The 60,948-nt window shown below is 34.3% G+C and overlaps 3 protein-coding genes across 3 annotated transcripts; all 3 read right to left on the bottom strand.

Annotated features, from left to right (window-relative positions):
• Positions 1-2,810: 2,810 nt before the first annotated feature.
• Positions 2,811-4,277, bottom strand: LOC132562280 (cartilage matrix protein-like). Its single transcript, XM_060227023.1, has 2 exons — positions 4,211-4,277; positions 2,811-3,376 (listed from the first exon to the last, which is right to left on the bottom strand). Exons 1-2 carry the CDS (start codon positions 4,275-4,277, stop codon positions 2,811-2,813), a joined length of 633 nt encoding a protein of 210 aa, XP_060083006.1.
• A 1,827-nt stretch (positions 4,278-6,104) lies between these two features.
• LOC132562269 (collagen alpha-1(XXII) chain-like) lies at positions 6,105-8,295 on the bottom strand. The gene is made up of 2 exons (XM_060227012.1): positions 8,217-8,295; positions 6,105-6,670 (listed from the first exon to the last, which is right to left on the bottom strand). Exons 1-2 carry the CDS (start codon positions 8,293-8,295, stop codon positions 6,105-6,107), a joined length of 645 nt encoding a protein of 214 aa, XP_060082995.1.
• Positions 8,296-11,327: 3,032 nt separating this feature from the next.
• LOC132562841 (DNA repair protein RAD50-like) lies at positions 11,328-44,445 on the bottom strand. The gene is made up of 40 exons (XM_060227618.1): positions 44,385-44,445; positions 42,775-42,951; positions 42,466-42,549; positions 42,103-42,204; positions 41,561-41,665; positions 41,074-41,253; positions 40,591-40,659; positions 37,883-37,972; positions 37,312-37,372; positions 36,790-36,867; positions 36,304-36,380; positions 35,877-35,978; positions 35,247-35,316; positions 34,548-34,648; positions 33,531-33,635; positions 32,090-32,191; positions 31,518-31,630; positions 30,154-30,252; positions 29,292-29,378; positions 28,844-28,936; positions 28,392-28,426; positions 27,706-27,796; positions 27,273-27,408; positions 26,933-27,046; positions 26,378-26,473; positions 25,636-25,783; positions 22,729-22,786; positions 22,161-22,362; positions 21,585-21,614; positions 20,993-21,073; positions 20,701-20,759; positions 20,447-20,594; positions 19,855-20,028; positions 19,345-19,470; positions 18,461-18,513; positions 17,179-17,264; positions 15,212-15,351; positions 14,002-14,135; positions 13,012-13,140; positions 11,328-12,599 (listed from the first exon to the last, which is right to left on the bottom strand). The coding sequence occupies exons 2-40, from the start codon at positions 42,901-42,903 to the stop codon at positions 12,548-12,550; spliced, it is 3,939 nt and encodes a 1,312-aa protein (XP_060083601.1). The 5' UTR covers positions 42,904-42,951; positions 44,385-44,445; the 3' UTR covers positions 11,328-12,547.
• Positions 44,446-60,948: the final 16,503 nt, after the last annotated feature.

Here is a 60,948-nt window from a genome sequence, read left to right as displayed (position 1 = left end):
TCTGGATATCATCTGGTCCAATTGTCAGCCATTTTGTGACGTTATAGATAAAATCAACAGCCTGCACCTCACTCTGGTTTGATATGCTTCCAGAAGAGTCAATCAGAAAGATGATATCTAGAAAGAAGGTGTAAGAAATTATATAAGTATCAGAATACCTATTGTAAAATATATATCACACTGTTTTCGAAAAGTTCTTTATGGCCACCGAAGGCTTCAGCCACATCGGAAACTCAGTTGCAAAATGACAACCTATTTTTTTTGTTGAAAAAAATAATCATTGGTTCATATATGGGACCCAGAAACCAACAAAAATGAGTATATGCAATGGTATTCCCTTGTTCAGCCCCAAACAAATTTCTGTCTCTCCCATCAAAGTATCATCGTTAAAGAGTTCAGCCGCCTATGACGTATGCTACTGTTGGTTGAGGACACAGGGTTTGGCACAAATTCCCGACTCACGGTCCATATACATTAACACCACATATATTATGGTTACAATACATATATATGGTGTGATAAATATTTGGGGCTTTTCTCATTGTTTTTGGAACAAACCTCCAATTTCGATTTGGATAAAGTAATATACGGAACACTGTTAATGTTAATTGCAGCCTGTTACAATGTTGTTAGTTTTTCGGAGAATAAGAAACATGTATTACAGTGAAGTTTAAATACTTAGTGTCGTAAGTGAATCAGAAGTGTTACATTAATTGAATAACGTAATGGCGTACAAATTGAGGGGGTTATCTATAAAAGATAACTAATCAAGCGTTTATTTTCCCCGACAAAATGTGAGCGATTCGACACAGCAACGTCTAAATTGATGAATCGAGGTCAAGCTTAAAAACAAGAAGATTCATATCGAAAGTTAAAATAAGCATAAGTAGATTTATTGAGCTAAAAGAATGAACATTATTGAGTCTGCGAACAAATATTATTTTACAGTAAGTAACGATACCTTTCTCGCCCTTCTGATTATTCATCACTTCCTGATTCGCCAAGCTTCCAATGCTGGTCGTAGTCATTTTCTGCAGCATTGTTGTTGCGCGTGTTGTTCGCATTCGTGAGAGTGTGACTTCTTGTGAAGTGGACGACAAATAGACACCGTGGTCTCTGGAAGTGTGCCAATCGGTGGTAGGAGGAGGCGTAGGACAGTTTAGTATTGAAGTAGCTCGAGACATTGGATCTGTCGACAACAAGGATGTTAGGGTGACGTAGTGATTTTCTCGAAAAAGAAAGTCCGATAAAGTAAGCCAAAGATTCGGTGTTATAGTCCGAGAAACAAATTATAGATATTACATTGAATTATATTTTAAGTAACAATAAAATGATATTTTAAAATGTGCACATTTAGATCACATTTAGCCATTGATTATAAATAACAGACAAATAAATTTGTTTTCTGATTTCGGATATCAACTATCCGGTATGTATTTATACCTATAGATTGAAGGAGTTTTGTTTGCCAAATTACTATAATTGTTATTTTGTGTTGGGAAAGGGTAATGTAATATTGCAATACCTTGTGCACAGTCCTGTTAATGATTATTATGAGATCAAGATATGTTTGAAACGAACATTATAATATTATCAAGAAATCATTCCCATTAAACGTTAAAGGACACTCCATTTTCTCCGTCAATTATAAGATAATATGTAAATACAAAAAAAAAAAAAAAGAAAAAAAAATTTTTAACAAGTAACTCGTAATATAACAACAAAAGTTACAATAATCATTTTCTTCTTCCCAAATATCATCTATAGGTTTCTATTTTTTCAAAACCTACGCAACTAAATTCAGCAATGAACTCCTGTTTTTTAAGATGTATCTCATATGAGACAGTAATCTAATATTGGGTATTATTACAAATAAGATATCCGTGCTGTGTGATCTAGATTATCAGGCGGAACAGGTAGTGAAGGAAGTAAATTGCATGGTTACATGATAGGGATATATCTGAGACGTTCGCGACATAACCATTCATGAAGTAGAGTGTGAATTGTTTTATATTTCAGACAAGTTTAAGGTGAAACTATCAAATGTTTTTTGGAGGAAGTTATAACATTTAAGAACAGTTGAAATGTATAACTAAGTGTTCGATAACTTACTGGTAAGGGGAAAATAGGTTTGTTCTTGCGCGACTTTGTCACCTGATGAACCGCATAGTGACTGATTCATACCCATGTTTTTAGGTATAAAAATATCACACGCTGAATATCACAAACCACGATGGTGTTTGAGTTTTGACAATGATGGTCTTCTCTGTATCATAATGTAGTGAGTTTCAATTAAACTCCGTCCAACAGTGTAGGAGTTGAGCTTACAAGGTTCTGCACATATGGATAATCAGATATGGTGATGGCTACATAGCCCTCGGAAATGTCATGGCGTCCGCTATTTTCCCAGATAGAGAGAATGTTTAACAATGTACTGGGGCTTATCAGCAAATAAAACATTAAGCAAAATGTACACGGAGATTTTGGATTAGTTTTTTTTCAAAATGGTAAAAAAACCAGGGTCGGTGGTGAAAAAAAAAAGTAGAAAAATAGGCAAGAAATCTACATGTAGTTGTTACTATTTAAATAATATCAAAATATCTAATTATCTATGAGAAATATACACTTGATATTTAAAGATATTGTCGACATAACTTTCTAGTATTTCAGCTGATAGGTACAAAAAACATCGTAGGATATCAATTGCTTTCCTTGTGTTTACAATACATTGGATATAGACCTAATGGCTTACAAATATCACTTAGCACGAGCTGGGATAGAACTCTAAAACAATCAAACAAAAGACCATTTCAAAACTTACCAAGTTTGGGCACTAAAGCAGGTACTAGGTTACACAAGTAAATGAACGAGTCCACCTGCTGTACATAGTAAGAATCTGGATCACTCGATATCCCTCTAATTTCATCATTACTTGTTGACACAGCACTACCAATCCCGATGGTAAATATTTCGGTATTGTTCAATGCCTTTAACAATTCTGCTTGTCTCAGTGTATTGTGAGGATTATCTGACTGTCCATCCGTCAATAACACCACAGTCTTATTAGCGTCGGGTCTCCCACCATGGCTTGGAAGAAAGGACGTCTTGCGCACAAATTCTAAAGCTTCAGCGGTTTCTGTACTTCCATGTGGACTGTTGTAGATCAAACGTTTCAAATTTGGAAGGAGTTCGGCACTGGAATTGAATTTTTTCAGTTTGAATTTCTCGTCAATTTCTGTATTGAATGTCACAACTGATATCTGGATATCATCTGGTCCAATTGTCAGCCATTTTGTGACGTTATAGATAAAATCAACAGCCTGCACCTCACTCTGGTTTGATATGCTTCCAGAAGTGTCAACCAGAAAGACGATATCTAGAAAGAAGGTGTAAGAAATTATATAAGTATCAGAATCGTTATGATAAAATATTTATGAAAAATGTTTTCGTAATGTTGAAGATGGCTTTCGTAGGCTTCACCACATCGGAAACTCATTTGCAAAATGATAACCCATTAAGCTTTTCCAGTTTCTGAAAAGGAATTATTTATTCATATATGGGATCCAGAAAAAACAAAAAAGAGTATATGCAATGGTATTCCCTCGTTCGGCCCCAAACAAATTTCTGTCTCTACCATCAAAGTATCATCGTTAAAGAGTTCAGCCGCTTATGACGTATGCTACTGTTGGTTGATGACACAGGGATTTGGCACAAATTCCCGATTCACGGTCCATATACATTAACACCATATATATTATGGTGACAATACATATATATGGTGTGATAAATATTTGGGGCTTTTCTCATTGTTTTTGGAACAAACCTCCAATTTCGATTTGGATAAAGTAATATACGGAACACTGTTAATGTTAATTGCAGCCTGTTACAATGTTGTTAGTTTTTCGGAGAATAAGAAACATGTATTACAGTGAAGCTTAAATACTTAGTGTCGTAAGTGGATAAGAAGTGTTTCATTAATTGAATAACGTAATGGCGTACAAATTGAGGAGGTTGTCTATAAAAGAAAACTAATCAATAAAAAGTGAATGATCCGACACAGCAACGTCTAAATTGTTGAAACGAGGTCAAGTTTAAAAACAAGAAAGAATGATAAGGAAAGTTAAAATAAGCATAAGTAGATTTATTGAGCTAAAAGAATGAAAATTATTGAGTCCGCGAACAAATATTATTTTACAGTAAGTAACGATACCTTTCTCGCCCTTCTGATTATTCATCACTTCCTGATTCGCCAAGCTTCCAATGCTGGTCGTAGTCATTTTCTGCAGCATTGTTGTTGCGCGTGTTGTTCGCGTCCGTGAGAGTGTGACTTCTTGTGAAGTGGACGACAAATAGACACCGTGGTCTCTGGAAGTGTGCCAATCGGTGGTAGGAGGAGGCGTAGGACAGTTTAGTATTGAAGTAGCTCGAGACATTGGATCTGTCGACAACAAGGATGTTAGGGTGACGTAGTGATTTTCTCGAAAAAGAAAGTCCGATAAAGTAAGCCAAAGATTCGGTGTTATAGTTTGAGAAACAAATTATAGATATTACATTGAATTATATTTTAAGTAACAATAAAATGATATTTTAAAATGTGCACATTTAGATCAAATTTAGCCATTGATTATAAATAACAGACAAATAAATTTGTTTTCTGATTTCGGATATCAACTATCCGGTATGTATTTATACCTATAGATTGAAGGAGTTTTGTTTGCCAAATTGCTATAATTGTTATTTTGTGTTGGGAAAGGGTAATGTAATATTGCAATACCTTGTGCACAGTCCTGTTAATGATTATTATGAGATCAAGATATGTTTGAAACGAACATTATAATATTATCAAGAAATCATTCCCATTAAACGTTAAAGGACATTCCATTTTCTCAGTCAATTATAAGATAATATGTAAATACAAAAAAAAAAAAAAAAAAAAAAAAAATTTAACAAGTAACTCGTAATATAACAACAAAAGTTACAATAATCATTTTCTTCTTCATGTAGACTGATGACCTTACCTGAAATACTTCCCACACGTCATCTGTAGGTTTCTTTTTTTTTTCAAAAACCTACGCAACTAAATTCAGCAATGAACTCCTGTTTTGTATGATGTATGTCAGATGAGACAGTGATCTTTTATTGGGTATTATTACAAGTTTCGTAATCTGTGTAATTGCATTTCAGTCTTTATCACATCCATATCCTGAATAAGATATCCGTGCTGTGTTATCTAGATTATCAGGCGGAACAGGTAGTGAAGGAAGTAAATTACATGGTTACATGATAGGGATATATCTGAGACGTTCGCGACATAACCATTCTTGAAGTAGAGTGTGAATTGTTTTATATTTCAGACAAGTTTAAGGTGAAACTATCAAATATTTTTGGAAGGAAGTAATAACATTTAAGAACAGTTGAAATGTGTAACTAAGTGTTCGATAACTTACTGGTAAGGGGGAAAATAGGTTTGTTTTTGCGCGACTTTGTCACCTGATGTATCGCATATCCATGTTTTAGGTATAAAAATATCACACGCTGAATATCACAAACCACGATGGTGTTTGAGTTTTGACAATGATTGTCTTTCCTTTATCACAATGTAGTGAGTTTCAATTAAACTCCGTCCAACAGTGTAGGAGCTGAGCTTACAAGGTTCTGCACATATGGATAATCAGTGATAGGGTGATAGCTACATATCATCTCAGATAGAGAGAATGTTTAACAATGTACTGGGGCTTATCAGCAAATAAAACATAAACAAAATCTACACGGAGATTTTGGATTAGTTTTTTACCCCAAAATGTAAAAAAAAATCAGGGTCGGTGGTGAAAAAAGTCGAAAAATAGGCAAAAAAAATACATGTAGTTGTTACTATTTTAATAATATCAAAATATCTAATTATCTATGAGAAAAATACACTTGATATTTAAAGATATTGTCGACATAAGTTTCTAGTATTTCAGTCGATAGGTACAAAAAATATCGTAGGATATCAATTAGTTTCCTTGTGTTTACAGTACATTTGATATAGAACCATTGGCTTAAAAACGTCATTTAGTACGAGCTGAGATATAACTCTAAAAACAATCAAACAAAAAACCATTTCAAAACTTACCAAGTTTGGGCACTAAAGCAGGTACTAGGTTACACAAGTAAATGAACGAGTCCACCTGCTGTACATAGTAAGAATCTGGATCACTTGATATCCCTCCAATTTCATCATTACTTGTTGACACCGCACTACCAATCCCGATGGTAAATATTTCGGTATTGTTCAATGCCTTTAACAATTCTGCTTGTCTCAGTGTATTGTAAGAATTATCTGACTGTCCATCCGTCAATAACACCACAGTCTTATTAGCGTCGGGTCTTCCGCCATGGCTTGGAAGAAAGGAAGTCTCGCGCACAAATTCTAAAGCTTCAGCGGTTTCTGTACCTCCATGTGGACTGTTGTAGATCAAACGCTTCAAATTTGGAAGGAGTTCGGCACTGGAATTGAATTTTTTCAGTTTGAATTTCTCGTCGATCTCTGTATTGAATGTCACAACTGATATCTGGATATCATCTGGTCCAATTGTCAGCCATTTTGTGACGTTATAGATAAAATCGACAGCTTGCTTCTCATCCCGGCTAAAAATGCTTCCAGAAGAGTCAACCAGAAAAACGATATCTACAAACAAAGAGTAAGAAATTTTATAAGTATCAGAATGGTTATGGTAGAATATATATCACACTGTTTTCGTAATATCGAAGATGGCTTCCGAAGGCTACAGCCACATCGGAAACTCATTTGCGAAATAACATTTCTCAATTTCTGAAAATGAAACATTGGTTCCTCTATGGGACGCAGAAACTAACAAAAATGATTACATGCATTGGAACTCACTGAAACAGTCCCGTCAAAGAAATTCCGATCTCTACCATCAACTGACAATGAACTGTCGCTGACGATTTCAGCTTTTTGGGACGTAGATACTGTAAGAAAAGCGGGCATAGGGGTTAATTGGGATTCTATTGAAATATATAGAGAAAACATGGTCAGTGACTTGAAATATAAGCTGTATTTTGGCAAGGGTGAAGAAACACAAAGCCGAGCCACGCTGATCTTTCTGTCCCGAGCCAAAATATGGCTTATATTTTAAGACACTGGCCATGTATTCTATTTATCCTGCAACATTAATTGAAAATCAGACTATTGAAACTTGGACAGTTTTGTTGTTCAATCTGTGTTTACCTTACATTGACGTTAGGCTGAATTTTGTCTGACGACGGACACCAAAATAATCATTCCGCGCAAAAACCAAAGTTCAAAACTTCGTCGGATAGAACACTGATTTTCTGAATACATCTGTTTTCCGTCACTGCCGAATACAGCAAAAATATATGTGAAAGGCAGTGCCAGTTGTAGGATAAAGTACAATATATGGTCTATGGCTGCAATTTACACATGATTTTATACACTTTGTGATATGTCCTCGTATGTTTGCGACAATCTAACAAGGATATACCACCTGATTGTGTCCGGCAAGGTTGCCTTCTCTGTCGCCATTTTTCCGTGAAGTATACCGTTGCGGTTCACGTGATTTCCCAACTTGTATCACCGCAACTTTGAAAACATGCATAACTGTTTCTACGTCCGCGCTACGGTCTAGGGCGTTTTAACCCTTATCCATCATTTCGTCATGTTTAGTTTTCACTTATTTACTGTCTAACGGATACAAATATAAAACTGTAATTTACCATCTTCTTGTAAAATAATAATATGAAGGTCAAACTCTAATCAGGTTATGGTCAATTATTTTTCCAGAGTTATTGTCGTTAAAATTGATTAACTTTAATTATTTTTTTTTAAAATCATGACTGCCCATTAAATTTCAAGTTTGGGTTAAGAAGGAGACATGCATAAATATTCTCAATGTACTCGAAATGTTTGGGTTTTATATGAATTCATGAAATTATATTGCATATAAGTTCTAATATCAACACTTGCAGGAAATCTTGATCATATGATAAATAGAATATTGCATTCGTTACTATTCATACGATTATAAAATTCCTCTGGCCATATGCTCTAATCATTTGCCATGTGAAGAAGAAGAAGAAGAAGAAGAAGAAGAAGAAGAAGAAGAAGAAGAAAAGAAGAAATAGTATATCTATATAATAATTAGCGTTGAAAACTTAAAAAATAAAATAGAAGATTTTCGGATATTACATACCTTTTTTGATTGCCTTAGTTCTCCCAGTAGAGAAACACAGTATTAAGGTGAATAAAATCTTTGCTACTCCGTCGTGCATTTTGAACCACTAAATCATTTCCTCCGAACTAAAGAAAAACGAAGCAAGTAATCTGGTTTTATATCCTAAAAGATAAAAAAAAGTTTCAAATGTTTCAGTTTAAGCTCTTAAGTTTCACGTCTGGTAAAAGGTATGACTCAAGTAAATATACGAAGTAGATAAACTATTGATTTTCGTTTCGATTCGATTTCTAGATATCGTTAACGACACTTAACCCGACAAATAAATGAGCAATCTCCTTCACCTTTGATTTGATACGTATTAAAAATTCTCATACATCATGACCTTTAAAGTGTTGGATAATGTTCAACTCTGATATTGATTTCCATTTCAAAACAAACGGTAAAATCCCTTCCAGATATCAAGTATTTAAGTGTTTTGTGGTGTTTCAGGTTCTGAGCATTTCTTGTTGTACTACGTGACTTTGGTAGATCACGTGATATGTAATTAAATACTCTTGAATACACTTCTATATAAAGACCAATCTCTTATCTGGTTTTATTTGATTTCGATAAAACGTTATCTCAAGTTTACAGAAAAAAACTTCCTGGTTGAAATTCACTCTGTTATCAGTGTGATAGAATATCGGTAATTACTAATTTCCTAACGTGTCAAAGGGGGTATGTATGGTAGCGAATATGGGTCGTTTTAATCTTTTCATTGCTTCGTACAAATTTTCATTGGTTCTATTGTGAAATCTGAAATTTTTGTTGTCTTCTCGCTGTGCATTATTTCACAATGACGTTAATTCGTTTGACGTGTTTTTTACAATGTCGTTATTTTTCTTTTTTTTTTCGTGCTTTTTTTCATTTTTTTTTTGTCCTTTTACTAATTTTTTATCTGGACTGTCGTTTTCTCTGTGTGATAATTAATACAGAACTCCGTTATAATTTGAATAATTCAGCCGAACTAATGCCTACTATTTCCGGTTATGTGCTTTAGTTCAGATGAGTGTATTTTACGTACTCGAGAAAAGCAACCTTTTTGAGAATCATATTACCAGTCAAAATAACCAGAAAGCCTTACACGTAAACATAAAACTTTTATCATGATAAATATAGGATCTTTCATGAGTTTCAATTTGATGTATCACATGATCAATTTTTCCTAGCAAATACGGTAGAAAAATGGACATTTCTATGTCAAACTCCAAGTGATGTCCCCTCTGCATATATACATGATTTCCACTGATATCTGTGTGTGAATGTGTGACGTCATTTGATTATCAAACTTAACGTCGCAATAAATACATGTATATTACACGTGGAATTCGAACAAAAAATTACGAGTATACACTGAATATCAGCTATCTGCGATGCAAGGGAAGTAACTGTTACACACAGTTTGATCAGTCCTCGAGCAGGAATCCGGTGTAATAAAATACCCGGGTTTTTTCCTCATTGTTCTGGGTTCAAACCTCAAATTTCGGGGTTTTTTCAGATAAAATGTTTAACGGCGCACTGTTAATGTTAAATACAGTTAACATCCCATTGAAACATTTTGAAATTAAGTTGGTTGCAATCGAAATATATAAACTTATTATTCAAAGGTCAATGTCAACAGGTCAAAGGTCAGTTTACTTTGTATCGTTTACTCGTACTCTATACAATTTCGTATGTTGTTTGGAAACAAAGATTATCCAATTAATGAAAAATCGATTGGCATATCAACAAGTCAAATTTTCAGTCAATAGAATACATACATTATGTAATTGTCACGATATACTATAAATTTGTTCAGATTCAGTACTAAGATGAGTACTTATGTTTTGTTCTTTAAGCCATCTCACCATTCATCTGCTTGGCAATCAACTGGTGAACATGTAACAAATTTAGCTTATCAGAATATCATGAATCATTATTCTGCGTCCATGTTGTACCGAAATAGTTTATGTCCTTATGCAGGTCAAGGTTTTTAAGAGTTGGATGCCTAAATGTATGGCAGGGTTTGACTTAGATTTAAACAGATATTGAATATAGTTACGTTGATACAAATCCTCCCTCCTTTCCAGTATTGTGCATGTTCAAAGATTCTAGCTTTGTGTGTTGACTACCCTTCCTCTCAAGAACATACAAAATGATTGATGGTTGACCATTAACTGCTATATTTCTTGTCTTTGGTATATCCCTTTGTAGATTGTCACCAAGCTCTCTGAGGACGTTGTCATGTCACCAGCTGTCCCTGAGCAGCTCCTGTTACACAGAATGCAGCTCCTCTGTTACACAAAGATCAGCTCCTCTGTTACATAAAGGTCAGCTCCTCTGTTACACAAAGGTCAGCTCCTCTGTTACACAAAGGTCAGCTCCTCTGTTACATAAAGGTCAGCTCCTCTGTTACACAAAGGTCAGCTCCTCTGTTACACAGAAGGCAGATCCACTGTTACACAAAGGTCAGCTCCTCTGTTACACAAAGGTCAGCTCCTCTGTTACACAAAGGTCAGCTCCTCTGTTACACAAAGGTCAGCTCCTCTGTTACACAAAGGTCAGCTCCTCTGTTACATAAAGGTCAGCTCCTCTGTTACACAAAGGTCAGCTCCTCTGTTGAGGAGAGGACAGTTCCTCTTGTTCTTCTATTTGTTTGGAATAGGTTATGCTAGTCATATGGGAGAAAATTTAAGTATAAAAAAACAAAGAGCAATAAGAGAGATATGATTCTTGTACACAGCCCTCCTTCTCGTTCAGATCAATCTATGTTTTATGTTGATACCTCATTCAGTTTTTGTGTTATGCTCCGGTCAAAATACGCACACACACAGACGGACAAAGCGGTGTCCTTAGGTAAAACAGTTCACACTAATAGTAATACTAATAGTATATGACAGGCCTCCTGTATGTTGTTAATGGAGGTAGTCTTTAGCTTCTTCAAAAAACTCCACTCCAAAATTACTCTGGCTGTTCACAGGCGATAAAACCAGCAAACAAAGTATTTGTCATCTCTCACCATTGTCTGTTTTCTGAAGAAAATGAAAAGTTTCTTTTCTCCAAGGCACATGAAAATATGTCTACTTGAAATTTTTAAAGGAAAGAAAACAATAATTCATTAATAGTTTATTTTTCAGTAACAAACAATAAACAAAATGAAGCACATGTCAAATTCATCCAAATTTCCTATATTCACTTATAAATAATGCTTTTCTGAAACATCCGAAATATCTGAAACATTTCTTAACAAGGGCACCCGACTGTCTAAACAAGGGCCTCTGACTGTCTAAACAAGGACACCTGGCTGTCTAAACATGGGCACCCGACTGTCTGAACAAGGGCACCCGACTGTCTAAACAAGGGCCTCTGACTGTCTAAACAAGGGCCTCTGACTGTCTAAACAAGGACACCTGGCTGTCTAAACATGGGCACCTGACTGTCTTAACAAGGGCACCTGACTGTCTTAACAGGTACACCTGACTGTCTTAACAAGAGCACCTGACTGTCTTAACAAGGACACCCGACTGTCTAAACAAGGACACCTGGCTGTCTAAACATGGGCACCTGACTGTCTTAACAAGGGCACCTGACTGTCTTAACAGGTACACCTGACTGTCTTAACAAGCGCACCTGACTGTCTTAACAAGGGCACCTGACAATCCTTCTTTCTAGGCTGTTACAAACAAAACATTATCATCTCTATGTCTGCAGTTCTTAAGAAGTTACACTACTAAAGCACTAATTCACAGTTACTTTGCGATAAGTAACCAGTGTAAAGTAACATTCTTTAGATAAACCCCATAAATAATATTTGCACTCTCAGTTTATCACAAAGAAAAAACACACTGTTCCTCAAAATGACATAAAAATTGACAGATGCACAATCTTACGTCTTCAATTCATACATGCAATGGAAGTCATGATCTGACATGGCCACATTGGTTAAGACTATCAGTACATAATTTCACAACCTTTTCAAATCATCCACACACACATTGTAAGTAATTCTTAAACAATTTTAGAGCACTTATTGTCCATAGTACATTAAAATAAGTCAGTCACTCCCATTTTTGCGCTATAACAAGGTCCTACATTTGTGGAACGAACCGAAACTCTTCCATACCCTCTGCTGATATCTTTGTTCTCTATCGGTGAACCGACATACACAGGTCTATGACTCTAGTAGGGCTTTCAACTTCCAATAGACCCTGGACCTTTTAGTTCTCCTAGTTCACAGACTCTGTGCAACACTGGTCAGATTACAACATTCTTCATGAAGGTACCAGTTATCATTACATGGGGTGATGTTAAAGATGCTCTGATCAATGTGTTCAACGAGCATGCAAGTCTTGTACTTTAGCCTTGACCAGCCGTGAACATCCACTGTCAAAAAAAAAAAAAAAAAAAATCAAAATGAGAGAAATTGAATTACGCAACCAGGACTGACATACTTTCTTCACCAAGCAAACTAATAGAAAACTTTTACAAATATTGTTGTTTTGTATAGAAACAAAGATCATATCTAGAAAGTTTCCATAAATCTATTATACAGTATATTGAATGAAACATCTACCTGACCCTTAAACTGAGATAAATCACTTATCTCAATGTTTTATTTCCTATCTAATTATTATCAATGAATTGTTACAGGTGGTACCCCTAAACAAAATCTGAAGTCCTAGGGTGGGAAAGATGTTTTAGTTGAATAGCCCTTACTCTTATAATTCATCATTTAAACTCTATTTCACTTCATGTGATAAAAATCTTTGTTTCATACAAGCTCTAAGATACCTACTTTTGATCTTTGCGGACTTTGAAGAACCAGTCGACATAGTCAGACCGCCCTAGCAGTTCTACGAAGTCCTCGTCGTGTGTAATAACAACCAGCTGAAAGTTTCTCTGCTCCTTCCTGCTCTTTATGATCCTGTCATCAAAAGATAATTGTTCCTCAAGTACAAATTAGCAAGAAGGTTACTAATTACAGAAAAAATAATCTGGATGCACTGATCAAGGAAACTGAGTTTTCAAAAAATGTATCATTTTTATAAAACACTATTTATAGCCAGATACGTTGAAGCTATCTTAAGTGGTGTACTCATGACTCATGAAATGGAATGAAAGTCCTGCCTGATTAATCTAAAATAAAACTGACTCTCTCCCTGCTGAATCTATAGTAAAGAATCTAAAACTGAAGTTCTGTCTTTACATTTTGTTTTAATTATAATTCTTACTGGAGTAAAGCAAAGCTCTCCCATACTGTTCTTACCATAAATGATTTTTGTGAAAATTTTGCTAGAATTTTTTTGGAAACAAAAAGGACATAACACTTGTGATAATAAACTGTACATAACCATCCAAAACTTCATATCACGATTACACAACTACATACCAAATTACAGGTGTATATAAGTATTACACAACTACATACCAAATTACAGGTGTATATAAGTATTACACAACTACATACCAAATTACAGGTGTATATAAGTATTACACAACTACATACCAAATTACAGGTGTATATAAGTATCAGTTACAGAACAAGCGAGTGGAAACAAAATTATGGCAGATTATATACAACATTACAACTTTATGCTCCAACTAAGAAATCTCCTCTACAGAAATTACCACAACCTTATTTCAACAAGGAATTTGATTGCTAAAAACACACCTAATCCAAACCACAATTACTGCGAGAAAATTATCCAGAACTTGAAACATATTTACAGATAATTTCAGGTCTCTGTAGAGTGGTAAAAGTTCAGTATTTATACAGCATCCTTACTCAACAAGTGCATAAGCCAAGCTCTCAATGTTTTCTCTGTCCAGGTTTGTGGTCGGTTCGTCTAGTGCCAGCACTCCACAGTTCAGGCAGAATGTTTCGGCTAGAGCAAGGCGGATTATTAGTGAGGCGAGTACCTGGGTGACAAATATAATGAATATTTACAGTGTCTGGTCATTGATATAAATACAAATGACTTTGAGCTTGCAATACTTCTCTAAACCATTAAAAGTCATTAAACTGTTATAAAGAGAAAGAAAACAAACCACTTAATTATTTCTCTGACCTATGAATGTCACTCAAGCTCCATTCCATCTTTTTGCAAATTTGCTGATTAATCTCTCAGTAATGAATAATCAAATTTGATTATACTATACAAATCTGTTTACATTTTTGAAGTAGTAGATTGTTTTGACCATGGAATTAACACATTTAATTTGCTTAAATGCATTTTTTTTCTTGGTCCTGGTTTATGTCCGAATTTCACTCTATATAAAAACATAAAATTTTCGTAAATCTTGCATGGGTCAGCATTGGCTAACCTGTTCAATAGCTTACAAACAAGACTGCATCAGTTTGTTACATAAATTTCTGCCCACTTTTACATGCATTCCGCAAGCAATATACTACATAAATACTTTGACCCAGGGCAAATTTGTCTTTGGAAAGAAGAATTTCAAATTTCAAAACACTTGTTTTAATGATTTTAACACATTTAACCCTGTGACCTTAAAGTGGGCCAAGGTCATTCGTTTGAAAAAAAAATCCTAGCATCCTACTATAGTTTGAGGGGAAAGGCTGATGACGGAGGAAACCCCTTGCAAGTGTCCATATCACTGACAGTTATTGACTAAACTGATAAATTCATTTTTTTTATTACAACAACAGTTTAAAACCCAATGGCAGGGCCAGGTGGAGTGTTATGCTGCAGTGTCCAGGTAATGACATTTCAGTGTGACAGCACTATAAAAACTTCTGTCAGTGTCCCAATTATCTGCAGACACAAATTCATATGATTATGCAAGAACGTAATACCTCAAGCATATCATGCTTCCCTAATACAAATGTGTATTATAAGGTATCTGCTACCTTAGTATACACACCAGCAATCAATCACCTTTATGAAATATTTTTCATTCAAAACCCACAATACTGAATATGTAACACACCTAATTAGCCTGTACATGTATACTACAATGAAGGTCTGTCTCACCTTTTGACCAGCACTACAACGCCCTCTCATATCCAGCACAGCCCCACTTTTCACCATAACAACTCTGTAGTTGTATGTTCGCCTCGTCTTCATGATTCCTGCATCATCTTCGTCTGACCTGATCTCAATCGTGTCAATATCTACAAATACAGTTGAAGTTTTAATTGTAAAGTGGACCTGAAAAAAACATGTGGTAAGTTCTGTGTTGTTTATTCCTTAATGTCCCTACAGATAAACTGTTTGATTCCATGATAACTCCTAATAGCAACATCGTTGAAGAACAGCTGATGCAACACACTGATCTTGTGTCAGAGACAAATGTAAAATACCACTGAGTTAATATTCATTATACACTAATTATTTAACAATAACTTTGTATCGTAAACCACTAACCAAAAGGCCCAATGGGCATTAACTGCTCATCTGTTCTACAGCTTACAAAGTGCAAATCTGAAAGCCCATTGCCCCTGAATACTTCCATACAAACACCATGACACTGGGTTTAAATGTCATTGAAAATTCATTAGAAGATTTGAATACATTTGATCCCTTGAAAGAGGGTTGAGTTCATTCAGTAAAACAAACTTGGAAGCCCTTCTTTTCAGCATGTTGCATGCCCAGTATCAGGGTGTGGAATCCTTTTGTGACGGAATTACTGTAGTTGATTTTGTATTCATATGTCCATGAATTGTTATAATCAATCGAAGTTTATTCATCGAGATATACTAATCCATGAAATCAATTGTTCCTGAAATAATAATTAAAAAGGAACAGGAAAATTGAGCCCCACAATACGATCTTACATCACCTACTTACTGTTACTGTGGTATGTGTTCCTCCAAAGTTGTGACAGACCATACTTACCACTACGGTGGTATGTGTTCCTCCAAAGTTGTGACAGACCATACTTACCATTACCGCGGTATGTGTTCCTCCAAAGCTGTCACAGACCATACTTACCATTACCGCAGTATGTGTTCCTCCAAACTTGTGACAGACCATACTTACCATTACTGCGGTATGTGTTCTTCCAAAGCTGTCACAGACCATACTTACCATTACCGCGGTATGTGTTCCTCCAAAGTTGTCACAGACCATACTTACCACTACCGCGGCATGTGTTCCTCCAAAGTTGTGACAGACCATACTTACTGTTACTGCCGTATGTGTTCCTCCAAAGTTGTCACAGACCATACTTACCGTTACTGTGGTATGTGTTCCTCCAAACTTGTGACAGACCATACTTACTGTTACTGCGGTATGTGTTCCTCCAAAGTTGTCACAGACCATACTTACCATTACCGCGGTATGTGTTCCTCCAAAGTTGTGACAGACCATACTTACCATTACTGCGGTATGTGTTCCTCCAAAGTTGTGACAGTCCATACTTACCATTACCGCAGAATGTGTTCCTCCAAAGTTGTGACAGACCATACTTACCATTACCACGGTATGTGTTCCACCAAGTTGTGACAGACCATACTTACCATTACCGCAGAATGTGTTCCTCCAAAAATGTGACAGACCATACTTACCGTTACCGTGCTATGTGTTCCTCCAAAGTTGTCACAGACCATACTTACCGTTACTGCGGTATGTGTTCCTCCAAAGTTGTGACAGACCATACTTACCGTTACCGCGGTATGTGTTCCTCCAAAGTTGTGACAGACCATACTTACCGTTACCGCAGTATGTGTTCCTCCAAAGTTGTCACAGACCATACTTACCGTTACCGCGGTATGTGTTCCTCCAAAGTTGTCACAGACCATACTTACCGTTACCGCGGTATGTGTTCCTCCAAAGTTGTGACAGACAATACTTACCGTTACCGCGGTATGTGTTCCTCCAAAGTTGTGACAGACCATACTTACCGTTACCGCGGTATGTGTTCCTCCAAAGTTGTGACAGACCATACTTACCGTTACCGCGGTATGTGTTCCTCCAAAGTTGTGACAGACCATACTTACCGTTACCGCGGTATGTGTTCCTCCAAAGTTCGCAGATTATTTTGTTGATTTCATCCATCTTCAGACTATGATAACTCATAATAGCCCTGAAAATTTACTCACAGATCATCAAAATGTTTCACAGCATATACAAATTTTACATGTGATCTGCCAGTTATAATGACCAGGTGTATCATTATGATGTAATGTATATCAGGTATTTTTTGCATTTATCTTAATTATGAAAAATTCTAACTTAAAGTAAAGAAATGCACTTTATACTCCACATGGCACAGTTACTCCTGACGATAATCAGGACAGGAAATGATGCAGATATTTTCAGGATTTTTCAAGGAAAGATTTTCTACCTTGAAATAAGTCATTGGAGCCTTATCTTAACCCTGACTCAAGGACAAGAATATAGGCTTATTACAGGACAATGATACAGCATTATGGTTAGGATTCTTGTAAAAGGTATTTTAATGACAGGTGGGCTTATTACAGGACAATGATACAGTATTATAGTTAGCATTTTTTTAAAATATATTTTAGTAACAGATGGGCTTATTACAGGACCATGATCTAGAATTAAAGTTAGATTTTTCATAGAAAATATTTTAATGACAGGTGGGCTTATTACAGGACAATGATACAGTATTATAGTTAGCATTTTTTAAAAATATGTTTCAGTAACAGGTGGGCTTATTACAGGACAATGATATAGCATTATACTTTAAATTTTTTGTAATATGTTTCAGTAACAGATTTATTACAGGACAATGATCTAGAATTAAAGTTAGAATTTTTTGTAATATGTTTCAGTAACAGGTGGGCTTATTACAGGACAATGATATAGCATTATACTTTAAATTTTTTGTAATATGTTTCAGTAACAGGTGGGCTTATTACAGGACAATGATATAGCATTATACTTTAAATTTTTTGTAATATGTTTCAGTAACAGATGGGCTTATTACAGGACAATGATCTAGAATTAAAGTTAGAATTTTTTGTAATATGTTTCAGTAACAGGTGGGCTTATTACAGGACAATGATATAGCATTATACTTTAAATTTTTTGTAATATGTTTCAGTAACAGGTGGGCTTATTACAGGACAATGATATAGCATTATACTTTAAATTTTTTGTAATATGTTTCAGTAACAGGTGGGCTTATTACAGGACAATGATCTAGAATTAAAGTTAGAATTTTCATAAAAAACTGTTTTACTTTTTGGTGGGCTTATTACCAGGCATAGGCTTATTGCCAGAGAACAGTGTAACAATGTGTAATAGACATACTTATCGAGGGCCTTGTAATACTTCTCCAGGTCACTGTTAGCTAGCTCAGTTGTCTGTGAAAATCAAATCATAATGGAGTCATACATAATCCCTTATTCATTGCAAATTCAAAACAGATATTGTTCAGTTGAGACAAATATAGGACTTTATAACAAGAACAATTTTATTCTATTTGCACTTTCTAATAAACTCTGAAGTATGAAAAATATGAATATGTAGGGCCATCCTTTCTTGACTTCAATAAAATGTAACAATTTCTGTACTCATGATCAAATTCATCAGCTATTTCACGAAGGAGGTGCAGCATGATTTCTGTGACATAATCTCCTTCAATTATGATATCTACTGTACATATTTTATTTCTGTTTCTACGATATACATTAACATCAATGAGTATGACCCAAATCCATTAACTGATACAGCCACTCCATACAATGTAAATATTTAAGAGGTAATCTTAAATGAGTGCTTTTCCAACTGAAAGAATTGTATGATTGCATTAACTGCGATTAAATTAATGCTACTTATAAATGTAATTAAGTGGATACACAAATTTATCATTCCACTAAAATGCCAAGTTAATGATGTGCTAAACTTTGACTGCACCAAATTAAGAACTTTTCGGAATTCATACTTGAAATAGCCACTTTTTTACCTCTTTGATTTTTCATCTTCATTTTTATGTAAGAGCTACAAGAATGAGCCAGCGTTAACACAAAACAGCCATGCTGATCAGTCTCTTAGAGAACTAATAATTCTTTAATTTTCCATGCTAAAAATTTGGCTTTTAAGCAGAGAAAATAAAGTCATCTCTGATCAGAATAATTTAAACAAATCATTTGTCAAAATGGGACAATCCTTTCTTTGTCTCGTGGAATAAATACCCTGAGCAGAATCATCTTGTCACGGTATTTCTGTGAGGCGTCTTTGTACATATCGTCCTGAAGTTCTCTCTTGAGTGCTCGAATCTGGTCTTCAAAACCTCGCTGTCGTCCAACTACCAAGTGTTTCTATGGAAACAGCATACCACAAAATCATTTCAAGACATGTCATGAACTGATATCATGGCACTGTCAGCTTAACTACACTTTATGTATTTAGGATTTACTGATAATCCAGACATCATATGAAAATATCAGTCTATCTAGATATACTGTATTAACCTCTTGTGAATAATGACTAGAGTTTTATTGTGTTTTCTAGAAAAACATGAAGTCTGGAATAAACTATAATATAAAATTTATCCTATTGAGTGCTAGCCAGAGATATTCAGTAGAAAATTTCTTTCAATTTCAAGCTTTCATTCAGCTACATTGTATAGCACACCTTCAAAACTAAATAATGAGGACTAGAGGTCAGAAGGAAGAATACTGAAAATCAAAGGACATTTGTACCTCTTTGATAAGGTCCTCTTGTTGATTAATCAGACGTTTGCGATCTCGTTCAAGATCGTAAGCGTCAACTCCTCCCAATTGTTTTCGGAGTTCAGTCAGATCTTTCACCATTTTCTCTATTTCTTGCTGTTTCTTCCTCAGGGCTAAGTTGTCTAGTAATTCCCTCTCCCGTACCTACAGATGTTAAAAAAACAATCAGATTTTACTTTTTACCACAATATGGTACACATATCACACACTTTTAATCAATTTCATTTTATTTTGGAGGAGGTAGGGGTGGGATGATGGAGTCTAGCGCCAGAAATTAGAATCATCAACCCATTACATGTTTGTTAGTTGGTTAGCTGGATTTAACACCACATGAACAGTCATGGGCATTTTCAGGTGGGTGTCCCTTTAAAGCTAGTGGCTACCTCACTGAACAACATACAGGAGGTTGTTACATGCCATACAGAACAATTATGTTAAGGCGTCTTGCCCAAGCACACAACTACAGTATAGACTGGTCTGTTTCTTAGCTTCCTGACAAACACTAGCAATACTTGTCAATACTAGCAGTAGTACAGTGTTATATATACAGAAGAGTATATACCTGTTGTGTAGCAAGGTCCTTGTTGAGTTTTTCAATTCCAGAATTCACTTTTTCCTGTTCATCCTCTTTCTTTTCAAGTCGTTTTTCAATCTTTTTGAGGTCTTCTCTCTTTTGCTCAAGTGTCTCTTCTTTACCAGACTGAATGTATCTGAAAAATAAAAAATGATATTCAAGGATTCTAGCACCATTCATGGTTCTGTTTGGTTCTGAAAGAGAGGTACAAAATTGTGTAACATTTCATACATTAAACTTACGCCTTCATATCTTGGTTCACATTCTTCACCTTTGTAGCATCGTTTTTGACCTTGTCAATCTATGAAAAATAAAGAATTTTATTTAAGACTATTTAAACATAAAGTATTTAAACATTCTTAAGTATACAAAAGCTTCAATTTGTATACTGTACTTGTACATGAATCTGATTGTGTAACCATACAACTTTTGATTTTAAAATTAGTTAACACCACCTGTACTTCAACAAATCAAGACATATGCCTCCTAAAATCATAAGTGATGATAAAATGTAAAGTATAAATTAAAGTTTACCATGACTTTGGTTTGTTCCATCTGGTCTTCTTTAGCTTCTACAACATCCTGCTTCTCTTTCACAGTTCTGTCTATCTGGTTCTGTAATGCAACACAACAATACAATATTCTGTTTCTCTCTTGCAGTTCTGTCTATCTGGTTCTGTAATGTGATACAACATTCTGTTTCTCCTTCACTGTTCTGACTATTTGGTTTAGTAATGTAACACAATACCATATTCTGTTTCTCTCCCACAGCTCTATATATCTGGTTATGTAACATGATACAATACCAGATTCTGTTTCTTCTTGACTGTTCTGACTACTTGGGTTAGTAATGTATATATCATAAATCATTTATAAAACATTATATACATATAAAGTACAATATTCTGTTTTTCGTTCAAAATCTTGCAAATATGTTATATATTACATCACAAATAAAAGAAATTTTATTTCTCTGAAACAAACAAATATGTACAGTAATCCTTTATAACTGGTAGCAAATCAATGATCTGTAATTTTACTCTAAAAATTTGGTACAGAATTACTTATTTCAACATCAGAAATCAGATTTCATTCACATAAAATATGTATATGTAGAAAAACATACCTGAAGTGGTCGTATCTGTGTGGCTGCCTCCTGAAACGCCGAACAGTGACATAACAGTTAAAGTTACCACTGTACCAGTTACAATCCTGAACCAAAGTTACACTTCTGGTTTACTTAGTATTTTACATTGTTTTCATTTCCCTTATATATCTACACAAAGCAACATTTATAATAAAGAATCTTTTTTCTTAGAAAATGACCTCAATGTTTTAATCATTTTATCTCAATAATTTCTATTAAAGCAGTTGGAAGGATTGTAGGTATTTAGCGCGACCTGAGGAACTTTCCTTCATCCATTTCCAACTAAGATGATTTTATACGCAATAGATGATGTCGTTGTGGTTAGACATTTTTTCTGTTACCGTAGAACACAAGCACAAAGAGCTGATAAATAATGCAAATTAACACCACTCATTAAAATTCACATAAGACTTTTTACAACTGCTGTTTATATCTTGCTGTAATTTGTTTAAAAATCCACTTTCTAAATTATTTCAAATCTTTTTTGATGAAGATCACCTTCATTTTTTCATATCAAGAATATTATAACACTTCCAAAAAATTCAAAACACAAACCTTGATATCTTTCTCATAGATCTCATTCTCACTGAGAAGATGTGCTTTGTCTTCCTCTAATTTGTACCTCTGCTGGAGATCATTATCAATCTGAAGCTTTTCTTCTCTCAAAGAGTTAATGTTGCTCTTCAAACGCTGCACCTCCTCAGAATGATCATTTACTTTTTGTCTCTTGTGGTCCAATTTCCTTGTAATTGTATCTCTATAAGATGAATATTTGTATTTGTGCTTGTATGGGTTAAGTGGACTTTCCATTTTTTGTTTTTATATTGCTCTTTTTTTCCTTAATTCTGAAAAGATGACTGCATTAATTCATTCATTGATTCAGTTTTCAAATTCCTCTCTTTATAACTTGAACTACAGCCTATCTTAGAGGATTAATCCAGTTAAACATCTACTTGACCCCTGGACTCCAAAATAAATAACTTCTATCATTAGTTCAATTTCCTACTTATTACTTCAAAACACACTATCAATCAGATTCTATGGGTGAAACCACTAAGCAAAATCTGAAGTCCAGTGATAGGGTAGATGTTCTACTGGCAGTCAATGTTTCACATCCACTCACACTTTCATCTGTACATCTTCCTTTTCATTAATGACATTTTGAAGAGTTCTTCCTGAGTCTGAAAAAAGTTTAAAGAGAATAAATACATAAATACATCTGTTATTCAACATTATTTTTAGATCACAAGCTGTGTTTGGAAATCAATTTCATGAATATCTACTTCACATGGTGAACAAACTTTTTAAAGTTTCAAGATAAAATGGCTGTTATTCAAATACTAATAATTTTTTTCCAGAAGATATTTTTTCTGAACAGGAGGCCCATTTGGCCTGTATTGCTCACTTGGTTTAGTTTGCTGAAATTGATTTATTTCACTAGAGGGAGAAGTATTCAAGACACTTATATCTAGTTTCCCGCAGTAAGCTCCTCCTCCAAAAGGGGGTTGGACACACCGTTTACACAAAACTGATTTCCAAACACCCAAGCATGCGTCAGACCAAATTTGGACCTTATTCTATAATTCTTAAAGAAATTGATAGATTTTACCTATTGAGGCCCCGCCACTCTCCAGACCAAATTTGATTAAAATCCGGTCAGTCATTCTTACAATATTTGGTCTGTTTGAAATTTAATATAAAATTTCATATTTGATGAGAAATTCATAACAGTTAATTATTTTATTATCTTCAGTGAGAAAACAATGCAAAGGTCTCCATACTGTTCAAGTTCCATCCACATGGGTACTATGGTGCATTGCACCTGTATCTAATCTTGAAATATTGTATGGTTTTTAAAGTTCAAAAGATGATATAATTATATTTCAACATAGTATAAGCACACATGTTTGAGTGGTTATCACATTTTAACAATTTTTGCACTAAAATAACAGCACTGCACATAATAAGTATCTTTACAGTAGAGTGACTTTATCACTCAACTCCCCACTCTCTATGTATAAACATAATAAGTATATTTACAGAGTGACTTTAGATATTTACAGTGACTTTATCACTCAACTCCCCACTCTCTATAAACATAATAAGTATATTTACAGTAGAGTGACTTTATCACTCAACTCCCCACTCTCTATGTATAAACATAATAAGTATATTTACAGTAGAGTGACTTTATCACTCAACTCCCCACTCTCTATAAACATAATAAGTATATTTACAGTAGAGTGACTTTATCACTCAACTCCCCACTCTCTATCAACATAATAAGTATATTTACAGTAGAGTGACTTTATCACTCAACTCCCCACTCTCTATGTATAAACATAATAAGTGTATTTACAGTAGAGTGACTTAATCACTCAACTCCCCACTCTCTATAAACATAATAAGTATATTTACAGTAGAGTGACTTTATCACTCAACTCCCCACTCTCTATGTATAAACATAATAAGTATATTTACAGTAGAGTGACTTTATCACTCAACTCCCCACTCTCTATGTATAAACATAATAAGTATATTTACAGTAGAGTGACTTTATCACTCAACTCCCCACTCTCTATGTATAAACATAATAAGTATATTTACAGCAGAGTGACTTTATCACTCAACTCCCCACTCTCTATGTATAAACATAATAAGTGTATTTACAGTAGAGTGACTTTATCACTCAACTCCCCACTCTCTATGTATAAACATAATAAGTATATTTACAGTAGAGTGACTTTATCACTCAACTCCCCACTCTCTATGTATAAACATAATAAGTATATTTACAGTAGAGTGACTTTATCACTCAACTCCCCACTCTCTATGTATAAACATAATAAGTATATTTACAGTAGAGTGACTTTATCACTCAACTCCCCACTCTCTATGTATAAACATAATAAGTATATTTACAGTAGAGTGACTTTATCACTCAACTCCCCACTCTCTATGTATAAACATAATAAGTATATTTACAGTAGAGTGACTTTATCACTCAACTCCCCACTCTCTATAAACATAATAAGTATATTTACAGTAGAGTGACTTTATCACTCAACTTCCCACTCTCTATGTATAAACATAATAAGTATATTTACAGCAGAGTGACTTTATCACTCAACTCCCCACTCTCTATGTATAAACATAATAAGTATATTTACAGTAGAGTGACTTTATCACTCAACTCCCCACTCTCTATGTATAAACATAATAAGTATATTTACAGTAGAGTGACTTTATCACTCAACTCCCCACTCTCTATAAACATAATAAGTATATTTACAGTAGAGTGACTTTATCACTCAACTCTCCACTCTCTATAAACATAATAAGTATATTTACAGTAGAGTGACTTTATCACTCAACTCCCCACTCTCTATAAACATAATAAGTATATTTACAGTAGAGTGACTTTATCACTCAACTCCCCACTCTCTATAAACATAATAAGTATATTTACAGTAGAGTGACTTTATCACTCAACTCCTCACTCTCTATGTATAAACATAATAAGTATATTTACAGTAGAGTGACTTTATCACTCAACTCCCCACTCTCTATAAACATAATAAGTATATTTACAGTAGAGTGACTTTATCACTCAACTTCCCACTCTCTATGTATAAACATAATAAGTATATTTACAGTAGAGTGACTTTATCACTCAACTCCTCACTCTCTATAAACATAATAAGTATATTTACAGTAGAGTGACTTTATCACTCAACTCCCCACTCTCTATGTATAAACATAATAAGTATATTTACAGTAGAGTGAGTTTATCACTCAACTCCCCACTCTCTATGTATAAACATAATAAGTATATTTACAGTAGAGTGACTTTATCACTCAACTCCCCACTCTCTATGTATAAACATAATAAGTATATTTACAGTAGAGTGACTTTATCACTCAACTTCCCGCTCTCTATGTATAAATTTATGATCTTCATCCATAAATTTAAACATTGCTGGTTTGTAATTTAGTATAGAACATTAACTGTGTTAACTGAAAGAATTACCTCCCCCTGACAGATTAGCTGCTTGTGTGGCAATCTTTTTATCCAGTTCCGTGACTTCACCGTTATAACGATCCATGAGGACAATGTCCGGCTGGATCTGTTTGGCCATGTCCTCATCCTGCTCCTTTGTCTCGTGGTCATCAGTCAACTAAAAAAAAATACAAAGAAGTCAGATGTATCAACAAGGTCAAAGATCATGATCGGTCAACTGAAACCTGAACATATCAACAAGGTCAAAGGCCAAATGATATCATCAGTCAGCTGAAACCAAACAAATGAAGTCAGCTGTATCAACAAGGTCAAAGGTCATCATCAGTCAGCTGAAATCAACCCAACAAAGTACTATGTACTGACAAGGTCAAAGGTCATCATACGACAACTTATATAAAAAAATACAATTGTATGTATCCACAAGGTCAAAGGTCATCAGTTCCATGAGCATGGACTTCAAATCCATAAAGTATCAATGACCTACAATTGATTGTCCCTAAATTTAATAATACAGTGTTTTCAACAGTATTTTTAAGTATTTTATTTTTCCTATGCTGAGGTGGAGACTTGCAGTTTTCCTATGAATACATTTTACTTGAGCATAAATATGAGCATGAGTTCCATGATTAACATACCTACTGACTTGACATACAACAGAATGACAATGCATATATCACTTCTTAGAACAGAGTTATCATTTTTCTAACATTTAAGAATTGTATAATGACATTGGTACTGTGGTGAAGCTTACATCAGCTATTGTTGTCCTCAGTTTTTCTATTTCTTCATTTGTCTTTCTCACTTTGCTCTTCATTTCTGGGATTTCCGTTTCCTCCAGTATACTCATCTACAACAGAAATCAAAACAGCTCTATAATTCTAAATTACAAACCAACATCAAGTAAAAATGCACTTTATTTAGGTAAACCATGGAATTTGAATCCATCTTACATGCTTTTTTAAAGATGATTCTTAATTAGTGATATAAATACATCTGTCAAATAATTCTATTTATAGTAAAGTAAAATAAATAAAGGATAATAATCTTCCAATACTTTAACAATGTCATAGAACAAACATACAAAGTATTTTGTCCAGTGCAAGTCTTGTCATTTGGTGTCAAAACAGAGGAACTTAAAATATATAATTCAACATTTTCTTATTCAAAATTCACCAGTTTAATATTTGCAATATTTGAGTAAATTAGACACTGGCAAAAAAAACCATAGTATTTTATTTCTCTATTATAGAATGATTATTGTGATCATGAATTTAGGAGGACGTTCCTACGAAGGTTGTTTTCTCACATTTTCTTTGAGAGGTTTAAGTTGCATCATAGCGTCATATTTCTTCTCAAACTCCAATAAGTCCTTTTCTGCCTTCCTCAGTTTGGCAGGAACTTGTCGAAGCTTTTCCTTCAGCTGTGAATCACCATAAAAGCATTGCTAAATCAGAGATGTGTTACTTTATGACAGGAGCTATTTCTGCGACAGACAGAATATCAAGAAAGCACATTAAAAGGAAAGTTTGATCAATGAGGGAGTGGTTTGTCTACCAGATAATGATTTCTAGAGTGACAACATCTTTTCATTCGAACAGAATATCCTGGAATTGAATGTTGAATTAATGAATCGTTTTCCATATTACCTCTAGGACAAGTTCTTTTGTTTCCTGTTCGGTATCAAATTCACGACGACAAAGAGGGCAGCACGGTTCTTCCTGTTCCAATTTCTCTACATATTTCTTATAGAAATGTTCAGCACCCAACAGAGATCCCTTGGAACTGTAGATACACAAAATGATACCATAAGACCTGCAATCACTTTCTGTTAAAGGAATAGAACTACTTGCCCTCTACAAAGTCCATCTGTATGGAATTAATTAATTTTCTGAATGTTACATTCATCCTGTGGTAAGTTCTGGGACTAAATCATTACCTGCAACTCACAGTCAGTGAGTCAGCTCAACACTAAAACTGCAAGGTGAACTTATTAGCAAGTTCACTGTATGATATAAACATCTTGATACAGGTGTGAACTTTTAGACTTGACTCTACCAACAACATGTTCATTGCACTTACTCTTGACATTGAGCCTTTTTATTCTGCAGAACTGCCATCCCATCCTCAAAGTTTTGACTCCCACACACAGAAAATATCTTCTCTTCCATGTCTACAGCAAAAACATTTAGTGAAGTTTCAGATGTAACAAAACATAATTTTTTTTTTTTTAATTCTTGAAGAAATTCTGACCACAGGATCATACAAAATGATTCAAAGTCTTCAACTGTTTTCAGATTTGATTTCACCAATTACAGAAAACATCACAAAAAAAAAGTACTAGTACGTAATTGAGTAAACAAAAACTTCAGATTGTTTCATGATCCCAGGTATTTTTGATAAGCAGTTTATAACAGGATAAAACTGAAATTGACATAAAAATACTATCTTATCAATGGGTCGACTAGAAATTGTAACTACAAAATCATAGATTTTCATGTGACCCAATTTTCACTGCTTTTCATGAAAAATTTCTAAACTTCATGGACAATTGATTTAGTGGATGAACAGAGCTCAGTAAACTGTGGACACAAGTTAAGTACCCATAAAAACCACAAAAATAAACTCCCACAAAAATTAATGGTTTTACAGTAAGATAATACACTGGCAGTTTTTCTTACTTGTTCGATGTTCCAGGGGATGACTTCTTCCTAATCAGAGTTAAGAACTTTGTTAGAACTATTTTGTTATCAGGAAATCATACTTACTTTTTAAGTCATCTTCTTTCTTTCGCAGCTGTTCACTGAAAAAAATATGAGTTTCCAACAGGTAAGTGGAATTTGATAATACAGAAAAAAAAATTTCATATGCCTTTTGTATTTCAAAATCATCTAGATGTTCCACAAATATTAACTTTGACCCTTTAACTTCTACAAACGACCACTAAAATCTACTCTGGTGTTAAACGTCATGCTACAATACAATGGTGTGGATAGGAAATAAATTTGTTGATAGGTTCATTGGACTCATCTTGTACACAATTTTTATCATGAAAATGGTCAAAAGTGACCAATGGCCATTTAACATTGACCACTGTCCACAATATCAAAGGTGTATAGAGGTTTCCTGGTACGTCATTATGTTTAAATGTGACAGTGTTAACAGTTTGTTGAAATATTATTTACAAACATCAAGTTTCCGTATGTTAACTAATACTGACCTCATCATCTTTTTCTCTGCTTCTTTAGATGACAGCGATGTCTGAGATTTCCGAAGATCTTGTGAGAGTTTCTTCACAGATTCATTCTGACTCCTGTAATTTCAAGTCGTTTATTTTAAATTTATTTTTCATCTTAAATTTCAAACTTTATCAACTTTTTTACATTGTTTCAATGATACTTCTTTCTCTAACTGTATTTGAAATTTTCACAACTGCCTTTTAGCTCGAAGGTATGGGGTCACCTGCCCGACCACGTGGGTTTTCCCAAAGTACTCAGGTTTCCTCCTGCACTAAGACTCCTTGCATGCTTCCATCCGAGCCAACAAGAGTGATTAATATAAGTTGGAAAAACTTGCTTCGCACTTTTTGTAAAATGAATGTTTATTATCATTACTGATGGAAAAACAACAGAACATACAAGACATAACAAGAACACAAAACAGCTTACGTGATATAGCTGTCCAGCTGGCCGCGGATGTTACTCTTTGGTACGTCCCCCATCAAGTAGGATAACGTGTCTTCATGTTTGGTTCGCCTAGAAGTAAAATATCGCAGTCTTCAGGATAAAACTGAAAACTTGTACAGCCAAAACCAAATCATCCAGCATACCTTTCATGTAGTAAATAAGTGTGATTTTCTTCTACTGTAAATTATCAATCTTAGAATTGTTTTATTTTCATTGATTTAGTGGGTAAACAACAGCCCTTATAAGGTCCTCAGGTAAATCGCTGGAAAAAGGATACCACAAGGTAAGGAGGGAGTGACTCAGTAGGCACAATAACAAGACATCTGGTAGGAGTGTTCTCAACAGTAACCAGCTTCACATCTTACATAGGTTGTATATTCTATTCCTTGTCGACCTGTTTCACTGTGTTACGATTCATAAGGGCAAATTTTTGTGCCAACATGTGGTACCTGTATAACAATATAATGTCATGTGATAAGGGTACAACTTTAAGGGTGCTTCAGGGGCTGAAACTTGTAACTTTGCCCTGGTGAGCTGGCAAGGAATAAAGTACACTACTTACTTGTGATGTGAAGCTGGTCAGTGTTGAAAACATTCCTATCTGAGTTCTTGTACATGTATTTTTGTCATTAAAATGAATGGAAATGGAAATACACTACTCACTTGCATTTAATTTACATATATAGCAATTATGGATTATGATTTTTCATATCAAATAAATTAATCAAAATCTGATGATTTTCAATTAGTTTTAATTAAAATAATAATAGATCATCAACAAAACACTAAATAAGAACTTTGAATTATCTATTATGTAAAAGTGGTTATCAACTGGACAACATACAGACGTCGTATTGTCTCTTCTTTAGATATCTTGTCTTTCTTCAGCACATCTAATTGTGCTTGGGCACTCGACTGGAGATGCAGGCGGTTCATCTCTGAACTGAAAATAACATGGACAGCATTGATTTATAGGAATCCAGTAGAAATTCAATTCACATTATCACTTGATGCTACAGATTGCAAAACTCAGGTAGAGCAATCACCATCTTCTACAGTGAAATCCGCGTAATATCATGTTCTATTTGTCAGAGAAAAATGTGATACAAAGTGGAACATGACATTAACAGTTGACACATTTTCCCAGATGTCTAAACCCGGCAGTTAATTTTCAGATGCGCTAACCTGACCTTTTTCTCAAAGAAATTGTTTTAAGACAATAGATTTGAAATTTGATCTGATTTTCCGGTAAGAATGGTGATTTTCCTTGTCTTTTGTTTGTGTATTCTTTGAAATATCTAAACTGTAATTTTATAAAAACCCAAAATTGTCTTTGAGTTCAGGATATTTAATGATATGAAATCAAGTCAAGATATTTACAACTCATCAGTTTGACAACTGGATAAGAAATAAATTGAATCGCAGATAAAACAGAGAATCACCAATGAGTATCAATGTTAATATGGAATTCGCGAAACAAATTCAATAAGGAGCCTTCAGATAAGTGACAGATCAATCATTTAACAAGGTTAATAAATTCCATATCACATCGTTCTGAGTGTAAGAATCTATTTATCATAAAATTTGTATTTCTGAAAAATAAGCAAAAATTTCAAGTTAATTACCTTACAAGACAGACTAATTTTAACATGAAAAGTACATTTTTCTCTTCCAAGAAAATAATGTGAGACTTGTTACCTCAGTGCCCCTATCTGTGTGACCAGTCTGACTTGTTACCTCAGTGCCCCTATCTGTGTGACCAGTCTGACTTGTTACCTCAGTGCCCCTATCTGTGTGACCAGTCTGACTTGTTACCTCAGTCCCCCTATCTGTGTGACCAGTCTGACTTGTTACCTCAGTGCCCCTATCTGTGTGACCAGTCTGACTTGTTACCTCAGTCCCCCTATCTGTGTGACCAGTCTGACTTGTTACCTCAGTCCCCCTATCTGTGTGACCAGTCTAACTTGTTACCTCAGTGCCCCTATCTGTGTGACCAGTCTGACTTGTTACCTCAGTGCCCCTATCTGTGTGACCAGTCTATCTGTTGACTACCTCAGTGCCCCTATCTGTGTGACCAGTCTGACTTGTTACCTCAGTGCCCCTATCTGTGTGACCAGTCTGACTTGTTACCTCAGTGCCCCTATCTGTGTGACCAGTCTGACTTGTTACCTCAGTGCCCCTATCTGTGTGACCAGTCTGACTTGTTACCTTAGTGCCCCTATCTGTTCATCTAGTTTTGTCTTGTCCTTGATAAGCTGTGAGATTTCTTGTTTGGTCTTTTCAACGTCTAGGCTTTCTTCTACCATCTGCAGGTCATGGTCCTAAACACAACCAAAAAATATTGTAATATTCAAATTATGTATAGGGACATCAAAAATTGTTCAATGGTTTTGTGCATCCACTTCTTATATAGAATTTTGGATCTAGACTATCTACATTTAAATACAGGGAATTCTAGAAACTCTTTTATCTTCAACAACAAAAAAAATTGATTTTTTTCACATACAGTGTCCAAATAACTGTATATACTATATAATACTCAACAGAAAACAAACATAAACACATATTTGTGGTATGCCATTCTGTATCTATTTATATGTAATTGTTTTTGTTCTGCTGACCTGTCTCTTAAATCTTGTTTAGCACATGTTAAAATAGTGCTTAATCAATACCCATCCCCAGAAGGAAGACAAGATTTTCCCTGACTGAAAGTTTGGATATTTGAATCCATAGATATAGAAAATATTATCTTTATCAGAATTACAGGACATTGTACGTACAGCACGCTTGAGTTCCCGAGTCAGCTGGTCCCGTTTACCCGCTGAGGCCTCTACCTGACTTAACTTCCTGTTTATCTGCTTCATCTTGTCTGTGTTGTCTGCCTGTCAACAAAACCATTGTCATCTGTGTTATCTGGCAATAACTCAAGATAAATCAGGTATTATATATCAGATATATAATACTTTCCTAACTGTGATTTGCAAATCACTGTAACAAAGCATATCTTTGTGCTCGTTTACACTTCCAGTATAGTTGTTTAATTTATCAGACTAATATTCTGCAACTGTTACAGTGTGGGCTAATTAGTGCACATCTAATTTCACATTATACAGCCATTTTTCTGAGATTCATTATAAAAATGTTTCCTGGTTATTTCATTTCACTCATTCTTTAATAACCATGAAAAGGACTATAACTATGAATTTAGCCAAAAACAACCATGAATAGGACTAATTAAAAAGTAATCAACTGGTTCCATAAGGCCAGGAAATGTTTGCATGAAAAATATCCCCATGCAGGGGGATACAAACACTTTTGAAAACTTAAAAACAAGGCATTTATTTTAGAAGTTATCAAATTTGGCCTATGGACAGGATGGATGGACGGATAAACGGACAGACATGAAAAGCACTTTACAGGCCTCAAATTTAAGGCTTTTTACTGGCTATTTGCAAGAAGAAATCAAAGAATTGCAAGAAGAAAAAATAATGACTTGTTTTCAGCAAGTGGATTCATCAGATGCAAACTGTGAGTGCCTGTCTATTCCTAACATTTCACAGAATTGTTTTGAGTTTTGATTTTCAAAGTGTAAAAATATTAGGACAAACCAGTTCTTCTATATTGTTGATAAATATTGGATGAAGCAAGGTAATACATTATAAATCACAACATAAAACACATTATTTGAACATAGAGATTTGCAATAATAGCAAGTAAAAAGTCATTTTAGCAAATACAAATTTACGGCACTTGCTGTTTTCAGCAAGTGACAAAAAATGTTAAATTCAAGGCCTGCTTTATGCCTCTTTATAAAATGACGAGGGCATAACCACACATCAAGGAACCGTTAGCAAAACACAGTTATTTCTGACCAATTTATACCAACTTATATAAGGGAGATACAATAGATGTCATGTACATGCTCAACAGTGTATACAACTTCGATGAAACATCAAACAATTCTGTAACATCATATAGTTTCTCGGGGCTAATATTTGTGGTTTTCCAAAAATGTACATTTTCGTCGGCCTTTGATTTCACAGATAAATTTCAATAGTACTTCAATTTTCATCAGATGATTATTTTGTGGACATATAGATGCATGGATTTAGAGTACTCACAATTTAAACAAAAATGAATCCCCAAAAAATTAATAATTTTACAGTATATTGTATTTATCAATCTAACATATCGAAAATAAAAAAAAATGAAAGTGCTCACCATCATGTTTTTCTTGATGCGTTCATTTTGTTCCAGTTTGGTTTTACTCTCTCTCAAATCATCCATCTTCTGTTGTAGCTCTGCTTCTTGTTTTTCAAAGTCTGCCTTCAATTAAATCAGTTAAAAAGTATAATTTCAATTCAGTAAAATGTCATATTTTAGTTGAAAGTGGCACACATATAGTTGTGACTATGTCTAGCATTGTCGTAATTAATCAAGGTTTGTTTTTCCTGTCTGAACACTCTATCAACACCTATGATCAGGACAGAGTTTATCGAAGTGAAACTGAGAACAAACTTTGCCCACATTAAAGTGTTCCCATTATGGTTGGTTTGTTGGGTAATTGCTCCATGAACAGACAGGATCTCCTTATAGAAGCTGGTAGCTACCTCAATGAACAACATACAGGAGGAACATCACATGCCATCAAGTACAATTAGAGTCATGTTTCTAGACAAAGAAGACAATCATGCCAGCACAGTTTGTTTCTCAACTTCCTGTGAAACCACAACCGAACCACACACCACAAGTGTTCACCTGATGTTACTTAGGCCCACATTCCACCAACTGATAAAAAACTGATACACTATAAATGCCATGACACATTTTTTTAACAAAAATTTCTGATACTCAGTGAAACTTATCTCAAAGTTGTATTTTCAATATGCTTCTGAAATTCTAGAATCCTAAAATACAACATTAATGAAATACTATAACCTTTCTTCACTAATTTCTTTAAATTCTGAATATCAATTTTGGTGATATATATTTTATCAACAAAAAAAAAAAAAAAACCAAAAAATTCTCCCTTGACACTCCCTATTACTTCAAGGAGGATATGAGAGATATGAAAGTATATGTATTTTCAGTTCTCACTGACAAGCTAATTATTTTCAATAAATGGTATTAGTTTCAATTACCACACATGCATAAAATATACAAATTCAAAATAATGATTGTTAATGAGGGCAGTGTTTATAAAGATCCTGATCTGAAATAAGCATTGATGTGATATACTTTGAGTTGTTTCCCTTCTTCTACCATCGTAACAAGTTTCTCGCGGATATTTTCAACAAATTGACGATACTTCTCCTCAGTAATTTCACCTCTTGAAAACCCTGAAATAATACAAACATATCAAAAATATGACTGAATGTAAATGGGACAAAGGTGTATATTAAGTTAACAATGGAAGGTTTAAGACAAACCCAGGTCCTGCGAGAAAATGTGTATTTGCCACTATTAAAGAAAGGAGAGCTTGTGGACATTTTGAAACAGAAAGACCCATGAAACATAAATATGATTGTTCAGTTTAGTTTATTGTTGCTTGACTTTTTTTAACAGGACATGCCAAATTTAGGAAGTAGAGGAAAGGTGGAGTTCCTGGACAAACACAACTGACCTGCACCCAGTATTTATAATTGTCATGTAATAAAAAGAATGTTTACATATAAGACTCATTCAAGGATTTACAAATCTAAAAGTCAAAAATTGTAAAATATGTAACTGTTTATATAGTTTTTGGAGCTACAAAGAGATAACCAAGACCCAAGTAATTAATCTGAACCAAAGTATATCAAAACATTTTCACATTAATTTTCTGTTAATAAAAATGACCACAAACGTCAACCTCAACTGCATATTTGGGCAGCTAATTGTTACTCAACAAAAGGTATTTTTTATAATAATAGAATGCATTAGTGTACTTATACATACCATCAAATTCATACTTGTCAGCCATTTGTCGAATCAAGGCATCTCGTCTCTTGGTATTTTCTTTATGATTCTAAAACAAAATATTCCCATAAAATTGTACAATGCATTAATTTAGTTTAAATTCTAATAGTTTTGTATCTCTGTCTTCTCCATTGTAAGATGTGAACATCTGAAACAGTGATATTTTTGTTATCTTGCGAGGCATTAATAAGATCTTGAAATTCTGATCCATTAAATAATCAGACACATAATCAGACATATATAAGTAATTACTGCAATGGTTCTGTCATTGACTTGGCAGTCTCCAATTATTCAAGGATATTTCAATAATAACAACTGTTTCAATAGATTCAATGGCAGGTAATACCTACTGTTTGTTACACCTATGCAATATTTGAATTTTTATGCCCAACTCTTTATTAGATATTGTTGAATCATTCTACTGTTTGAATTAAATACAAGAAAATCAGGAATTTGAGACTTGATATCAAGAGCAATATTTGCAATCAAAGATTATCAACTTACATCCAGATCGAAACATCTGAATTTGTTAAAATTAAATTGTTTTATTTCAAATGAAAATCACGAAAACTTCAACCCAGGCAAATAAGCATCAATACAGAAATATACCTGGGCCTCCTGTTCCAGTTTGCTTACGTCAACCAGGGTGTCATTTTTATTCTTTACCACACGGTCAACATCTCTTGAAAGGTCCTCTTTGCGACGCTGATACTGAGGAAATGAAATACATATACTTTTTATACAATATCATTAAAAAACTGGGTTTTATTAATTTGATGCGACACCAGCTTTAAGGGTATATTATAAGACTGAACAGGATAGCTTTATGTTAACCTGGTTTTCATTCACCAGCCCTACTTTTTATACCTAATCTCCCACTCTCAGAACAATTCCCTGCAAACTTTCCTAATAATCTTTTGACAGATCAATTCAATAATGATTGCCATTCCAAGCTTTTTTTCTCTTTAGTGACAGTGATAAAATGTTACTGTATATAACTTCAGCGGATTTGAAAATTAATTCCCCCCAAGCCTACCTCTTGTAGTTTTTCCTCCCTCTCCTGAACCTTGCTCTGAAAATCTGCAAGGACTTTTTTTAGTTCCTCAGTGGAGCCTTCAATAAAGAAGAACAAAGGTAAGAGTATAATAACATAGATACAAACAGAACAAACATTTTGGTGAGGATGACATTGGCTTATTCAAAAATAAATTGATCATCACTATATTACATGCCTGTATGTCGTAAAACTTTAATATTTTTGAGCATGGAATCAAATCACCCAATTTTTTTTTTTAAATAAAAAATCATATAAAGTCATATATAGTTTTTTCTTAACTTAAATGCAAAAAAAAACTTGCAGTACAACACTGATAGTGACCTTTAATTAAAAAAATATGGACAATACCAGAGGCATTTCATCATCTATTTTAAGATATGTAGCACTGTAACATACAAAACATTGAACAAAATGGTAGTTCAGTATTTTCATATCATTTATCATGTTATGTTTACTATATTTTACCTTGGAATTCGTTATCAATATTTTCCTGTAGTTCCTCAGCTGCCTTCTCCATCTGTTTCAATTCACTCTGATGTTTAGCTGACATCAGGGATTATAATTGGAGATATAGACATTTTAATTGGTGTTTATTCCACGAATTAAAACATTGTCTATTGAAATGGTGTCAATTTCCCTAATCTCTTGTCAGGTTTCAGTTTTAAAAGAGGAAAAAATTTGTGGAAGCATTCAGATCTTCAAATAAATGAAGAGTATCACAGGGTTAGAAATTTTGTGTTAGCAGTTGTTAGTTGTCAAATAAAACTGATCAACAGTTAAAAGTTGATACAGATTAACTTTTGTGAAACTAGCTATAATATACTAGATGGTAATGTTGATTATTACCCATGTCTAAATTCACGGGGAGGAAATTTTGCCAATTGTAAAAATAATGAAATTTGCAAAAAGTAAATTTGATTAAAATGACAGTATTTTCATATCTACTGGAAATCATTAATAAAGAATCTTACTATTTTGAATACTTACTGACATCTGTTTGAATTTTGTAAATTTCACCTGCTTTTACACTGATTTGGTCTAGTTTTTCCTGAAATATACACCTTACAATTTTATAGATTATCTTTCCATCATGTCAATTAACAAAATCCATAAAGTGGATGTGGCCTATTTCCTAGATAAATGTAAGAATGTTAAATCTTTCTATATATCTTAAAGATTCCTTACTAAATGAAGTTGTTCATGATATGTGTATTATAACTTAGGTCTATTCCAGTAAAACATCCACTTGACTCCTGACCTCCAATAATAAATCACTTTTTCCATTCTTAAATTTCCTGTTTATTATTTCTAGTAAATTAGCAATTAAATTCTATGTATGGAAACCCTTAATTAAACTAAGCGTGAGGCAGCTCTTTTACTGGAACAGCCCTAAGCAAAATTCAGGATGAAAAGCATAACCCTTTTATAGAAGCTGCAAAAAAATCCTACAACTTTCGTTTGTTTGGGGTCATTCTATTGGTTGTGATGGCAATCCTCTTTACACTTTGAATCAGTGTTTCAGATGACAAAACATCCTAATCATTTCATTGTTAATTACCTCAATTGGTACCAACTTCTCTGCCACCTTGACCACTGACTCCTTAGATGCTTCTAACTTGACCTCAAGTTCATTCATATCAGCATCCAGCTAGGAAAGAAGATATACATTACATGATATTGTTGTGAATGTACATACGGTGATGTGGTGTGTCTTTAGCAAACTAGTCAATGTCAGCTTAACTTAAAGAGAAGGGGAAACATTTCACTAAGAAGGTAGAAAATTTATAAAGAAACAAAACAACTTGTTAAGTGTAATAGATAGAGACAACTGAAACAGAAGGGAGACAACTTACAAACAAGAGTACCACAGGGTGGAACAATATACGTCTGTCCAAAACTATTCAAGAATAAATGAAAAATTACTTAAGTTATTGAGGTAAAACCTATTTTGCAAATAATAATAATAACAATAATAATAATAGTTCTGGACGCAGGCTTTTAAAGCCTATATATATCCAGATCTGAGTTATCAAGTTTCCCGAAGATGAATAAGTTTGTTATTGTCTATTTCATGACTGTAAATGCAATCGGAATTACTCCAATGTTTATCCAATTGGGATTCAAATGTTTTGACTGTTGGTGATGTGACAACAGCATCAGGAAGGGAGTTCCAGAAGTTAACCACCCGCTCACTGAAGGAGTACTTTCTCAAATTCAGTCTGCTTCTCCTTTTTAATAAAGAAAGACTGTGTCCTCGTGTTATTTTGTTAATGTTCGGGACCAGTAAACCCTCAGAGACAGCACTATCATATCCTCCATGTGTTAGCTTGTATACTTGGATCATGTCTCCTCTCAATCTTCTGTGCCTCAATGATGGTAATTTAAGGATCCTTAGCCTGTTTTCATAGCTTAGGTCTTTCATTCCCGGTATTTGTTCATTGTTCTCCTTTGTACATTTTCCACCTCATTTATATCTTTTTGCATATAGGGATTCCATACACAGGCCCCATATTCCAGGTGTGGACGTACAAGCGCTTTATATAATAAACAACATGTCTTGTTGTCTAAATATGTGTACGTTCTTCGGATAGTTCCCATTATTCTATTGGCTTTGTTGACTGCATCGTGAATATGTTGGTTGAAATTGAGGTTGTTATCTGTTATGATTCCAAGATCCTTTATTTTCGTTATGCACTGTAATGTAGCCTCGACTCTTCTGCTTTCCTCGTTTTTATATAAATGTAATGGTATATTATGGTTTTTCTTTCCTACCTGCATAACTTTACATTTGTCATGGTGAAATTTTAGGAGCCATGTATCCGACCAATTTTGAAGCTTATCTAAATCTTCCTGAAGATTCGAGTTATGGTTATGACTAATTTTCGTATCATCTGCAAATAGATATGTACTTACATTAATATATTCCAGAAGGTCATTGATATAGATTAAAAAAAGGCACGGACCTAAAACGCTTCCCTGGGGAATCCCACTTGTTACCGCCCTCCAATCAGATGTTTCCCCGTTTACTGTTATGCGCTGTTTCCTGTCAGTTAAAAAACTCTGAACCCATTTGGTTATTTCTTGTGATATTCCGTATGCCTTTAACTTGCCTAATAGCCGTTGATGTGGGACAGTATCGAATGCTTTCATAAAGTCTAGGTAAACTGTTTGGATTGATCCTCCTTGATCGATAATCTCTGTCCAATGATCAATAACTTTTAGCATCTGTAAAACAGTTGACCTTCCGTTGACGAAGCCGTATTGGTGCTTACTTAACAAATCATTATTTTCTAGATGGGTCATTTTTCTTGCTCTGACTATTTTCTCCAATGCTTTACTTAGTACACTGGTTAAACTAACTGGCCTGTAGTTTCCTGGTGCCTTCTTATCCCCCTTTTTGTGTATGGCAGTTATCTGACCCTCCTTCAGGCTTTCGGGAAGTTCTCCAGATCTTAGAGAAGAGTTAAAGATATCACATAAGGGTGTTTTTAGTATATCGGCGGTTTCTTGAAGTACTTTTGGATGAATATTATCTGGTCCCAGCAATTTTGTTGGGTTCAATGATTTTAAAATGTTGTATATTTGCAGTTCTGATATTTCAGTATTGACACATGGAATGTTAACTGTAAAATTGTTCAGAACTGGGATGTGGCCTTGCGGTTCAACAGTAAATACACTCGAGAAAAAATCTGCCAATACATTCACCTTCTCCTTATCATTTTGAGCAACAACGGTTTCGTTTCCACGCTTAATGTGCAGATCCGGAATTCCAGATCTCATTTTTGTGTTGGAGCTTGCATATCTCCAAAACTTCTTTGGATTTGTTAAATGTACCAAGGGTCATAACTCTGTAAATAATGGGCGAAAGATTTTGGTTATAAAACTTGACCTGGCTTTTATGGTAATTAACTTTCATGTGAAGTTTCAAATTAATCTAAAAAATTTCACGAGTTATCGATTGGAAACCTATTTTGCAAATGTACCAAGGGCCATAACTCTGTAAATAATGGGCGAAAAATTTTGGATATCATTCTCGATCTGGCTTTAATGGTAATAAACCTTCATGTGAAGTTTCAAATTAATCTGTAAAAAATTATTCAAGTTATTGAACGGAAACCTATATGCCACCACCTACCCACGTGAAAACATAATATGTCCCGTCTTTCGACGGGTGTATAAAAAAGGTGGCAACTTTATACAGAGAGACAAGTGCTATTTTTAACAAGCATCCTGACAGCAATAACTATTCTTGTAATCACTCCATACCTGTGCTGCTTTATCCTTGTGCTGTTTAGAGTAGGTGATATCTTGTCTCAACAGTTTCAGGTCTAGGTCCTGTAATGCAGAAGAAAAAATCTGTTCTTTTTTCTAACCTCTGTGCATAACAACAATGAATACATTATTTAAGTGTTAGGTGATTTTCAAGAAATTTTCAGAAAGTTACCCTAACATAACGATAAGACAAAATTATAAATGAATATGATATCTAAAATGTAATATGTATATGAATACATATATAGATTCATAGGCAAAATTTCTCAATGTTACTACATGAAATCAGGAACATTTTTTGCCAAAAATTCTGGAAAAATGCAGTAAGTGCTAAAAAGATATACACAACACTAGTCTATTAGATGTCAGTAATATCAGAAGTCAGAATTAAAACCGTTGTATGAACTAAGTCATGTCCTTACCAATGTAATAAAAACTTATGTCAGCTAAGATTAATCATACTTTAAATGTACAAACCTGACTCTTTTTTAACTTCATAATAGTGTCGAGGGCCTTCACATATCTAGTTGATGCAAAAATGGCATCAAATTTCTCCTTCAGTGACTTGCCCTCACTGAGCGGCCAGTTAGATTCCTCTTGGTGACAGAAGATTACATTCTCCAGAACTGGCTTAGATACACCTAATGATGTTATCATCTAAAGTGGTGAAAACACATGTTTTAGACAGGGTATCACATTCCAAAACACACTAGAATAGGATATTACGTCCATATGTAACTTCTAATAAATCAACACTTGTCAAACTCTGTACTTTAAAAAGCCAAAGCCATATGAAATAATTACCTTTTTGGAGCAAATATTGGTTAAGACATTAAAGCTTGCTGTTGGCTAATGATCTTTGAAACGATATTTGGTTCCATTTATTGTTCGTGTCACAATAGCCTGTCAATCTTATCCAACGATTTTAAATCTCCACAGATAAATTTCCCGTAGTACAACAGACCTCACGATCCATTTCCGCACACTTGGAGCTGATACTTTTCTTTTCCCCTGCTGCATCTCTTCTGGTGATCACTCCTTCCAGGGTTCTCATTGTGATATTCTTCAACTACGAACAAAAACAAATCAAACCTATCATCCCAGTGTGGTCTTTAAAATTCAAGTTTCCAACTCTCCATATACACATATATCCACTGTAAAATATCTCCAGTAAATTGAAGTCCCATACACTGATAAAATTTCTAGTTGACTTTAATAATAGGAGAAGATCACATGACCAACCAAATTACGCAATTCCCCATCACAACAGATCCAGTATTCCCCTCTATCAAGCCAAAGTGTTGTAAGATTCATTTTCTTATGCTATCATTTCCTTGTAATCTCCATATAATTTTCTCAGTGGAGTCAGTTAAACCAAGTCAGTGATAACTGTTCATCTAGTCATTTTCCTGGTGACACATTTTTCCCTTTTCAGCAGTTTCTACAGTCAGAACATCATTCACTGTCACATGAACATGTTGTCAAAGTAAACCTTTGACCTTATACCTTTTGTGTGACCTGTAAACTTCTTTGTACAATAACTGTTTGTCTGGCTACATCCTTGACCTGAAGCCTGATTTGACCTTTGACCTCTCTTTCATGTGCCACCTGTAAAAGTCAAACAAAATTCTAAAGTGAACTTTAATGTAGTATAACTTTGTACTTCAAGAATATACTACAGGGTAATGTAATTTGAATCCTGACTTCAGAAGTCGCTCATCTTTATTTTTATTTCATTTATTAATATGATGAGGTCTCTTTATGCCAAGAAGTATCCTCCTGAAACCTAAGAAATGAACTAAACAAACAAATGAATTGATTAAACGATTGTCTTATTTTGTTTAAGTGAAATGTTATTGAATATCTCACCTTTGGGTCATGTACAAAAGCTCCGCCCTTTGATCCAGGAGGCATCACCCCTGTGGTCATATACTTCAGACATTCTATAACCGTCTGTAAATAATACAAATATAGATCATACACAACATACAAATTTTTTCTAACATGTCACAGGAAACACATATTTGTTGTTTGATCTAATGCATCAACTGGAAAGTTACCAATGCAATAACCACAAAAATGAGCAACAGTGATACACAGAATCTTGCACTAGTGAACAAGTATAACCGCAAATATAACAACACAAATATTTTTCATAAAACATTATGATAAACTTACAGTTTTCCCAGTTCCATTTGGTCCCAGTATCAGAGTCAGAGGACTGTAAAACTCTATCAACTGTTTATCGGAGTCTTCTGGACCAAAACTCCGGATTCCCTGGATTGTCATCTTTTCAATTGTAGACATTTTGCTTTTCTTTCAGTTTTCTTTCAGATCCATAAACCTTGACTCTACCTGAAGTTAAAAGCACTTCCTTAAGTACAATCAACAGATCATTAATTTCAATCTTTACTGCAAGTAAATGAATGTTTCCTGGAGAATTTCAGACACATCCAGTCACATTTATAGCTACAGTGCAAGCAATCAAAGCTTTTTGATCTGAAGATAAAACTTCTCAATCCAGGAAACCTTACACAAACTGAACTTGTCTTTGGCAGATGATGAGATCCTTTGTTGACATCAGTTCATGACAAATCTAGCATAATGGTCAGGATACACTAAATCAAAGGACTATCCCAACATATGGCATTCATGGCATCTATAAATGACAGAGTTGTGTAGGCAAACATAATCTTTTGCAATAAAAGCAGCAAGCGAGTGCAACCACAGGGATTGGATGTTCTATATATATGCATCCATGATACTTCAGGGGTTGAGCTCAATGTCACTCACTGCACCCGTGGAACATTTCCTGAAAAAGTTTAAGGTTCCATGTGCAGCACATTGTGGGTAAGACAAGAAGACTAGTTTCATCCTTTGCAGTATATCAAACAAATCTTGAGGTCATTTTTAAGGGTAAGTTGGACTGACTTTGAATTTGGGTGTTCAACCTTTGTTATCTTCAAAAGGAGCATATTAGTCAGTGATTGTTCAGGTTTATTTTTTCTCCTGAACCCTGCTATTGACAAATCAAATGACGATGCTTGTGCCATCAATTTTGCCAGTAAAGGTTCCAGAGAGCAGAAGTGATTGTAACTCCTGGAGTATCGAGGATGTATTTTTGTGACACAAAATGTTAAGATTAGAATATCCAGATTCCTGTGATGTAATTAATATGGTACATTTGTGTGAAAAAGAAATGTTTTTTTAACGACCATAAACAAGAGGGTAAAATGTTGTATTTGTTTACCCACAGTACCTATATCTGATGTATATATGCAAATTGATGAGCACAATCTACTGCATAGAGAACTATGTTCTAGTCCTACAGGGTTCTGATTGCCTATCCTAAATTTATTTTGCCTAGAGAATACTGACTGCGACTAAGACAAAAATGAATTGCCAGATTGTCAGAACCCTTTGGACATGCTTATGTTCAACCTTATGGACCGTAAGGTCCTTTGAATAAAATTGAATTGAATTGAATTGAACCCTCCATAACTTTCTTTTTCGATTTCATACCTGAATGTGCTAAATTTAAGTCATTTCAAAGTATGCCAAGTTTACTCGGCTGGTAATACTATCGATCTAAACAGGAAATACGAAGTGTCAAATCAATGCATCGCTTACTCAAAATACCAGGTAAATCTGGACAGGTAAAGTCACAAAACGTGTGTTTGTTTACAAACGAGGATGTTTACTTAACCTTGTGTTGTTGAAATATAACACTTTAAAATGCTAAGAAATCACACTTTAAGCTTTTAAAACGTCTGTTTGCATCTTCTTACCAAAAGTATCGCCACAATTCCACTTATTTCAGCAATGTTGACAGTTTTATCTTCCTTATACCTAGTCAGCATCATTTATTTTCCCGCGGGAGTGTTCGTTGTACCGGAAGTTGTTGCAGGGATTATTTCCCTTAACTCGACAGTCTCAAAAAAATTCCTATCAATTCGCTAGAGTTATTTCCCTTTATATGTAGGAAACGCACAATATATTTAAAACGAAGAGTTCCGTTAAATAACTTGCCGAGGAAAGTTTTTTCTTTCAGTGGGAATGTGTTTCGGAATTACATATATCTTTTGCCAAATGTACCATTAAGAATGCCAGACTTATCAACTTAAAAGGTTTCTTTAGAACACCTGATGATAATGGTGAAGCTACAGTTATCGCTATTGATGACCGTCAAAACGAGAAAATTTTACTGTGATACTATGTATGTCCTACAAATACCGGAAGACGTTTAATGGTAATAAAAAAAAAAGAAAAGGGCAGGTGTTCCGCGGTAAACAAAAAATACAATGACATTAAGATAAATAACAAAATAAATAAATACTTTCAACAAGTCATTCTACAGTATAAAACAAAATTTAGTGAACGAATTTTGATTATGTTGTCTTTCTGGAAAGTAACAAGGCACAGTATGGCACTCCACTTCACTGTTCAATTATATATGGCAAATTTTATCAATGTTTTTAACATAACACGGAAGGATATACTTTTATCATTCTATGAATACCCAGTAGTTGTGGAAATCCTGTTCCCACAAATTGACGGATCGTTTTTTCGCTAAGTGATCCATTATTGCCGTAAAAGTAGTAGAGGGGGCGGATAGTACAGAAATATATGAAAACTTGGGATTGACGTTATATATACTTTGATCAGAGATGACCCTGATACCTTAATCCCTGATTAAAAAAATATATATAAACGATCATTTCCACAACTCCATGGGTATAACTAAAATCAAGTACCTTTAACATGACAACACTTACCTGTTTCTTATTTCTTTTGTTTATGTTCTTTCTAGGAGACATATTTGCATATACAGGTATTTGTGTATCATGACACAGAAAAATTCCAATTCATTCGAAAGTCTTTCATAAATATGTTTGACAGTTTTACATCTGACTCTGGTCGGCCATCGCATTTTCTAGGCAGCGATATTCAATCTATTTCTACTTGTCTTACTTCAAATAAGTCTCACTGAATCGACAACATGAAAAGTGTTTGACAACAAGACACTCTTTTCAGAAATAAGTGGTAGATATACATGAAAGCTGAGATAATTTGTTTCACAATTGTTGTAAAACAATCACAGCTGATGTATGTTGTAAAACGAACAAAGTTGATATATGTTGTAAAACAATCACAGTTGATATATGTTGTAAAACGAACACAGTTGATATATGTTGTAAAACAACCACAGTTGATATATGTTGTAAAACGAACACAGTTGATATATGTTGTAAAACAACCACAGTTGATATATGTTGTAAAACAATCACAGTTGATATATGTTGTAAAACGAACACAGTTGATATATGTTGTAAAACGAACACAGTTGAACACACAGTTGATATATGTTGTAAAACGAACACAGTTGATATATGTTGTAAAACAACCACAGTTGATATATGTTTTAAAACGAACACAGTTGATGTATGTTGTAAAACGAACACAGTTGATATATGTTGTAAAACGAACACAGTTGATGTATGTTGTAAAACGAACACAGTTGATGTATGTTGTAAAACGAACACAGTTGATATATGTTGTAAAACAACCACAGTTGATATATGTTGTAAAACAACCACAGTTGATATATGTTGTAAAACGAACACAGTTGATATATGTTGTAAAACGAACACAGTTGATATATTCACTATGTAACAAACTTATTGGACTGATTCAACCTTTCCGTTTTGTTAAACTGCAATTCAAATGTGTTAGGTTTTGCTTTGTCAAGATAATGTTTTTACTAAACTGAAGAAAAGTTACCAATGAATTGTATATTGGAATGTTGTTGATTTATGAAGTAAAACACTGCCCAAATTATCACTGTAAAATGTTTACGATCAGTTTCATAAATTTTGAAATAAAATCAGTGGATGTTTTCCTGGTATATATTATGTAGTCATATAATTAGTTGATATCCCCCTCTATTCACCCTAAAGGATATTGTAACAGATGATTACGAAATACACAGATCACATTACATATATGACAACTGAAAGTGGTGCACGAGTTATTCCCCTTACATTAGATATTCTCCTGTGAAATTTATTTAATATATCGATTTTTGACCTTCACATCCGGTCAAATTTCATCAGAAATATTGTGATAAAAATATGACATTGTATGAACATGGTATCAATGCAAAAACCGTACAAGACAATTTTGTTGTTGGCTCAATATGACAAAGACAAATGGTTTATACAGGGAGGTATGGTTTAGTACACACACACTCACACACCTGACACACCCACATACAATGTATATCGGATACAATTTATCTAACCCTGTGAAATGCTTGTGTTTGCATGTGTGTGGTTACACCGTATAGTGTCTTTAAAAAGTCACGAATTCACCTTTGTCTTGTTGAGGTCGACAAGAAGAAAAATGAAAATGGAGGTAAATGGTCGGAACCCTTCGGAATTCTCTCGAAAAGTATCAATGTTTTTACCCACGTCATAAAAATTGAATAGAAAATGAAGTTTTTGTGCACTTATTTGTAGCAAAAAAGTGGGGGAGGAGGGAAAAGGGGATGGCTACCATCCACATTTTCAAGAAATTGTTTTATCGTTGTAGGATTTGTAAAAAAAAAGATATTTTTTATTGAATAGGACTTCGCGAATCTTGATCGACTCACTGACTGACTTTGGTCAGCAGGGATATACTTGTACGCGTCTATATGGCTCTACCTAGATATGAGTAAATCATCAATATATATCATCGAACTATAATAATTAATTAATCACAAGGTAAGGCCAAGACGAGTACATATTTTATCTTTAATGATTTATTTATTGCCATTAATACTCGACGTATAAAATAAAAACTACTTTCATGTTATCGCGTGACTATTGTCAAAGCGATATTTCTGGTACAGTGTGGCACCAGGAAAAAAAACCACACCAGCAGATTTAAAAATTACTGAAGCGCACTAAGACAGCGGGCTAAATCACCAGACATTAACACTCCTCCGCTGTAACTATTTCCGATGTAAGTTCCATTTAATTAATTTTGTTTTATATCACTTTTTTAAAATGTTGATTCTTGTAATTTGCTTCTGTTGTGTATTAAGACGTCACAGCTTTATGGCGTCATGGATTATACTTGTGTTAACAAATAAAGATGGAGATTTTATACTTAAATTTTAAAAAATACATATAAAGATCACAAAAAGGTACTCAGACCCCTCTATACTATATGCCGTTATGTTGAGAAAAAACATGTCATATCGGAGCCGTGATAACTAAAGAAGCAGAATATTGACAACTTCATGTAAAGATTTGAGATGCGTGGTTCGACACACTACCTGTGGCAGTTTGTGTTTCTCAGAAAACTGAGACTACAGACCTGTCTGTGCTGATATAGTTTTTTATTCTTGGGCAAGATACTTTATCTTAATTGTTCTGCGATGGGTCTCCCATATGTTGTTCAGTGAGGTAGCAATCAGCTACTTTAAGGATCTCCCGTCTCTAAATGACTCAGTGTTCACTAAGCGATTAAATTCAACCAACCAATCAGCCAACTAACCAACCAACCAACCAACCAACTAACCCAACCCAACCCAACCCAACATAACCCAACCAATCAGTCAACCAACATACCAACTAACCCAACCCAACCCAACCCAACCCAACCCAACATAACCCAACCAATCAGTCAACCAACATACCAACTAACCCAACCCAACCCAACCCAACCCAACCCAACCCAACCCAACATAACCCAACCAATCAGCCAACCAACCAACCAACTAACCCGACCCAACCCAACCCAACTCAACCCAACATAACCCAACCAATCAGTCAGCCAACCAACCAACCAACTAACATAACCCAACCAATCAGTCAGCCAACCAACCAACCAACTAACCCTACCCAACCCAACATAACCCAACCAATCAGTCAGCCAACCAACCAACCAACTAACCCAACCCAACTCAACATAACCCAACCCAACTCAACCCAACCAATCAGCCAACCAACCAACCCGACCCAACCCAACTAACCCAACTCAACCCAACATAACCCAACCAATCAGCCAACCAACCAACCATATCTGACTTTCTAGTATTTCTAGTATCTGTCTGCTTCAACTATTGAAAGCTGCCGAATATGACCTCTGTACCCGTATAACCATATGATGTGATCAATATGTTGTGTGTTCTACGGGAAGGCCGAATTGAACAGGTTGTCTCACTGTCTTGCAATGGGAACATATTTTGTGGTGTATTTAAGGCAATCACGGATAACACATTAAATTTTATCTGTTTATTTTCCGTCTTTGCTTGACATATCTTTGAATAAATATTAAGAATTGTAAAGATAATGAAAGAATGAAAGATGTTAGTAGGTTAGGTTATTAAAATCTTTTAAGATGAAAAGAAAAAGATACAGAATCTTGAAGCTGTGATAGTAAAAAATAAGCGACATACGGTCAACAGAATAGAACCGATAACAACAAATGTCTGATTAATACTTATAACCGAAATACTGAAGGCATAACGAGAAAATAATCAAAATTAAAAAAAAAAAACAAATTTAAATACTTTTTTCACTATCTCCCGTCCATCATCAACCGCAAGTCAGTGTTTTTTCAATAAGAGCCTTTAGAAGGTCTGTTATGCATAGTCAGGAATGCAGCGCACGTACACGTGTTTTTTTATTGCACGTGAGATGTGGTGTAGTGATGGAAAAGTCACACGAGATTTTTGATGATAATTACAGTTGAAGAAATAAAACAAATTCAAATGACTACAAATGTGTCACCTTACTTGACTCAACACAAAACAACATGATCATGATTGTCTATTTTTCTTAATTCGGGTAGTTCCTATCTAATTAATATCTTAAAGGACACAATTTTGATTTCTCTACGACTCCCGGAATGCAACGTGTTCAAGTTTAATGTAAGATATCTGAAAGTTAGATGACACAAAAAGGGGCTTCAACTTCCCTTCGATCGTTTTTCTTCAAATTCACAACACGTCTTCCATTTTCAGAATTCTAGACAAATGCTTCTAGCAATTTTCGGTAAAAAAAAATATTTAAAAAAAAAACAAAAACAAAAAAGAAAACAAACAAAAAAACGGAAAAATATGTTTTCAGTCATATTTTTGCAACTTGGTGGAAATGATTGCAATCTGAGACCAGCATTAGTATTTCAGTTGCCAAATCGAACGTTCAGGGTACAAAGGTGTCGTGCCTGTCTACGTGGTTTTCCTCGTGGCCTATAGCGCCCTACATTTTGTTACACAATTGTTGATAAATACAGTTTATATCTTAAAAAGATATGTATAAAGATTTTCATTAAATGGTGTTGTTTTTACCAATAGCAGTTAAAGCATGTTAATATTTTTAACTCGTATTTATCTTCGTGCAAAAGAGGGTTTCTAGTGATTTTTGAATGGACACAAGCGTTTTGAAGAAGCTAATTCCAACCCGATAATAGTGATCGCTGGAAGATAGGCACTGAACTACAGTTTAATGGTATGTCCGCAAACTTAATTCAATCCTCAGCTCGCAGCACGAGTCTACTCCCTGCTTAACGAACAGCGTTTTGGTAGAGTTACGACTAGTTCGTCCGTTGTCAGTATTAGTGCCTTCATGATATACTTCAGTGTGATTGCACTATAAATTTGTCCGCCAGTTGTCAGTGTAATGTGGTCGGAAGGGGAGCCCTTCTAAGTGCCATTGGCAGTATATGGAAGTGTAATCGGACTATAAAGTCGGCTTCTTTCTCAAACTATCACAAGAATAGTTACCCGGACACAATGTATACATATTTTAGACTTAAATGTGAACTGAAATACGAAATAACGAAATAAACAAAAGATAGCATGTCCTAAGAAAGCAAGTAAGCCAACCATATTATTGTGTCACGGATCAAATACACCTTTATCTTCATCAACACGAACAAAGTTTACCTCATCTTAAGCACAGGAGAGAAAATAATAGTAAAAATGATAAAAAATTAAAAATACAATAGACTCAAAAAGACTAAGTAATTTGCATCATACCGATAATTGGTTGTTCTAGGATTGAAATGGTTTGAAACCTAGGTTAAATGTATTAGGTTCTTTGTGACTGCCTCCGTTCTTATCTGTATAACCAGTTTGTTTACAATGTGCCTGTATGTCTGTGTAAGTTACCTTCTAGATTTTTTCAAGGGACTCACAATAAATCTGTTAAACGGCCATTTTTCCTCCCCTTAATGGCAAGTTAAGTTAGAGTTATACTTTTCTCAACAGATTCGGTTCATACTAATTACACGCTAACGCAAGTTCTACACCTTGTAATATGTAGTCGTTCGTCGAGGTTAAAAGGTCATATTTAAAAACTTCTTTTGCACAACGGTCGGAACATCCATGTCGTACAGGTATTTTTAGTTTAATTCTATGTCTATGGTAGATAAGTAGAATCCATAGAAAATATTCTGAATATGATAATGTAAATTAAACTGACGTCTGTAAAACCAACGATAAACATATCCGCACCGCTTGCCTGCTAAACCCTCTTCAGATGAAAATTCGAGTGAATTTTTGGTTGTACATACCCGCATTGCCAGGATTATCTTAGACAGACGAAACAGCTGTACGATACATTTAAAATCTTTTGTATAATCATTGATCATATAACGTTTTGATTTTTTAAAATTTCTATCTATTACTATAGAAGTGAGAATTACTAATTCTCCATTCGATTTTCTTGGTTGTTGTATTAGATTTTCACCATAACATAACTTTGAAAACATGGTTAACTTACATAGAACATAATAATAGAATTATAAGAAAAATACCGTCTCAAAACCACTGATAAACAAAATAAATAACAAGACGGAGATTGTGAAATCAATAAGACCAGATGTTCCGAGAGAGAAAGCAACTACCTAAATAAGAACAAAGTTAAATACAATGAAAACATCCGGGTATTTTAACGAACATCAAACACGCCCAGTTTCATATCGAACAAGATAATAGAATAATTCCCAATTATATCATGATGGGAACTGTAAAACTTCACTCATTTAGTAAAGACTATACTAAATAATATTAAGTTGGAAATTAACAATTCTTTCTTTGTATATCGGATAAGTAATATTGGAATAGAAGGTCGCCCCGAAAACACGGCACGCCATACGGAGTAGTCAAGAAAATGCACGCCCCCTAAATGACCTAAATTGACGTCTTTTCGCCGGATAGATGGACGTTAACAATCATTTATTCTCGTTCTTTCAACTTTTCGCCCGAAGAGACTGCAGTTTACTAACCTTAAATCTCGCTTTTTCGTTTGTTCACCCCGAAAAGGAGAGAATTGACAACTGAAAGCGGATTTTTTAAACCTAGACAAATGAGATTTAATGTCACTGATTGGCTTGCTTTTCTTTCGCCTTTTCGGGGCGAAAAGACAATAGAACGAGAATTCAGATTTTATCATTCGTGTCTTTTTCGTGGCAAAATAACGAAGTAGCGAAATAACACAAATCATCCACCGTATTTTTGCTTTTAAAATTTCGTCAAAGAACGAAAACTGAACATGATGAAAAATACGCTATTTATGTTCATTTACATGTGAATCATTAGGAAACGAAAAATGACAGGAAAAATCAGTTCACGAAGGTTTATATACGTTTTACAGTTTATACTGAAAAGAAATTCTACTTGTTTTCTTACATGTGAGCTATGACAAAATGAAATTAAATATAGAATTGCACCCTAGTACCAAAGTATTGATCACAACTGTACTTTTGCAGTGTATAACGCCTTTACATCGAATCAATGTAAAATCAAGTGTCTTTGTATCGGAAACCTTGTATCAACACCCTCGTTACCTCACAGCTGGTTATCTGGGATCTGTTTGTCTCAGTATCGCCGTAGTATGAGTCGTTACGTAGTTGTGTTAAAATTACTCTTGGCATATACTGTATAGATGACTTTTTCGGTGTTTCAGATTTTGACGGTTTGACTACAACCGCTTGAAACCGAGAAAATAAATACTTTTAACAACGATGACACAATGGCCTTTAATTTCTTTTATCAATTAATTTTCAAATTATCTATTTTTATCATTTTATTCCTTCTTTCAAAAACAAAAACAAAATTACAAGCCCTCGAAACTAACAACATTTGCAGTATTGTCTGAACACAAATGAGACAGCCGCGGTAACGTTTTCCTGACGGCAACAACCATGTATCCCACGAATATTCGTAACACAGCAGTATGTTCTGTATCCATACGTGATCTGCTTTATTACTTACTTTGTGCATAATCACCATTGTAGTTGCATCTAGTATGTATTATGTAGCGATATACATAGAATACCAAAATTCTTAGAACGAAAACAATTTATAAATGAGAATATGTAATCTTGTGAACAAGAATGCTTGAAAAATATGAATTCATATTTATAGTGATTTCGTAGGTTTCGTGTATAATTTTTTTGGCCAATCGATCGTCAGATGTTTCTTAAATAGTTGCCTCTCATTTACACATGTAAGTGTAACGTATTTTTGAAAGTAGTGTGAAGTTGGATTTTGATTTTGGTCAATATATAATCGATAAATCTATGTAAATCTTCTAATAGTAAAATGTTTCTAGAAATAAGTAAAGGTTTTATGGATAAGGTTTTATCTACAAAACTAAAAATATTGGCTTAATTACATAATAACATGTAACACGTTGAACATAAAAAACTATGTTCCGATCGGCTACTCACAGAAACACAGTTCACCTTCGCATTTCAAGTTCTAGTACGTTATGAACGACTGCTTACATCTATTAACTCATCTTACATAGTTTTAAATACGGTACTTCACTTTCTTCCCACAGAGTTTGACACTTGACAGTGTCTTCTTAATCCTGAATGTCAGTCATCGGTACAAATAAAAGCAGAAACTGCATAGCAGAACTAGTTCTGAAAGTGCCAAGATTAAAAAAACCGGAAACACGGCACGATTAAGGACACCCGAAACACGTCAAGATTTAGGAAACCCGAAACACGACAAGATTAAGGACACCCGAAACACAACAATATTTAGGAAACCCGAAACACGTCAAGATTTAGGAAACCCGAGACACGACAAGATTAAGGACACCCGAAACACGTCAAGATTTTGAAACCCGAAACACGTCAAGATTAAGGAAACCAGAAACACGTCAAGATGAGATTTAGGAAACCCGAAACACGTCAAGATTTAGGAAACCAGAAACACGTCAAGATTTAGGAAACCCGAAACACGTCAAGATTAAGGACACCCGAAACACGTCAAGATTTTGAAACCCGAAACACGTCAAGATTAAGGAAACCAGAAACACGTCAAGATTTAGGAAACCCGAAACACGTCAAGATGAGATTTAGGAAACCCGAAACACGTCAAGATTAAGGACACCCGAAACACGTTAAGATTTTGAAACCCGAAACACGTCAAGATTAAGGAAACCCGAAACACGTCAAGATTTAGGAAACCCGAAACACGACAAGATTAAGGACACCCGAAACACGTCAAGATTTAGGAAACCCGAAACACGTCAACAGGTGTGAACGATCGAATGGTCTCTTCGCCTCGTGAGCGGAAACACAAACAGCTATTAATGTAATATTAAAGCCAATTTGTCACCATAATTCATGCATGATAATCGTTTACAAAATTATAGAAAGTTGAGTCATTACTTTCAGCACTATTTAACAGTAAAATAGTATAAGAAACAAAACCACTGATAATTATCAACAAATACAGATGATAATCAGCACAATGTTATAATATGCTATGTCACTCGTGATATTTATCAGTTGCTTGTAAGACAAATGTTCATCTTATGAATTGGATATAGACATGCCTGCATTATATATCTGTTACCGATGTTCATTAGAGCGTGTAAACTTGGATCATACCGTTAGATTATGTCAATACACAAAATGAACAAATTTTGATCAATTCTTGGTGGAAATGAATGCCGTATGTTGGAAATACAATAGTGTGACGGTGTGCTATGGTGATTGGAAGTGCTCGGGCCTATAACCGTCATGTTGACAATCTGTTGTTCTACAGACCATTTAACAATATCGGTTACTCGTATGACATGTAAGTTGAAACGTGACAATAGCCAATAGTCCCATCCTGATCCTAACAGCCAGATAACCATGCTATTGTGCATGCAAATCGAGACCATTATATCATCCCCTTTTTCACAAGGCCACTTTACGTTGCAGTTGTCCTGGACAAAACTAGTCAAGAATACAATGGGCATTCCTCTCCCCCAGGACAGATCGAGTAATAAACTTTCCTCCCTGGGGAGGGAGGTTTCCGACAACATACCCTTGCTCTTTGGAACTGTCATAGAGTATATGTAGTGGTACAACTACATGAACATTGTGTGGCCTCTTAATGGGATTTTGATAACTAGCTTCACGTCAATAACAAACCATCTCACCGTGACTTTAAAAATGTACAACAATGGACAAGATAGGCACGGATAGACAGGAGAAATTATGACCGTAAATTATTCATATTTTGGGCATATTGAAAGCGCTGGAGCAGGGATGCTGAGCACCGGATCCAAACTCTCATCACCAGCATTTACTGAAACAGGACCTCTTCGGAAATAAACAAGGGAAATAAAACCTACAAGGAATTGAGTTTGAATATTTCATAAGAGGAAAATGATAAAATGATAACAGGTATATTACCGTGTCACGCAAAAGTGGCCTATGAAATTACCTGTGTATAGAACAATGTCACCACGGGATATTGACGCTGTCAACGTGCCGGAGGCGGAAATATCTAACATACAGCAACACCAAACAGCGATAAAGCAAAATCACTTTAATACATTTGAATTGAATTATTTTCAAAGAGATAGCGTAACTTTCTAAAGTCGTTAAAGACATTTCTCATTATCAAATTTTAATTGTTATCCTTTCAAAATTTCTACATTGCTATAGTGGGTTGAGGTCTACAGGTACACATATTAGATGGTTATATGAATACTCGCTGTCCAACTGTTGTGGAGAAACCGATTTTTTTCAATACACAGCGAATGTTTATAGGATACATCACAGTAGTCAGGTGTCGGTTATCACTTGTCATTGTCACATATTGTGTACGGGACAGTTTTAGCATGCAGTTTATCATTCAACACTTAATATTTCTATTTCTAGTCAAATGTGTATTTTGTTTCACTTGTCATTTTATCGTTTCTCAGAGAGATGCCGCAATAGTATTTACCAAAGCAACAAGGAAGATACCGACACGTGAACAGAATCTTAATCCAAACTCAAATTCGAAAAAATAAGGCAAAATAAAAACCAAACAAAAAATAACACGTCGACTCATGAAAAAAGGAGAACAACACTGTATGGTGCGGAAGAGTAAACTTCTTTGTCTACGACACCGATTTTAGTTATTCATATTCCCATTTTAAAATTTCCATATAAAATTTTATGTATGTTCACAAACATCCATGAAGAGCCAAGGAAGGACTAAACAGCTGTATCATAAGATTTTTGTTGTAGTTGTTCTGCATATACTGTATATGATTTTTTCCCAAATAAATCTCAAACACACAATTTTCACAATCTACCGTTATTGTTGCTCGGAAAGTGCCATTAGTTGGTAGTCTTTGGACGGAAAAACAGTTGTATTATACTGTATTATCATTATTTTTTTTTCAATTGTTCTGCATATACTGATAATTTCGAACAACACAATCTGTTGTTATAGTTGCTCGGGAAGTATAGTTGGTAGTCTGTGGACGTTGGTTTGACATTTCTACTAGCCTGTATGTTCAGATAGGTGCTGGACGAGTTCAAGTTTTCGTTTAAACTCTTTCACTTTCGGCTCTTACAGTGATAGCAGGATGAAAGTATGAGATAATGGAGGATGGGGTAGCATAATTTTTGTCGCTAATATTTGCAAGAGCGAAATAATCAGAATTTCAATGAAAGTAGTTGCCATCGAATCCATGTAGGAATGAGCTACGAAATCGAAAATGCTTAACATGATAAAATTGAAGCCAATTTCTGTGTAACGATTTTATGTTGAAGTAGAAGTGTATGCTTCGTTAGACTTTGCCAACATGGTCTTAATTCGTTCCGTTTTAATTCCATTTTGAAATTTCATTACTGCTGGTAAATACAAAAAATGTCTCATAATCTAGGGCTTCCTTCCTGGGTTCTTGATTTCGCTGTCGTTGTGCTTTTTAGCTGTAGGGAATGATATAGCTTCTCATTTGATATTGTTTGTAGTTGATGTAATTTCTTTAATATTTTATGTCTTCTGATGTTTTCAAGTTATGACATTTTTAAAAAATTCCCCTGTGTAGATATAAACATGCTGACTAACCTAGCTGCCTGGCAATTGGTCGATGTAATAGGATTCCGGAAATCATCTATGTCAGTTTTTATGATTTAATGTATATAATTAATGAAATATTGATCACGGCGTAGACACAAAAATGAAAATGTATTTCATTCACACGTGGCTAGTCTGTGATAACTGATGAAATCAAATTAAGAACTACGGGGTTTCCTTTTTAGTATTACCTGTTTTGTTAACGGTATCACGTATGGTATTTAGATCGGAGCGACTTTGATATAAAATTAAAATGTAGCATTCAATAACATCAACATCAGGACAACCCTTACTATCGCCTTCTTATTTCACTTTAAATTTCGGTGAGATATCACATGCCAAGTTATCAATAGATAAAATATGATATCCATATGTATGTATATAAATGCTAATTTCTCATATACATTTTTTTAATTTTTTGAAATCACATATTAGTGTAAAATATTCTTATTTACAAAATAAAACAATTTTTCATAGAAATCAGCAGTTTCCAAAGAAAAATATTAACCTTATTTGTATGTATATATAACTGTCCTTTGGTTGAAGAGAGTTGATTTTTACTATGAGAAATTGATTATTTGATAAGTAAATAACTTATAAGTTTTTAGAATAGTTTGTTATTCGATTATATCATTGATCAGTAGATTGGTTTTTAAATAATTTCATTGAAATTAAATTGTGTGGTCAGCTGAAAAATGTTAGTTTTCTTTGTAGGTGCTCAAGGTCGATCAAAGTATGACCTGACCCCTTGTCCCCAGCCAGACGGGACTGTAATATTGATGACCAAATTTAGGTGGAAAGACCTTTCACCTCCACGCTAAAATAGCCTGGGTCAGACACTCAAGTGTCTGTCCTCTGATGTAGGGCGCGAACAGCCACCAAACAACAGGTTTTTAAAGTTGCTGAAGAATATCTGCCAGATCTTAAAAAGAAGATTCTATTGAAAGGAAAAAGTGATATTCATCCAACACTTGTAATCGTTTCGTTTCTTTTTTAATTTTGAAAAGATATTCTTTAGTTTGTTTGAGGAGTAATTTATACAGATACAATCTAAGAAAGATGAACATGTTAAGACAGTATATTGAAATTTTTTATCAATTAGAAAGTTCCAATGTATCCCGAGATTTTGCCGTTTATATGATAAAGGATTGGGTGATTAAATTAACGTTCTTGTTTGAAATTTCAAATTTGAGTGATCTGATTGGCTATCGCAATAATACATAATAAGTCAATATAGAAATTCGAATGGAAAAGTATATTTACCAATAACCAGCAGATAGAAGACTGGTTTTTGTATTAAGATATATAGTGCGGAAAAACATTATAATAACATATTTTGACACAAAAACTGTTCTAATGTGTTTGATATCGTGTAAGTTAAATGAGAAGAATTTAATCAAACGCTTGAAATTTTGTAAGAATGAAGAGTGCCGAGAGCTTCCTATGTCTGTTTGGTCGGTCTATGGGTTGACACTTGATGGCGTGGATTAAACCTCGCAAGAGCCTATTGTAGATTGGTTTATAAAGCATTGACTTTAATGTTTCATAAAAAAATTGTGAAATTATGAAACATCTTCCCGTCGAATCGATCATATTTTATATATGTTTATTATATGTATGTCCGTTAGTACACGGCAGCAGACATGTTTTCATTGCTTCACTTTAAACATTGAGAAATAATTATCCACTTAAAACACACAACCACTGATCGTTAGGTTATATGTCCGTGTTATCAGATAAGCTCACTCATTACCTGACATATGGTATGCAACACACGCTAATTACCACGTCACATAGAATACCAAATTCCTTTTAGATCACTTTAATTTTTAATCAACAAAAAATGTTTTGTAACAAACAAAATACAGCACAGGGTAATTACTAAGCTGAAATATGAAGATCGGCAATAATTCAGATACAGCTAAAAATATCAAAGTAAGACAAAGATGACGATGATAAATTCATAATTTCATCATTTTTTCGAAACTAATGTAGGAAATTGGTAAAGTAAAACGAAACGCAAGGAAACTTAGTGAATATATATATTTTTTTATAAATAATCAAGGGACAACTTGATTTTCCTTCTTTACAAATATATCTAAATGTGAATATCTGCTAGTAATTGTGATACGAAACACGTTGCTCTGTGACATACCAGTAATACACTTATGCTCGTGACACAATACATATGATATCGTAAAAACTAGAAAATAAAATGTCCTTGTTATCGTAATATCACACACACATGTGATCATAACTTAGTATAATTGTTTGCATGTCATAACTATTCCCCTTAAATATTTGCATAAAATGTTTTCAACGTGATATGATATACATATTATCGTGTTATAAGACATATGTTAACGTAATGCACGCTTTTTTCGGACGTAATAAACGCGTTCTCGTGACGTAATACAAGCTTTATCGCGACGTAATACACGTGTTATCGTCACCTAATAAACATTTTATCGTGACGTTATAAATGTTTCATCGTGACGTAATACACGTTTTATATGACAAAATAAACGTGTTAATATGATATTACAGCATGCAATATTATATTTGGAAGTCTTGACCTGTTTCAAATACCTGAGACATTTAGGAATCATGACTTGTTTCTGTCTACGGTTTAGCTAAATAAAAATTTAAAAGATACCAATTTTAATCACTTAAATAAATGCTGGACATCTGCGAGATTAAACACGCACTTATGTAGAGAATACGTGGCCGGTGTCTTAAGGTATAAGCTGTATTTTGGCGAGGGTGAAGAAAGACAAAAGTGCCGAGCCTCTGGAGAGAATATAGTTCAAAACTTCATCGGATATAACAGCGATTTTATGAATTTACATTGATCAACACCTTCATTACAACATGTAAAATCGCTTATTTCAACAACTATTTACATTTTTAATTGTAATATTTTGGTGAATACAGAAAGTAATTACTGCAGGTGCTAAAATACAGCTGTTTTCCGTCACTGCCGAATACAGCAAAACATGTGTCAAGTGTATTCCGAAAATGGCGGTGCCAGTTGTAGGATATATACTTATATATATATATGTATATATTGTTATTTACACGTTAGACAATACATTTATAATAAACATCTATCTTCGGTTTACTACTAAACATCATCACATTTGTCTATGACAAACCCTTTATATCTATTTTAACCGATCAGCTACGTGTCAATATCTAATTAAATTATAAAGTCGTATTCTATCAAAATAACCTTTATAGGTATCAAATCCGCATTCACCTTCACTTATGAAAAATTAAGCGTAACACTGTTTTCTATTGTTATGTGTCTTGTTTACAAATCAATTGTTGACTGATCGCCATTGAGGTGAAAAGGACCCCCAGTCTATCTGTATTGATCGTGAAGGTGACCCGGGATAGCAGGTCTAGTAATTTTTCATAGGTTATGGGTACACACCATATACGTTTATTATAGTATTCAGAATATAAATTTACAATTATTACAAACTGTTTGAATTATAGATCTCCTAGTATCATATCCATTGTCGGTGATCCCAGGGTGCTGAAGACGATATAGTAATATTGCCGATTTGCTCCTGAATAAAAGATGTTGCGCTATTTGAAATATTAAACGCTTTTTCTATTGAACTTTTTGTAAGTTTCAGAATACAAATAAAATACTTAAATATCGGTGGCATAGTCTAGTCTATGTTTCAATGTCGAAACATCACATGTGTGCTTCATCCTCCATAGTGAATGCAATGTTACATCATTTACAAACTATTTAGATATTTGGACTTTTACTTCCTACACACGTAAGTACTTTTTTATCTTACTAATCTTACTAATAAATTCAAAAAATATTTGCCGCCAAGAAAATCAGATAACAAAACGATAACGATTGATGATTTGCAAACATGAGCTTTCTATGAAGTAAACAAAATACATTTGTGTTTTGCTTCGACATGACAGTTTTTTATTGTTAACCTAGGGCAGAATGTTTTTTGAAAAAC

This window comes from Ylistrum balloti, unplaced genomic scaffold, assembly GCF_031769215.1.
Source record: "Ylistrum balloti isolate Yb309-2 unplaced genomic scaffold, AGI_CSIRO_Ybal_v1 Utg369672, whole genome shotgun sequence".
NCBI lineage: Eukaryota > Metazoa > Mollusca > Bivalvia > Pectinida > Pectinidae > Ylistrum > Ylistrum balloti.
This window is presented reverse-complemented; position numbering and strand designations above follow the sequence as displayed.

Excerpts from the sequence above, each read along its gene's own strand:
- LOC132562280 (XM_060227023.1), bottom strand. The coding sequence starts at position 4,277 with ATGACTACGACCAGCATTGGAAGCTTGGCGAATCAGGAAGTGATGAAT. Across the intron at positions 3,377-4,210 it reads TAATCAGAAGGGCGAGAAAG|ATATCGTCTTTCTGGTTGAC; the intron begins GTATCGTTACTT and ends CCTTCTTTCTAG.
- LOC132562269 (XM_060227012.1), bottom strand. The coding sequence starts at position 8,295 with ATGCACGACGGAGTAGCAAAGATTTTATTCACCTTAATACTGTGTTTC. Across the intron at positions 6,671-8,216 it reads AACTAAGGCAATCAAAAAAG|ATATCGTTTTTCTGGTTGAC; the intron begins GTATGTAATATC and ends CTTTGTTTGTAG.
- LOC132562841 (XM_060227618.1), bottom strand. The coding sequence starts at position 42,903 with ATGTCTACAATTGAAAAGATGACAATCCAGGGAATCCGGAGTTTTGGT. Across the intron at positions 40,660-41,073 it reads TGAAGTTAAAAAAGAGTCAG|GACCTAGACCTGAAACTGTT; the intron begins GTTTGTACATTT and ends TCTGCATTACAG. Across the intron at positions 20,595-20,700 it reads GTGAACCAAGATATGAAGGC|ATACATTCAGTCTGGTAAAG; the intron begins GTAAGTTTAATG and ends TTTATTTTTCAG.